The following is a 72,089-nucleotide window of genomic DNA, read 5'->3' as shown; positions in this document are numbered from 1 at the left end:
AGAGGAAAAAAAAGGGAGTTCAGTTTGTAGGTGAATAGTCCTTATATCTTCTATTTTGCAGGTTTTCTTTTCTTCCCTCCCAATGTTGTTCTGTGTGTGTGACTAATTTCGGGTTTATTTTCATTTAAAAAAATCTGAATTTACCTATATAAGGATAAAGATAAACTTAAATGAAATTGATGTTGTTGCTTTAGACATTTAGAATTTATTTTTTTAAGAGCGTTAGAATTTGATTTATTAAGGGAATGGAAATGGGTATTTGACCCATATGTCATATGCCAATCCATACATCTGGAAAAAACATACCAATACTAGTGAAGACAAAGAGACCCTGACAGTGTATGTGATGGAATTAAGACTGGCCCTATCAGGAGCCAGGATGGTGCCATCAGTCAGGTTCTGCTGGCTTTTGAAGCTCTACTAGCCTCCTACCGTCTCATCAACTCCTCTCCTGATCCTGCCTTTAGAAGCAGGCCACCACCCAATGCCAGAACTAAGCAGGCCACTGTCCAATGCAAGAACTAAGTCCATCATTGCACAATTTAAATGAGAAACAAACAAAAAACCCTAAAAAAGTCCTCACTTTTCTGATTTAGGGAAGAGCCTCTCTGAGGTTCCCTATGCACAAGATCGGCTAGAGAGGCTATTCTCCATTTCCACTTCATGTCAATCATTTTTGCTGCATGTTTGAATGTGGAAAGTAGTAGAATTTTGGTTGGCCTGATGTGTTAACAATTTCTGCATACCTACATTGGGGTTTTCTGTAAGAAATTTCACTTGTGGAAATGGAATACTTTTTAGTTCTCACGCAACATCGTCAATTCATGAGCCTTTGACTGCATGGTAATCTTGAAGACTCCTAATAACCCAAAGCTGTTTCTTCATGGAGAATCAAGAGAAAAAACGTCCAAGACTCCAGAATAACTTTCTTTTTTATGAGAGAATATTTCTTTTTTGACTATAACCTTAATTAAACTCTATTAACTTTAATTTAATTTAAGCTAGTTAAATACTTCAAATGCTATTAAACACAAAGAGCACATTTAAAAAAAATGTATTTAGTTCCTGAGCATTTTTCCTCCATCTCACACAGCCTTAATTACTATCCAATTATTGTTAAGTATATCATAAAATGAAATATACTGTATAAATTGCATTAATCTCTATAAAAGTAAACTTGGAGCAGAGCCATAAACTAACCAAAATCAGAGGTACGATAAAAAGACAAAGTACATAAAACATCTTCTAACACATGGACCTCCATGGATGGTGAACAGATTTTACTGCATTCTTCTATTATTTCTGTGCAAAAGAGAACAGGCATTTTCATGTATGGAGTATTATGTAATATTTCCATCTATTATGTGATTTTTTTTCTTTTCTCCATGCCCTATTTTAATGTCTTTTCCCCAGAGTAGAGCTTCTCTACACCTATAATAATTTTCATAGATTTGCCAAGACATTTTTACTGAGAGGAATAAAATAAATTCCATTCCGAGGGAGTACATTTTCCTTTCATAATTACTCTTATAATTATGGCACCCTGGAACATACTAGTAAGTAGGGAAAGAGGACTACTCAATTATATCCTAATGAACATTTGCAATTATACGAGTTTTAAAATCCATAAGAACTTCTAAAAAATGCTTTCTATCAGGCATAATATTGCTTGAATTTTATTTTCAAGAGTGCTGTCCATTAAATCACTGAGTCAAAATTTTCATTATCTTAGAACTATAGACGTTAACTTCAGAATATAGAATCACTGATGCTTGGCATTAGAAGCAGTTTTGGATGTCTTCATGTCCAATTCTTCTATGGCTCACTAACATATGTTTTACTAAACTTTTTCTAATTTTCAGTACACAATTTTTTTTTTTAAAGAAGATGTTGGGGGTAGGAGTTTATTAATTAATTAATTTATTTTTGCTGTGTTGCGTCTTTGTTTCTGTGTGAGGGCTTTCTCTAGTTGTGGCAAGCGGGGGCCACTCTTCATTGTGGTGCGCAGGCCTCTCACTATGGCGGCCTCTCTTGTTGTGGAGCACAGGCTCCAGATGTGCAGGCTCAGTAGTTGTGGCTCACGGGCCCAGTTGCTCCGCGTCATGTGAGATGCTCCTAGACCAGGGCTCGAACCCGTGTCCCCTGCATTAGCAGGCAGATTCTCAACCACTGCGCCACCAGGGAAGCTCCACAATTTTTTTTAACATTTTATTGGAGTATAATTTCTTTACAGTGGTGTGTAACACCAGTCAGAATGGCCATCATCAAAAAATCTACAAACAGGGGCTTCCCTGGTGGCGCAGTGGTTGAGAGTCCGCCTGCCGATGCAGGGGACACGGGTTCGTGCCCCTATTCCGGAAGATCCCACATGCCGCGGAGCGGCTGGGCCCGCGAGCCATGGCCGCGGAGCCTGTGTGTCCGGAGCCTGTGCTCCGCAACGGGAGAGGCCACAGCAGTGAGAGGCCCGCGTACAGAAAAAAAAAAAAAAAAAAAAAAAAAAAAAAAAATCTACAAACAATAAGTGCTGGAGAGGGTGTGGAGAAAAGGGAACCCTCTTGCACTGTTGGTGGGAATGTAAATTGATACAACCACTATGGAGAACAGTATGGAGGTTCCTTAGAAAACTAAAACTAGAACTACCATATGACCCAGCAATCCCACTACTGGGCATATACCCAGAGAAAACCATAATTCAAAAAGAGTCATGTACCACAATGTTCATCGCAGCTCTATTTACTATAGACAGGACATGGAAGCAATCTAAGTGTCTATAGACAGAAGAATGGGTAAAGAAGATGTGGCACATATATACAATGAAATACTACTCAGCCATAAAAAGAAACAAAACTGAGTGATTTGTAGTGAGATGGATGGACCTAGAGACTGTAATACAGAGTGAAGAAGGTCAGAAAGAGAAAAACAAAATACCGTATGCTAACACATCTATATGGAATCTAAAAAAGAACACAAAAAGGTTCTGAAGAACCTAGGGGCAGGACAGGAATAAAGACACAGATGTAGACAATGGACTTGAGGACACGTGGAGGGGGAAGGGTAAGCTGGGACAAAGTGAGAGAGTGTCATGGACGTATATACACTACCAAATGTAAAATAGATAGCTAGTAGGAGCAGCTGCATAGCACAGGGAGATCAACTTCATGCTTTGTGACCACCTAGAGGGGTGGGATAGGGAGGGTGGGAGGGAGGTGCAAGAGGGAGGAGATATGGGGGCTATATGTATACATATAGCTGATTCACTCTGTAATACAGCAGAAACTAACACACCATTGTAAAGCAATTGTACTCTAATAAAGATGTTAAAAAAAAAGAAAATAAAACAATGGCAACAACTAGAGTTTGGTTTATTCAACTTTATATCAAAACACATGAACAGCATAGAAGCCTGAGTCATGTACAGAACACTGAAAACACTTCAGTGCCCCCGCATGCTTGCTCTTTTGTTAAGGCAGAGAGTTTAAACAGAGAGAAGTATGAATGGTTCTAATCAAGCTATTGGCTCCCAAGATCCACTGATGCACCTTCACAAGGTCGTGGCTCCCTGTAATCCTATCCGTGTATCCTTTCTGTTTTTTGCATCTTTTTGTTGTTGTTGTTGCTGTGGTTGTTTTTTGTTTTTTAACATCTTTATTAGAGTATAATTGCTTTACAATGGTGTGTTAGTTTCTGCTTTATAACAAAGTGAATTAGCTATACACATACATATATCCCCATATCTCCTCCCTCTTGCGACTCCCTCCCACCCTCCCTATCCAACCCCTCTAGGTGGTCACAAAGCACCGAGCTGATCTCCCTGTGCTATGTGGCTGCTTCCCACTAGCTATCTATTTTACATTTGGTAGTGTATATATGTCAATGCCACTCTCTCACTTTGTCCCAGCTTACCCTTCCCCCTCCCCATGTCCTCAAGTCCATTCTCAACGTCTGCGTCTTTATTCCTGTCCTGCCCCTGGGTTCTTCATGACTTTTTTTTTTTTTTTAGATTCCATATATATGTTAGCATATGGTATTTGTTTTTCTTTTTCTGACTTACTTCACTCTGTATGACAGTCTCTAGGTCCATCCACCTCAGTACAAATAACTCAATTTTGTTTCTTTTGATGACTGAGTAATATTCCATTGTATACGTGTGCCACATCTTCTTTATCCATTCATCTGTCGATGGACACTTAGGTTGCTCCCATGTCCTGTCTATTATAAATAGAGCTTCAATGAGCATTGTGGTACATGACTCTTTTTGAATTATGGTTTTCTCAGAGTATATGCCCAGTAGGGGGATTGCTGGATCGTATGGTAGTTCTATTTTTAGATTTTAAGGAACCACCATACTGTTCTCCACAGCGGCTGTATCAATTTACATTCCCACCAACAGTGCAAGGGGGTTCTCTTTTCTCTACACCCTTTCCAGCATTTATTGTTTGTAGATTTTTTGATGATGGCCATTCTGACTGGTGTGAGGTGATACCTCATTGCAGTTTTGTTTTGCATTTCTTTAATAATTAGTGACATTGAGCATTCTTTCATGTGTTTGTTGGCAATCTGTATATCTTCTTTGGAGAAATGTCTATTTAGGTCTTCTGCCCATTTTTGCCTTGGGTTGTTTGTTTTTTTGATATTGAGCTGCATGAGCTGCTTATAAATTTTGGAGATTAATTCTTTGTCAGTTGCTTCATTTGAAAATATTTTCTCCTATTCTGAGGATTGTCTTTTCATCTTGTTTATGGTTTCCTTTGCTGTGCAAAAGCTTTGAAGTTTCATTCGGTCCCATTTGTTTATTTTTGTTTTTATTTCCATTTCTCTAGGAGGTGGGTCCAAAAGGATCTTGCTGTGATTTATGTCATAGAGTGTTCTGCCTATGTTTTCCTCTAAGAATTTGATAGTGTCTGGCCTTACATTTAGGTCTTTAATCCATTTTGAGTTTATTTTTGTGTATGGTGTTAGGGAGTGTTCTGATTTCATACTTTTACATGTAGCTGTCCAGTTTTCCCAGCGCCACTTATTGAAGAGGCTGTCTTTTCTCCATTGTATATTCTTGCCTCCTTTATCAAAAATAACGTGACCATATATGTGTCGGTTTATCTCTGGGCTTTCTATCCTGTTGTGTTGAACTATATTTCTGTTTTTGTGCCAGTACCATACTGTCTTCAGTACTGTAGCTTTGTAGTATAGTCTGAAGTCAGGGAGTCTTATTCCTCCGTTTTTCTTTCTCAAGATTACTTTAGCTATTAGGGGTCTTTTGTGTTTCCATACAAATTATGAAATTTTTTGTTCTACTTCTGTGAAAAATGCCCTTGGTAGTTTGATAGGGATTGCATTGAATATGTAGATTGCTTTGGGTAGTATAGTCGTTTTCACAATGTTGATTCCTCCAATCCAAGAACATGGTATATCTCTCCATCTGTTTTTATCATCTTTAATTTCTTTCATCAGTGTCTTATAATTTTCTGCATACAGGTCTTTTGTCTCCTTAGGTAGGTTTATTCCTAGGTATTTTATTCTTTTTGTTGCAGTGGACAATGGGAGTGTTTCCTTAATTTCTCTTTCAGATTTTTCATCATTAATGTATAGGAATGCTAGAGATTTCTGTGCATTAATTATATATCCTGCTACTTTGCCAAATTCATTGATTAGCTCTACTAGTTTTCTGGTAGCATCTTTAGGATTCTCTGTGTATAGTATCTTGTCATCTGCAGTCAGTGACAGCTTTACTTCTTCTTTTCTGTTTGGATTCCTTTTGTTTCTTCTTCTTCTCTGATTGCTGTGGCTAAAACTTCCAAAACCGTGTTGAATAACAGTGGTAAGAGTGAACGACCTTGTCTTGTTCCTGATCTTAGAGGAAATGGTTTCAGTTTTTCACCATTGAGAACGATGTTTGCTGTGGGTTTGTCATATATGGCCTTTATTATGTTGAGGAAAGTTCCCTCTATGCCTACTTTCTGGATGTTTTTATTTTTTTATCATAAATGGGGGTTGAATTTTGTCAAAAGCTTTTTCTGCATCTGTTGAGATGATCATATGGTTTTTCTCCTTCAATTTGTTAATATGGCTTATCACATTGATTGATTTGCATATATTGAAGAATCCTTGCATTCCTGGGATAAACCCCACTTGATTCTGGTGTATGATCCTTTTAATGTGCTGTTGGATTCTGTTTGCTAGTATTTTGTTGAGGATTTTTGCATCTTTGTTCATCAGTGATATTGGCCTGTAGTTTTCTGTCTTTGTAACATCTTTGTCTGGTTTGGTATCAGGGTGATGGTGGCCTCATAGAATGAGTTTGGGTGTGTTCCTCCCTCTGCTATATTTTGAAGAGTTTGAGAAGGATAGGTGTTAGCTCTTCTCTAAATGTTTGATAGAATTTGCCTGGGAAGCCATCTGGTCCTGGACTTTTGTTTGTTGGAAGATTTTTAATCACAGTCTCAATTTCAGTGCTTATGATTGATCTGTTTATATTTTCTATTTCTTCCTGGTTCAGTCTCAGAAGGTTGTGCATTTCTAAGAATTTGTCCATTTCTTCCAGGTTGTCCATTTTGTTGGCATATAGTTGCTTGTAGTAATCTCTCATGATCCTTTGTATTTCTGCAGTGTCAGTTGTTACTTCTCCTTTTTCATTTCTAATTCTATTGATTTGAGTCTTCTCCCTTTTTTTCTTGATGAGTCTGGCTAATGGTTTATCAATTTTGTTTATCTTCTCAAAGAACCAGCTTTTAGTTTTATTGATCTTTGCTATCGTTTCCTTCATTTCTTTTTCATGTATTTCTGATCTGATCTTTATGATTTCTTTCCTTCTGCTAACTGGGTTTTTTTTTTCTTCTTTCTCTAATTGCTTTAGGTGTAAGGTTAGGTTGTTTATTTGACATGTTTCTTGCTTCTTAAGGTAAGATTGAACTCTTAGAACTGCTTTTGCTTCATCCCATAGGTTTTGGGTCGTCGTGTTTTCATTGTCATTTGTTTCTAGGTATATTTGATTTCCTCTTTGGTGTCTTCAGTGATCTCTTGGTTATTTAGTAGTGTATTGTTTACCTCCATGTATTTGCATTTTATTACAGATTTTTTTCCTGTAATTGATATCTAGTAATGGGAAGTTTGTGAATAGGTGGATACATGATATAAATGAAACTGTCTTTCAGAAAGATTAATTTGACAGTAGAGAGGAAGATGAATGATAGAGGGCAGACATGGGAATATTTACTTGATATGTTCGTGATTTCTTCTCTATCTCCACGTCTTCTTAGAGAATTTGCCTTGTCACAGTGTAAGTAAGGATAGCCCCATGTACCATGGATCCTTGTTTTTCTTGATTACATCTGATAGAACCAGGGGTAAACATATGACTTTCACTGGTTCAGTGAGATATTGCCCTCTTAGAAATTTGAAATCAAGACCAGAAACCAACTTTTTAAACTATAGGAGTTCATCCTTTTGGGATACCTGAGGTGGGCCATGAGTAAGAAATGAGTTTAGCAGAGAGCTGGTGTGCTGTGTGCAGAGAGAGAGCAATACTGCAACTGTGCAAAGTGGAGCAGATATGAAAGGCCACGTGCACATGTGAGAGAGAGGCAGAGAGACAGAGAGAAATGGAGACAGACAGACAGAGAGGAAGACTGAGAGAAGGAGAGGAGAGAGGAGGAGAAGGGAAGGAAGGAGAGAGAGAGATAACGCCTGATGGCTTTGAGGTCCTGTGATACCTGCTGTACCTCATGCTCCATGATATTCCTCTGTGTTATTGTCATTAACTAAGTTGATCCTAGAACAATGTGGGAGTTAGGGGCACCGACCCTCCAAGGAGTTGAAAATCCACATAATCCACTTGTAATTTATAGTTGGCCCTTCATATATACTGTTCCTCCATAGAAGCAGTTCCTCCTTATCTGTAGTTCTGCATCCTCAGATTCAACCAAACTTGGATCATGTAGCACTGGATTATGTACTACTGAAAAAAAATGTGCTAATCTGTAAAAATACTGAATCACTGTGCTGTACACTTTAAACTAATATAACGTTATTATAAATCAGCTATACTTCAACAACAAAAATCCACGTATAAGTGGACCTACGCAGTTCAAAACATGTTGTTCAAGGATCAATTGTACTTTTATCTTAATCTAATTTGATTAGATTTATTTTCTTGAAAACAAATGTGCTCTGACTAAGGTAAAGTAGGAAATGTTCCCCAGTAAGACCCACCTATTGATTCTGGATCTGCCTTTTTGAACAACACAAACAAGTCTCCTTCTCATAATAGCCCTTCAAATATTTCAAGACAGGCATTATTTTTTTATACAGTTTCCTTCCTATTCTTGAGGCTAAATATTTCTCTCTTCAGCAAGAGCTGTTCTGTCATCTATTTCTTGTTAAAGATGGTACTCAAAATTGAGTGCCTTCTTTTCACAACCTTCTTTTCTCCTGTGTTTTTTTTTTCAAGGCAGGAAAATTAAAGCACTCACTGTCCCTGACTCTCTTCCAGTTATGGGGAGATGGGGAGGACCTGAAGAATATTCTTAGCTAATGATATGTAAGTAGAAGTCTTATTACCAAACCAAAGTTGGGTCCACTCACCTGTGTGCAGTAAAGCCAATCTACTGACATTGGCTTGTGTTGAAGGAAAGTGCAGCATTAATTGCAGGGCACCAAGCAAGGAGTCCAGGCAGCTAATGCTCAAAAGGCCTGAATTCCTCAATGGCTTTCAGGGAAAGGATTTTAATACAGGGTGAGAGAGGGGGTTTGTAGGGTGTGTGATCAGCTCCTAGACATTCTTCTGCTTGGTTGGTGGTGAGGTAACAGGGAACAGGGTGGTGTTTCAGAAGTCAACATCATCGACCTTCTAGCTCCAACTAGTTTGGGGTCTACTTGCTTTTGGTCAGCATTCAGTTAACTTCTTCTACCTTGTGGGACTTTCAGTATCTGAAAAACAGCTCAAGGATATGGCTCAGAATATTATCTATAGCCCTTGAGGAGGAACTAAAGTTCCTTGACTTTGTTTAATGGCTAAGCTATTATTATTTTGTCTTGCTTGACTGTTTTCCTTTGTTTTTGCATTTTCTCACTTCTCTGATTAAATTTGTTCTTTGTAACTCGGGGAAGGCCTAGGAGGCTAAAATTTTTCTACAAACAAGAGGGAAAAGGAGGTCATGGGTGGGTGGTGGTCCTGTCCTGGGAAGGCCCCATAGAGTCCTGCTCAGTTACAGGCTCTAGGAAGAACATTTTTTCCTGAACGAAAAGGCGAACATCTTCTAGGGGGAGAATCCTTTATCCTTCTCTTATCTAGGATGAGGAGAAGATACCTGGAAGTGTAGCATCCCTCATATGACTTTGAGGAGGTAGCAAGGATGCTGATGTTGGAGAATAAAAAAGACCTGGTTCCTAATTTCTATCTCTGAGCTGGCATATCCTCCATGGGCTGCCATTACAATACTGCTTGTTGCATGAGACAATAAGAGCCATTTTGTATAAAGCCATGTAGCACATTTTTCTGTAACTAGCATACAAATAATAACTAACAAACTTTCTTAGGCTTAGACATGATACTTTTGTAAATATGATATAAGATTATATTGGCTTTTAAATCCTCTGTATCGTATAAACACTGTAATTCATTCACTTTAGTGAAATTTCTTCTAATTGTCAAATTTGTCTTCTGTGATAAATATTCATAATTCCTAGCTATAAAGCACAGAAAGAATTTAAATCCATTTTCTTAATCCTGTCTGTTCTGTATATCTGCTTTCCTTTTCTCTTCTATAAGAAAAAAGAGAAATCAACACCTAATAAATTGATAGAAAAATATGGCAGAAGACTTGCAAATTTCTAGGGCTAGTTTATGGAGAAGGATACAGAGAAGAGTAAACCACAATTTGAACACAGGTTTCTTCTAGTAGGAAGAATAAAGCATAGTCTCAAATAAGTAAACATAATGCAGAATGAGTGGAGTAATTAGATAATTTTAATGTCTATAACTTTTTGCTGCTCTGCAACTCTTGTCCCACAATAACATGGAGCAACTCCAGTAGAGCAGAAATGATTGTGTGTGTTCAGTCTATAGAGCGCTTGAGATGGAGCCCCTCCCACCCCTGGCCCCCTGCAGCCTGCAGCCCATGTGTGTCATGGGGAGAAGCAGAAATGCCCAGGCCCAGAAGGGGAAGCAAGGAGACCTAATGTCAGGGCAGGACAAGGTCAAATGGGCAGTGTTGGGTCGGGAGCCATGGTGGGCCCTCTGGGCATCAGTAACAGATGCATGCAGGCCAGGGGAGTGCCAGGAGATGCAGCAGGCAAAGAGGACTTCATCCAATGGTCAAGTGAGGTGACATGGCTTGGTGAGACCAGTGAGGAGCTGAGGACTGAGCAGGTGACAGGGACCTCTCACCCCTGCCGCCATGATGTTTTCTAGGAATCTCTTGTTGCTGAGGAGCTACTGAGGGAGAAAGACTAAGATACAGAGGTGTGAAATAACTGTGAAAACATGTATCCCAAATACACCTAGCTAAACTGCAAGAGAATAAGCTTTAAATAAATATTGACTCTGTTACCCAGATAAGGTATTTTTTTCCATTGCTATTCAAAGACAATAGAGGCTTGTGATTAAATAACATTTCTTTACATTTGACTTATAGTGTGTGAATTTTAAAGTCACTTTAATTACAGGATACTTGATTTAAGAAAGTGGTATGTACAAAGTCATAGGAGAGTTCAAATGAGGATCTCACTCCTAGTCCACGGATTAAAGGGTGACATTCGAACAAAACCATATGGGATGTGCATGGTTTTTAATGGGAGAGAAGAAGAAGAGTAAAGATGGATATTTTAGAGTCAGGACACTGGGGCAGAGGAACACGACCTGCATGGGAAAAACAAGTTGTCTACTAGCTGGAGCACATTCATCGACTGAAGCGTAACATCTCAGAAGTGGAAAGGATTTTAGACACGAACACGTTTTTAATCTGATCTTCTCATTTACAAGTGAGGCGACTGAGGCACGGGGTGGTGAAGGGCTCTGTCACTCTCGCATCAGCGTTGGGGGTCAGTCTTGAAACCTGGTCCCCCAGGCGCAGGTGAGGGCTCTGTTCTCTATGACATCCTGCCCAGATTGCTGAGGACCCTAATGTGGGCTATTTCATTGGCTATAGAAATTCACAGACTGTTTTTGAGGAGAGGATTTTTAAGAAAAGTAATGCAGCTATAGGGTAATAAGATAGTATAAATGAGGGGAATAGGATGGATAGATCTGGGGAAGAAGAAAACGGACCCGGAAAGGATTATTGCAGTTGTTCGGGGATGAGGTAACGGAGCCAGGGTGTAGCGCCGTAATAATTATAATCTGGGGATTGTAACTATCATTGCTCATTAGGTAATTTCCTAAGGGTCTCTGGTTTCCTAGTGCCTAGAATAGTGCCTAGGGACTCTTGAATGAACTATTGAATGAATGAGTCAACAAACGAAAGTTAGTGACTATAGAAATGCAGAAGGAGATTTCCATGAAAGAAATATTTTTTTGAGTCTCAAGACATAAACTGTAGGATTTTGGAGGAGAAATGTTGAGTTGATTTGGACCTATGGAGTTTGATGTGGAGAAGTGACCTGCACAGGGATTTTGCAATCAGGCAATTAGAAAGTGAGCCTGGAGCTCTGAGAAGGGTTATGGCTGCAGATGTACAGGTCTGGGGAAACAATCAGAAATATGGTGCCAGTGATTTCAAGGCTCTACTCAGGGCTCTTTACAGAATGAGCAAAATGAAAACTGGTTCCATTCTCCTCTCACCAAAGTAGACTGTGCCCTCAAGTAAAAAGTGAAAAATTAGAACTTTCCCTCATATATACTAATCAATCTCTGGTGTGTGTGTGTTTAGTACTATTGTAGCATACATATGAAAGTTGACTGGTCTTTGAATTCAGCAGTTACAGTCAGCTAAATTCTGAACCTGAATAATGCACGGGCAGGGTGCTGTTTGCAGGGAGCAAGTGAGTTATTTTATTTCTAACATTTCAAATCCTTTAATATGTATCCCAAGAAGTTATTTGATTTGAAAAATTATTGCAAAAATACGACCGGAGAAAAAAAATGAAACTCATGTCAGTCAGCTGGTGTGAATTATTAAGTGTATCTGTTTTTCTAGAATATTTTTACTATTAGAAAATTGGTGTCTCCCATTCCATACTAAATAAGTGTTGAACAAAGATTTTAAATTATTAGTTTGAAGTTGTGCCAGGATTGCAGCTTGTGTGTATCAGTCCTGTTCTTGATGGGGGAAAAAAGGAAGGAAGGAGAAAAGGAGTGAAATTGAATAGTAGAGTAGTAGTGCAGGAAGAAGGGCTCAGGGAGAGGGTTGTTTTATATGTTTTTTTAAAGACAGGAGTCCTCACACCAACAACCATATTACAGCGATTGTCACATCCCGGACATTCATTGTATAGAATTAATAGTAACAGTGAATGGGCATGTTTTTGACTTCATAGCCCCCAGCCTGTGGATAAGCTGAGAGCCTTCACAGATCCTCCTTTGAGAATCACCACTCCGATGGCATCCATGCTGACCTTGATGTCAAGGGACTCACATTCTTGTTACAGCTCTGTCTGTGGCTAACCATATGTCCCGGGGAAAGTCATTTAGCGTCTGCTTTGGTTTCCTGTCTGAATACCTGACCCTTCCTGCTTTACGGGGTTGTTGCAAAATGAATTAGAGAAGGTATGAGAGAATGCTTTGTATTCTCATAAGAAAGGTCCTCTGTGATTCTAAAGGGTTATTATTAATTCACCCAGAATAAAGACTACAAACTAAGCTGAACGACAAATAGATCTGATGAAAGTGCTCACAGTTTCCTGCTCTGTATAACACAAATCTCCGCCTTGGCTGCTATTAGCACCAAACGATCCCAGCTACTTGTTCCAAAAGTTTAATCCGTAATTTTATGTGATTGTGCATTTGGTAATATTTAAAAGAACATGTGTAAAGAAGAAAATAATGTTACCTGGGTACAGATTGACCCAAGGATAGGATTTTTATAATTAGGAACAGTATTTGACACATCACCACCACAACAAGCACCCAAATAATTGTTTAAACAATGGGACAGCAACCAAGTGCCTCTCGATGCTGGATTGTTGACTTTAAAGGTTAATCCCATAAATAGCCAGCAACAGAATTTTAGCCTACACAGGACTGAAGTATCTTGTGGCAAATCTTTAATTTGTGGCTAATGACTGAATCTATCTCATGTAATTTTTAAATCAGGAAATCTGAGAAAATAAGTATATGAGAGGTTGAAGATCCAAAAATGAAAGCTATGCAACTTTTAAGCCCTCAGCACTTAAATTTATATTTAACAGTGATTAAGTACTGGGATCATATAAGGGGCTGTAATTTCATCAGGAGACCTGTTCATTTTTAACTGAACAAAGCAGATTTAGTGCTTTCCTAAGAAAGGACAAAGATATTGAACTGTTAGCAAGCCACAGATAATTCTAGTTGACTTATGGTGGGCTAAATAGAAACTAATTTTTGAAGGAGTCAATAAAAATAATCTTTCCTGGATAGTTTCTATAATATCCCTAAGTCTATAAGTTTGTGAGTTATAGATCAGCTATCCAAAGAATGTAAACAAGAACATTTTCTCCCTACGTCTACTCCATTAAGAAGTTAAGATGAAAATAACATTAATCTGACTCCTGTCTTCTGGTTTAACCTCATCTCATGCAGCTGCTCCATAGAAGCCCAGCCATCAGGCCAATTGCAGCAAGGTCTCAGAAGCAGCCATGTCTCTGCTGGGGGGTTGCCTCTCCTTGGAATGTTCTTTTCTTCCTGCATCTGATTAACTCCTGGTCATTCTTAGAAAATCAAATCACTATCCTTCCTTCCGTTAATCCCTCCACAAACCTGTCTCTGCTGCACCACAGTTGAGGCCCCATCCTCACCCTTTCTGTTCTCAGAGCTTTATGCATTTGCCTTTTATATTACCCTGCTTTGACTTTCTGAAACTTGTTTAACCTCCCTCTCCCTCTAAAGCCAGATCAATAAGCCACATTTTCACTTTTTGAGCAGCTTCCTTCTCTGTGTCATATCACACAGAGTTCTATCCTTCAGCCCCCACTTCATTCGAGGTCCACCCAGTATTGCAGGCTTTGGACTTGTTGCCTCATCTGAGTGTCCCACTTAGCCTTTGCATAAGCATTTTGCCTCTGAAGTGGACCTTTCTGCTTCTTTTCATCTCTATTATAATTTCCTGGCCTAGGCTGAACTCTTGATGACCCAAATTCCATCTTGGGTCCATTGGACCAGAATCCTAGTGGGATGCAGGTGGAGGGGTAGGAGGCAGTTATGGCATTTCTTACATTGTTTCATGATAGCTTGTTTTCTTGTCTGTCTCCAATTAACTACCAGTTCCTTGAGGGCAGGACTTATCTTCATCTTGGCATGTAAGGACCTGACACAGTACTTAGTACATAGTAGATGATTAATAAATATTTATAAAGTATATGTGAATGGTAAACTTAGAGCATATTATTCTTAAATTTTAAGCCCTACATGAGACAATTTATTCTTCAACCGGGACAAAATAGGTTTGTTTACAAGGAGGCCACATGAAAGCACATAGGTTCATTGGTCAGAAGAAAGACCTCCTCCTTCACTTCTTTGCTCTTTACCTGTGAAACCTACTTTGAAAAATATTTGTCTATAGACTCTGATTTTCATGTTTCCTAGTTACTTATTCGTAAGCTGTCACTGTTTAGAATGGGGACCTCTGATCTGAAAGCTGGCCTCTGGTTCTCCTGCCAAAGAGAACTAGATTCTGGCCCATGAGTCTAGATCTCTTGCTGACTTACTGCTGCCTGTGAACTAAGTTCCCAGATGACTCTGTCCATCATGGTGAACACTTATACCCCCAACATCAAGCACAGCATCTGTAACACAGTAGACGCCCAATATGTATTTGTTGAAAGACTGAATGATGACCTCCAGGGTTCTTGCCTGCCAACTATCTCCTGGCCCAGATCCTCTGCCATATATGATGCCCACCCACTGGGAAATCACTCTCCCACTTGGCAGGTATGGTGTCCTGCCCATCCCTAAACACCATTTTTGGACCTTGTGTGCTGTGTCTCATGGATTTGGCTGTGCTTTCTGAGCCCATTTCTTTAGAGAAGTCATTGCTCTCGGCGTTGATTCCCCTCTCATGCTCTGGGTTTCAAGTCAAAGGCCAGCTGTGTCTTTTCCCTCCACCTCCCCAAAGCCCAGAGTGGCCCATTAACATCTTTTATCTGAGATACTTGTTGTGATGCCCTACAGCTTTTAGCACCCAGTCCCACTTGCCCCCCAAATGTTGGCTGAATTGAATTTGAATTTCCATAGCTGGGGGCCCCCTTCCTTGTCTTCTCATGTACTGCACACAGTGAGACTCTAAGGTTGGGCAAGGAGAATCTGGCGAGGGCTAGGGTTCAGGCCCCTGAGTGCTGCTCTGCATAAGCTTTGGTGTAGGCCACTCACATAGGAACCCACGTCCTTAATAAGAGTATATGCATTTTTACTGAGGTTAAGATTAAAATAATATTAAAGTCAAGCCAGATCTGCTCTTTAATTATCATTCTGGCATGAGGCAAGTTCTTAGAAGTGGGGCAAAGTCATCTTAGTGATTTTATTCACACTGTGGAGAGCCAGAATTCCAAGAGACCCAGCTTCCTTCCCTCCTTCCTCCCATCCAAGTCATTCCCTGCTGCAGTGTCACGGTGAGATATATTGTGTTGTCTGTTTTGATATAATTTTTAGATCTCTTTTTTTCTAAGTTCATTAAAGCCTTTCTTCCTCCCCTGTAAGTGTAGTTGTTAGCCCTGGGGTTCTGGCCAAATTCCAATTTGAGCAATTAATTACATTTCAAGGCTCATCCCTCCCTGCAGTTTCAGGCAGGGAAGGTGCATTCTTTGTCTTCCTCAGCAAGGAACTGCTGAGGGTGAAGCAGCTGTTTCTGCCTCCCCAGAGGAGAGTCGTTGGAGAAGTGGTGAGAAAGCTTCCTGCTTCTTTGAGGGAGCTGCTTGCAAAGTGAGCTGGGACAAAAGGCCTCCCTGTGAACGTGGGGCGTTTTTACAACAGCGGCCTTCAAGCCATCCATCACTCCTCTTTTGAACCACTGGCTGAGCCCAGAACAGAATGGGAAGTGATTGTGCTTTTTTTTTGAAGAGCCATTCCTGAATGTGATGGTCTCCTTTGAAGCCCTGTCAAAGGGATGTTTTTATTTTGTTTTTGTTTTTCTGAAATCCCTTCAGTTTTTGTACCTCTTGCAAGACCTCTCACACCACAGCCTGACGTCATGTTCGATACCTAAGTGGCTGCCTTCACAGCTAACAAAAGACAAAGAACGCACAGATGCAGATTGTTCTAATGGAATAAATCAAAGAAATGAAAGGTGTTTTCCTTTTAACTTCAAATAGCAAAAGCAATTAATATTCTTTGGAAAGCACAGGTGATAACAACACCAAAACTCTCTCGCCGAGGTTCCCTGTGACATGATCTAACAAGTCAGAAATGCAGTAAGTGTAGTTATATCCTGCAAGTTATTTTGAAATGGTATGGAGAATAACCCTTTCTAGATGTGTACTCTGTGTTTTCCTTGGCCCAGGCAACAGGGTTTGATGGAATGATAATTGGATGTTGATGAAAAACATCAATCATCATTGCATTGTGACTTGAGGTGTATTTGTTTAGTGTTAAACTTTAAGTTGTGAAATAAACCATTTGAGTTAGGGAATGGTGATTGCATTTCTAAAACTTCATTCTTTCATTTATTAGGCAAGAGTCAGTCATTCCTTATATTAATATGGCTTATTGAAAATTCCAGGATTACTCACAGGTTTGAAGCATTTATCCTGTTTAAAAAAATGCTTTTTCAGGCTGTTGTCTCTAAACTATCCTTCCTAAAGCTCTTGGATTTTGGTGCGGCCCTATGACTAACATTCTTGTTGCCCAGGCAAGCAACATTTATTCTACATTTTCCAAAGCAGGTCATCTATGTTGTTCTGGGATCAGCTACCTTTGAATTCCTTTCTCAGTGGCTGATGTCAGTGTCACAGATATATGTTTCTACCTGAAAACAGCCAGTTGCACTCAGCCTCCTCGCATGTTTAGCCACTTCACAGGGGAAACGGGGTCTCCTCCTCGCTGTTTCATTCTTTCCCTCCCTGGCTCATTCCCTCACGGGAAGCATGAACAAATCCTCTCACTTTTGTTTTCACCAATCACAGTTCAGTTAACATTTCATCCCGTAGATCGTTCTCATGTATAAACACACTGCCTGTGTAAGTTGGTCCCTGTTTCCCTACCCTGACCTTCCTCCCTTTCCATCATCCGGGGAAATCCTTGTCTCCATCACTCTCACTCATTGCATTTTCAGGGGCCTTATCTCAGCCTCAAATTGTATGTTTGTTCTTAAATATCTCCCTCACTAGTCTGTAAGCAACAAGAAGACAGTTTCCTCATTTTCATTTGCTCACTGTTTTTTTGTGTGTGTGTGTGGTTGTTTTTGTTTTTTACCCCTATTTCCAGTGCCCAGCAAAATGCCTGGAAAATAGACATTTGTTAGATAAACAAACAAAAAATCACTTTCATTACTAAATGAACTTTTTTTTACGTGCCAACAGTCAAGATATTTAGATTGCATGTAGGAGCACAAATTTAATTCCTCATTTAAAAAAATTTCCTATGTTGCATTAATTAGGAATGTGGCAACAGTGTGTTTTCTTCTAATTTATTTTTTTATTGAAACAGACATATTTCAGTTATGTAGTGTGGTTATCTAGTTTTTTTGTGAGTGACTTGGAATATAATCACTGTCTCTAACATTTTGATGTTGAAAGGGAATTTATTGAGTCAGGCATCGTAGTAAGTACTTTTGCATATTTGAATCTACTTCATCTTAACCAGAGCTATGTAAGGTTGTTTTTTTCTCTTTTTAATAAATTTATTTATTTATTTATTTTTGGCTGTGTTAGGTCTTTGTTGCTGTGCGCAGGCTTTCTCTAGTTGGGGCGAGCAGGGACTACTCTTCGTTGCAGTGCCCGGGCTTCTCATTGTGGTGGCTGCTCTTGTTGCGGAGCACGGGCCCTAGGCGCATGGGCTTCAGTAGTTGTGGCACGCAGTCTCAGTAGTTGTGGCTCGTGGGCTCTAGCGCGCAGGCTCAGTAATTGTAGCTCACGGGCTTAGTTGCTCCGTGGCATGTGGGATCTTCCCGGACCAGGGATTGAACCCATGTCACCTGCATTGGCAGGCAGATTCTTAACCACTGCGCCACCAGGGAAGTCCCAAGGTTGGTTTCTGTATTATCATTTTATGGAAAAAGAAATTACGATCAGGGAGGTTAACTGGCTTGCCAAGGTCACACAGATAATAAAGTTATCAGGAAGATCTGTATAACTATAAAGCCCATGCTTTCCCTGCTATATGAACTGACCTATGAATAAATATTTTGAGACCAAGAGAAGGACTTCCTAATTAAATTCTATTTTGGATTATTTGGAATCAACCTTCTGCTGAAACCAATAATAAAAGCTGGACGGATGAGTCAATAACGGAACTAAAACTTTTGTTCACCAGATTGATCCTCAGTTTGCATTGATAAAATCAAATGTAGTAGTTTTAGCATTGGTGTAGTTGCAGCCTGTGTTTCACCAGATACCAGAAATGCCAATCTGCTCTAAGTTGAAGTGAAAACCCAAAATGCAAACCTGATAATGTGGAAGGTCAAAGGCTGGGACCAAAGCTGGTAGGCAGGTATCTGAGCGACTCTCCTACGTCCACAGAGAGTGGAGCAGAGCCCCTGTTAAATACCACACACTCAAAACAAACCAAAACAAAACAAAACAACATACCACACACTGATGACCCTGAGTACTGGGGGCTGGGAAACTTGTCAAAAACTATGAAGCCCCTCCGGCTGAATTGCATCATTTCTGCAAAGGGGTGTGTTTGATAGACCACTAACCATGTGATGGCTCTCATCTCACAATGTTAAAAGTGCTACCTGGCCATGTTCCCGTGGACAGGGAAATGCCTTTCTATCTGCATGCAGTCTAAATTTCACGAGTTTAAAAAGCAAAAAAAGCAAAATCATAGATGAAATCAGCAAGAAAAATTCCTTTTTCTTTTTTGTCTGGGGCTGTGTGATACATGATATTAAATAATCAAATTGATTGGAGTTTCCAGTTTTAGTCAGTCATTTCTGCATTATGCACTCACAGGTACAGGCAGAATGGATTTGATTAGAGAAAACAGCTTACAAAGATTCATCTCTTATTTAGGCCTCCCGTATCCAGGAACATTTCTGAGTGGCCAAACGAAGACTTCATTTACACACTTATATGTAATTTTCTTTCATCTTGGGAATTCAAAGAGCTTTATAATGTTGCTTTTTGAGTTGATTAAACCTCACAACTTCACTAAACACTGTATTATGATATTGTGGATGAACCAGAGGAAGAGGCAAGTTTCAGCTTCTTACGTGCATATTCTTTTTGTTTGAAATTAGTTAATAAGAAGAGTGATGCCACAGATGAAAGTTTCATTTTTTAAATAAAATGTTTATTTTGGAATAATTTTAGATTTACAGAGGAGTTGCAGAGCTAATACTGAATTTCCATATCCTTTGTTCAGATTCTCCTATAGTTAACACCTTACAGAACTGTGGCACACTTGCCAAAATTAAGAAATTAGCATTGGTACATTACTATTGACTAGCCTACAGAATTTATTGGGATTTCACCAGCTTTTCCTGTAATGTCCTTTTTGCATTCCTGGCTCTAATCCAGGACACCACATTGCATTTAGTTGTCACATCTCATTCTCTTCTGGACTGTGACATTTTCTCCACCTCTCCTTGTTTTCATGACCTTGACAGTTTTGAAGAATACTAGTCTGGCATTTTGAAAAGGATCCCTCACATTTTATTTTCATGGTCAGAATAGCCATGGGGTTATGGACTTTCGTGATGAACACCACAGACGTGATGTGTCCTTCTCATCACATTACGTCAGGGGACCTGTGATATCACTGTGATGACTTATCACTGGTGAGGTTGACCTTGATCACTTGGTTAAGGTAGGGTGTCTCAGGTTTCACTACTGTAAAATTACTGCTTTACCCCTTTCCCCACTATATTCTTTATAAGGGAGTCAGTAAGTCCTAAATCCAGCCCACACTCAAGACAGGAGGGAGGATCAAACAGTGGGAGGGAGAGTATCTACATATATTACTCAGAACTCCTTCATAAGGAAGATCTGTCCCTTCTCCCCCTTTTATTTATTTATTCAACCATTATTTATATCAGGATAGATTTGTTTATATTTATTTTATTCTTTGGGTTATAATCCAACATCACATTATTTATTGTTCAAATTGTTATATTTGACTATTGAGAGCTCTTTCAGATTGGCTCCTATATAAAGGCTTGTCCTTAAATTATTCTTTAAAAAAGTATATTTTTAAATCAGTCATACATTCCACCAGTATTTTGGAGGTTTTTACAGTGGGAAAGATACTATGCCAAGAAAATGTTAACCTATATTTATTGAACTCCTATTATTTGCCCGGTGCTTATAGACATTGCCATGTTTAATTTTTAAAGCATTTCTAGAAGGTTCGGTTACTCCCCATAAGAGATGAGATAACTGAAGTTCACAGACTCTAACCTAGGTTCCCCAAATTAGTAAGTAGCAAAGAATTGCAGAAGTGTTATATCCTTTGTAGATGATAACTAGCAGTTCTGACCAGAGTCAGTATTTTCCCAAAGATTTAACGATATGATAATTACCAGCAAATATAGTGGGAAAGCAAATCTTGACATCAGACAAATCTAAGTCTTTTTAGTTTCCAGGAATTTCCAATCCTCCACCCACCCCTAACACACACACACACACACACACACACACACACAGATACACTCACAAATGATTCCTGGTATACGTTCCTAGCATCCAGTTATATTAACCACACACACGAAAAAATAGGTGATGCATATCTGTTTGGTTTATGGTTCGGTAAATTTCTGTTAAACTTGTAGGGATTTTTGTCTTATGCTCTGATTTTTGTTTGTACCCCTATTTTTAACTGTTTTAGCTGCTGGTTTTCAAATACAGTTTACTGGAAGGTACTACAATTTGTCAGCATCCTCTTTGCTGTTTCTAAGAATAGTCTTTTTTTTAATTTTAATTTTTATTATTATTATTATTTTTTGCGGTATGCGGACCTCTCACTGTTGTGGCCTCTCCCGTTGTGGAGCACAGGCTCCGAACACGCAGGCTCAGTGGCCATGGCTTACGGGCCCAGCCACTCCGTGGCATGTGGGATCCTCCCGGACTGGGGCACGAACCCATGTCCCCTGCATCAGCAGGCGGACTCTCAACCACTGTGCCACCAGGGAAGCCCTAAGAATAGTCTTTGCTCATGCTAGACATAGAACAGTAATGCATAACTCATGGGTTTCTTGAGTGGAAGTAGGCAATAATCGATTTGCTATCTTCATTTAACACAGCCATCCCTACTATACACACACACACACACACACACACAATTGCAGTTGAATCTACTTTTTGGTAACAACAGATGGCAGAGTTATGGAGGGAAGATCAAACTCTAGAAGTAAGAATTGATGGTTAAAAAACATTATGCATAAATGAGGGATGATACATTGTTTTCTTTGTTCAGGAATTTGTAAGTGAGAAAACAGTGGTTTATGTTAAAGAACTTTCAGTTAGCTGTAAATAAAGAAGAAGCTCTTACAAAACAAAGAAACTGGAGTGTAAAGCCCTTATGGGAAAAAGATAAAACAGCCTTGATGAGGTGTCATTAAGAACATCATTTTTTTTAAGGATTGCCAAACTCAAATAGATATATATCACCAGGCATTATGTGCCAGAACTTTTTTGGGACCTTGGAAATAAGATGGAGAATAATCTTTTCTCTTAATAAGGCATGAAAGTATTTAGCGGAATCACAAACATACAGAAAATGGACACACACACACACACAATTTTAACCTGATTTTGAATATCTGAATATATGTCTCAATCAGCATGAGCTCATGGTAATATTCAGTAATTATAATGAAAGTAAGTAAAATAAGAAGAGCACTTTTAATATTTTAATTTCAAAGCACACTAAGGATTCAAGTATCCATTGACATTTCACTTCTGGAAACTGGGTGGGTATTGGGGTTTCTGTGTGGGGTGAGGACCACATGATGGAGAATTGATACCTAACTACCAATTCTGCTTTCCAGCTGAAAGAGAAATACGCATTGACACACTTGTGGCTGGGGTGAATGTCACCATGGAGAGAAAGTGTAACATTAGCAACTGGCTTATGTGTTAAAAATTTTTTTTTAAGGCTCATGGCCCTTCGCTGGTATGTTTTATGGGTTTGTGGGGGATTTTCATCACTTATATATCTTATGTTACCTGAAACTGAATGTTTCAGGTAACATCCAGTTACCTGAAAATGGGGAATTCTTCAAGTTGACTCCATGGAAACCCTTTTCATTCTCTAATTTTAGAATTTAAAATTCATTTTTATGCTATTCCTATTACATTTTTAAATTGTGTAACACACTATGGTTGTTGATTTTAAATTAAAAAATTAGAAAAAGGGTTTCTGGCCTATAGTGGTTTGCAATGAATAGGAAAGGTAGACAGGTACATAATAAAATACGATATAACATGGAAAAATTATGATTTGAAGAGCAATTATGCAAACTATTTGTTAGAAGTATAAAAGAGAAAGACCCTAGAGGATGCCCTTATAAAAAGAAGAAGTATTTGGGATTCCATCCTGTAGACCAAATTTCTATGCTTCCAGAATTCCTATTTAGGCCCTAGGTAGAACCCATAAATATTTCAATCATTTACTGATTACCTGGGATAGAACATTTCTTCAAGAGAGAAGACTGACAGAATTATCTGATTTAGTTCAGACTGTAATCTCCTGGATTTCTTCCAGAAACAAAGTTAGATGGCATATTTGCAGACATGCTTATTCTTGCTGCCTTGTTTCCTATTTACCTTTCTAAGCTAAAAGTATATCCAATTAAGTCATGTTACACCATCGAATCATTGGCAGTTAGGTCTTGGATGGTGTGTAGTTTGTTTTAACAACCAGTGTTAGAGACCAGACCATTATACAGGGCCAGCACAGACATGCTTCTCATTAGCCCATCTATTTTAAAGAGAAACACACTGGATGCTGAGCGAACTGAATTTCCACTCACTGGTTTGCAGCAAAATCAGCCTGAAAATGGCCACGGGGGAAACTCGCTTCAGATTTTATTAAAGTTCATCAACTACATATTATGCAGATACATAAAAATAGATTAGCAACCATAAAAGAATGACATGTTTATTAGCTTGAAGAGTAATTGCAAAAGACTCAAAAAAATGAAACATTGCTGAAACTTGGTAAAGTTGAGAAGAACTCCTCCTTCTATCAAGCACAGCACAAATAGATTTTGGGGAGACTGCCACATTCTATCTATTAGCTGAGCTATTATCATATAAAATTTTGTCTCTTTTAAGGAAATGAGAGTCAAAATTAAATCCAGAAAAATGGTTATAATTATAGAACCTTTTGTCCTTTGTGGCTAAAAGCCACTTGACATGTGTTAATGTCTTGTGGAAAATGTGCAAGTATTTATGGACAACAGTTCAGTCCAATAGGAAAAAACTCCAAAGAGCCAACATCTTCATGTCTGTGTGTAGGCGTTATGGGCAGAATCGTTATGGGCAGAATTGTATCCTCCCCCAAAATTCATAGTTTGAACCCCTAGTACCTCAGAATGTGACTGTATTTAGAGATAAGGTCTTTACAGAGATAATTAAATTTAAATTAAGCCATTAGGGTGGGCCCTGAGCAATATAACTCGCCCTAATCCAATCAGAACAGGAGATTTGGACACAGACAGACACATACAGGGAAGATGATGTAAAGACGCAGGGAAGAGATCATCTACAAGCCAAGGAAAGAGGCAGGCCCTGGGCAGGTCCTTCTCTCACAGCCCTTGGAAGAAACCAACCCACCTGACATCTTGATCTTGGACTTCTAGCCTCCAGAACTGTGAGACAATAAATTTCTGTTGCTTAAGCCCCACAGTCTGTGCTACTTTTTTCCTTTTTTTGCAGACCTAGCTAATGAAAACAGTAGGAATAACTGAAAATGAGCTGTCTACCTGCCAATCAATCACTTGCTGCGTGTGTTTTGAAAGCAGTTCAGGTCCTGCCCTCTGCTAACATTTGCAGGACCAGAGGACAGAGAACAAATGGAAACCCACAGATCACTTAAGAAAGGGAAAATACTAATTGACCAAATCATTCTCTCATATAGCATGAATGAAATAGATTATTGCAAAATAAAATATTGTTTCCCAGTAATGTAAATATTTAAAAATTATGAATCAATAACTGTTCAATACAAATGTCTTATCCTTTTGCATTGACATAGTTTTACAATGGTAATAATTTAAAAACGTTTCAGCTCTGCTTTTTTTTTCTTAGCATCTTCATTGGAGTATAATTGCTTTCAATGGTGTGTTAGTTTCTGCTTTATAACAAAATGAATAGGCTATACATATATATATCCAATATCTCCTCCCTCTTGAACCTCCCTCCCACCCTCACTATCCTACCCCTCTAGGTGGTCAGAAAGCACCGAGCTGATCTCCCTGTGCTATGTGGCTGCTTCCCACTAGCTAGCTACTTTACATTTGGTAGTGTATATATGTCCATGCCACTCTCTCACTTCATCCCAGCTTACCCTTCCCCCTCCCCATGTCCTCAAGTCCATTCTCTATGTCTCCATCTTTATTCCTGTTCTGCCCTAGGTTCTTCAGAGCCACTTTTTTTTTTTTTTTTAGATTCCATATAGATGTGTTAGCATACAGTATTTTGTTTTTCTCTTTCTGACCTTCTTCACTCTGTATTACAGTCTCTAGGTCCATCCACCTCACTACAAATAACTCAATTTTGTTTCTTTTTATGGCTGAGTAATATTCCATTCTGTATATGTGCCACATCTTCTTTATCCATTCATCTGTCAATGGACACTTAGGTTGCTTCCATGTCCTGGCTACTGTAAATAGAGCTTCAATGAGCATTGTGGTATATGACTCTTTTTGAATTATAGTTTTTTCAGGGTATATGCCGAATAATGAGATTCCTGGGTCATATGGTAGTTCCATTTCTAGTTTTCTAAGGAACCTTCATACTGTTCTCCATAGTGTCTGTATCAATTCACATTCCCACCAACAGTGCAAGAGGGTTCCCTTTTCTCCACACCCTTTCCAGCATTTATTGTTTGTGGATTTTTTGATGATGGCCATTCTGACTGGTGTGAGGTGATACCTCATTGTAGTTTTGTTTTGCATTTCTCTAATGATTAATGGTGTTCAGCATTCTTTCATGTGTTTCTTGGCCATCTGTATATCTTCTTTGGAGAAATGTCTATTTAGGTCTTCTGCCCACTTTTGGATTGGGTTGTTTGTTTTTTTGATATTGAGCTGCATGAGCTGCTTGTAAATTTTGGAGATTAATCCTTTGTCAGTTGCTTCATTTGAAAATATTTTCTCCCATTCTGAGGGTTGTCTTTTTGTCTTGTTTATGGTTTCCTTTGCTGTGCAAAAGCTTTTAAGTTTCATTGGGTCCCATTTGTTTATTTTTGTTTTTATTTCCATTTCTCTAGGAGGTGGGTTGAAAAGGATCTTGTTGTGATTTATGTCATAGAGTGTTCTGCCTATGTTTTCCTCTAAGAGTTTGATAGTGTCTGGCCTTACATTTAGGTCTTTAATCCACTTTGAGTTTATTTTTGTGTATGGTGTTAGGGAGTGTTCTAATTTCATACTTTTACATGTAGCTGCCCAGTTTTCCCAGTGCCACTTATTAAAGAGGCTGTCTTTTCTCCATTGTATATTGTTGCCTCCTTTATCAAAAATAAGGTGACCATATGTGTGTGGGTTTATCTCTGGGCTTTCTCTTCTGTTCCATTGATCTATATTTCTGTTTTTGTGCCAGTACCATATTGTCTTGATTACTGTAGCTTTGTAGTATAGTCTGAAGTCAGGGAGCCTGATTCCTCCAGCTCCGTTTTTCTTTCTCAAGATTGCTTTGGCCATTTGGGGTCTTTTGTGTAATATCACTAAGGAACATAGATGCAAAAATCCTCAACAAAATATTAGCAAACAGAATCCAACAGCACATTAAAAGGATCATGCACCATGATCAAGTGGGGTTTATCCCAGAGATGCAAGGACTCTTCAATATATGCAAATCAATCAATTTGATACACCATATTAACAAATTGAAAGTGAAAAACCATATGATCATCTCAATAAATGCAGATAAAGCTTTTGACAAAATTCAACCCCCATTTATGCTAAAAACCCTGCAGAAAGTAGGCATAGAGGGAACTTACCTCAACCTAGTAAAGGCCATATATGACAAACCCACAGCCAACATCGTTCTCAATGGTGAAAAACTGAAACTATTTCCACTAAGGTCAGGAATAAGATAAGGTTGACCACTCTCACCACTATTATTCAACATAGTTTTGGAAGTTTTATCCACAGCAATCAGAAAAGAAAAAGAAATAAAAGGAATCCAAATCGGAAAAAAGAAGTAAAGCTGTCACTGTTTGCAGATGACATGATACTATACATAGAAAATTCTAAAGATGCTACCAGAAAACTCATAGAGCTAATCAATGAATTTGATAAAGTAGCAGGATACAAAATTAATGCACAGAAATCTCTTGCATTCCTATACACTAATGATGAAAAATCTGAAAGAATAATTAAGGAAACAGTCCCATTTACCATTGCAACAGAAAGAATAAAATACCTAAGAATAAATCTTCCGAAGGAGAGAAAAGACCTGTACGCAGAAAAGTATAGACACTGATGAAAGAAATTAATGATGATACAAACGGATGGAGAGATATGCCATGTACTTGGATTGGAAGAATCAACGTTGTGAAAATGACTCTACTACCCAAAGCAATCTACAGATTCAGTGCAATCCGTATCAAACTACAAATGGCATTTTTCACAGAACTAGATCACCTATGGTTTTAATACGACTGAAAGTAGCCAAACTGTCAGACAAATACATTTAATTATTATTTTACAGATATGGATGTTCTGTTGATGAGCTGGCAAAGTCTGGGATAATAAAAGAGACATACATAATTTGTAAATTATTAGATATTTATTAGATCAAATTTATTTTTGTCTTTATTTCAGCACAACCACTGATTACTTAACTATAACCAGGATTTTTTTCTGATTTATTTTCTATTGTAATTAATTTTAAAGTGCACATAATTTGAATATATCTTCATCAGAATATAAATTAAACAAATTGTAATTATTTTCAAAGTGTGTGTAATGTGAATACGTTATATTCAGAAATATAAATTGAATAGTATGTAAAACTTTTGAATTATTTTTCATGGAATTTTTTCTCTAAAATATGCAATATCATCTAATAAAGTTAAAATGTAGACTTCAAGTTAAAATTATTAGAAATAAAAAATCTGAATCTAAATTATTTAAATAAATCTAACATTTAAAAATTTAGTTAATTAAATATTGTAAAAGGTAAAACTATTCACAGTTATCATGTTTAGTTTTCACCTAGTTGACAATGTAAAGAGTATTATACTTTACTGTGTGTCAGATTTTGACACAGGTAGATAGATAATAGTTGTAAATAGGTATACAAGTTTAAGAGTAATATTAATAGTTAAATCTTACAGGATGTTTTTCAGCTGCTCAGTAAACCTGTGGTGAATAATGTACTGGTTCATACACCTTTTGGGTCACAAATTGGATCCACAACTTAGAGAAGGAAGAGAAGTAAATGGATACTCAGCACTATGGGAAACAATACTTATGCAACAGTCTGTTTCACTCATGCTATTTGAGAGGAAATAGTTGGCAAGTGAATTAGTTTTCTCTCTTTTTTAAGTGTTTCTACCACATGTACTCTTCCTGTACCTGGAAGCACTGCTACCAAGGCACATATTCATGGCGTTCACGTATAGATGCCTTTTGTTCTAAGGACATATAGGATAAATGAGGAGAAGCACTTCCTGGGGCCTGATTTGTCTTAAAGGAGATGTTTAGGCTTACAGGTTGGACTGTGATGGTGCTGACGGCTAGACTTCAAGTTACAGAGGCACTCCTCTATTGTTTAATAAACGTATTTTTGCATGTGTCTCTGGTATGTGTGGCCATATTTTTAAATTTGTTTTATGTGAGGCCCTCTGAAGAGTGAGAACCAGGGTAGGGACCTCCCTTTCCTGCCCACATCTGAGAGCCTATTGTGGGTTGAATAGTGACCCCAGCCCCCAATATTCCAGTCCACTCCAAATCTCACTGTGACATTATTTGGAAATAGAGTATTTGCAAATGTAAAGGATCTTGAGATGAAATCATCCTGGATTTAGGATAGGCCCTGAATCCAGTGAGTGGTATGCTTTTAAGGAGGGTAGAGGACCCGAACATACCTACACAGGGAGGAAGGCCTTGTGAAGATGGAGACAGGGATTGGAGTTATGTTGCCAAAAGCCAAGGAGTGCCTGGGGCTACCACAGACTGGAAGAGGCAAGAAAGGATTCTTCTCTAGAGCCTTCAGGAGGAGCATGGTCCTGCTGGCACCTTGATTTTGGACTTCTAGCCTCCAGAGCTGTGAGAGAATACACTTCTGTAGTTGTTAGGCACCTAGTTGTGGTAGGGTGCTACAGTAGTCCCAGGAAACGAATGTAAGGTGGTCCTGGTTATGATGGATAGACTCTGGACATTGACTCTTGTCTTTCTATAACCAGTAAGAATAACCCAAGAAATGTTTTCTCTCCATGCACTCTAGTAGTTATTATGTCAGCATGATGGAATCCCATTATAGCTTCATTTGGCTTAATCAGATTCAACTTTTCAAAAGTGAAGAGGAAAATGATAATTTCAACAATATTGGCAGGTGATATGTTTACTACTCCCTGAGCATGTATCCCATTCAGTGTGAACTTTGGATTTGAAATATGAATCTGTGGCTATCAGTCTAGTTTCCCTGTGCTTCTCTTAGTATCAGCACCTACCCACCTATCTATCTATGTATCTATGTATTTACCTATCTGTATATTTTTATTTCTATCTAATAAAGCATGGTTCCTAAACAAAAACACTTTAATACAACCATGCTCAACCAAAGAGACAGTGATCTGTTCCAATACTGGGGAAAAAACCCAGCTGCACCGTGTTTAGTCACTACTCTGTGATCTCAGAACAGACTATTCTAACTATGTCGTCCATGAACTGAATATTATGTTCTGGACCCACTCTGTGAACATTCAAACACTTATTTCCAAGCTGACTAAAATGATATAATCCAGAGATCCAGGACATTCTTGACTCTGCCATTGAATCTGGTCAAGTTGATTACAAGTTATTTCTGTATTCTCACTATAGTGTGAGAACAAATGAAGTAGGTAGGTGTGGTTCTCAGAAATTTCTTTAAACTATTCTTAGGCTACAGTGTTTACAGGGAAAAAATTATGAGGTAAAAGAAAATACACTCATAAATGGTTGAAAAATCTTGCACCGTATAAAACTGCCTTGTAACATGCAGCTTAAGTTTTAACTACATTTCATTTTGGAAATGGGAGAGGAAATGCTCTTTGAAGAAATCTTTTTGATGGACTGATGAAGGGAACTGGCATGATTACAGTTTTTGAGCAATTCTTTGCATCTTCAGGGCAGTAAACACACTTTGAGGATTTAGTAAGTGTGGATAGGGGGACCACAAGATGGAGGAGAAGGAAACCCTTCTTCATGTTCGTAGGCAGAATCATCAGTATCTTCAATAGGTCCTTTAAAATATTTGATATTAAAATAATATATTATTTTCTTCATCTCTGAAATGTAAGTGATATTGGACTTTAAGATAACAGGATTTGAAATCCAAGAAATCTAAGCTTGACTATGTTCCAAAGCCTATTGGGTGCTCGATGTTGGGAAACCCATTTAATATCTTAGGGTCTCAGTTTCATCACATAAAAATGGGCAAAATAACAATTGCTCATGGAATTCTCGTAAAGATTAATAAGATAGCTTCTATAAAGTGACTAGTACAGTGCCTAAGTTAGAATAGGCACTGGTCAAATGGAATCTACTATCCTTTATCTTATTTCACAGAAATTTGTATATGTATATTTATATATTTGTATAATATAAGTAATTTTAATTAAAAATTTTTAAATGAGCACTATCCATCAATAACAGGAATGGGGCTTCCCTGGTGGCGCAGTGGTTGACAATCTGCCTGCTGGTGCAGGGGAAGCGGGTTCGTGCCCCGGTCCGGGAAGATCCCACATGCCGCGGAGCGGCTAGGCCCGTGAGCCATGGCCGCTGAGCCTGCGCGTCCGGAGCCTGTGCTCCACAACGGGAGAGGCCACAACAGTGAGAGGCCCGCGTACGGCAAAAAAAAATAAATAAATAAATAACAGGAATGTTTTGAAATGATTCTCTGCCTGGAATGATTTTGGTTGGTGCTGGTGATAGCTGCTTTTACTTTCAGACAATTGTGTTACATTTACAATATTTGGGGGACACAGAGGAAAACCTCTGTCAGAGTCACTCACTCCCTGGCACCAGTACTTTATTCTCTCTCCTGAATGCCTAAGATGTTAAGTCCATGGGAAGCATAACCAAAGGGGAGAGGCAACAGTGGGAGCCACTCCTGGCTATGCCACTCCCCGCTCTTCCTCCTTAAAGCAATTGATGAAAGTTCACCATAGCAGAGAACTTAAATATTATGCTCTCTCAAGAGAGGCAAAGTGGAGTGTATGTGCAGTAAGACCAATTATATGGTAGATTCTAATCTGTGTTTTTCATATTTCATTAACGATCACCACCACTTGCTAATCATCCCTGCCATCTTGGAGAGGACAGGATGAGTTTTACAGGCTGTGCTGGGAGAACAAACAGTCTCACAGTGCTCTCTCTTGCAAGGAAAAGCACAGGAGACAACCACAGTGTTTAGAAGGCTTACAGCAAATTATTTTCCACTTAGTAGTCCTAATATTTAGGGTTCAGAAAACCAATTAATACAGTTTACCGGTAAAGAAAGGGAATTAGGTTGGATTAGGATACAAATTCAATGCAATTTTCTCTCTTCTGCTGGTGGTGAGAAAAAATTTTTTAAAAAGAAAGATAAAAGCTTACACTGTGACCACTGATGTACCCACAGACCACCCACATATTACATCAATTTTCTATTTTTCTGAGGTCTTAATTCTAATAAAGATCTGATGAATATTATGAGATGCTTAATATTCTGTTGTTTTTCTTCGGAAGTCAAATTAGGATCTGTTAATATTTTTAGTTTTTTTTTTTTTCTTTTTACTTAAGTAAACCATTTGGTCTTGAAATGTTTCTGAGAACTATGTCTTTCAAGGACTTTAAATGACCCCTTACCTCGATCTCCTTTATATTACTAACATCACATTTCACAAAAAGCAGGAATTGCTAAGAATATGAAAACTAAAAGGCAGATCATTTTAAAAATCAAGCAGCTGAAAAATAGGCATACTTTTTCATGACCCAATTTGAAGGCTGTGACATGAACTAGGACCCATTTGTACATGGTGGACCTGAAATTCCAGCAGGTCATTCCTGCCTTTTGCTGCCTCTGAAAACACATGCACAAACATGCCACAGAGGCAAAGCAGAGAGCAAAGATGAGAGGACAGCCATCGGACTTGTTGGCTCAGTGCTGTCTCCAGCAGCATACGTGCTTTTGCTCTTTTATAAAATGATATCTTTGTTCCTTCAGTAATGTGACTTAGCATTTATATAGCATAGACTATGTGATAAAATATTGCCAGTTTCCAGCTCATTTCTCTTAAGTGATGTAATCATTTCATGCACCCAGAACAGAAAAAACATACACTGCAGGGCAACAGGTGCTTAAAAATGCCTTGAGGGAAATACATCCATCATGTCATTCTGTGTTTTATATGCATAATTTATTTATTTTTCCTTCCTGGTCCTGAGGTAGGGAAAGCACCTGCAACCCACAGCAATGCTTTTTGTAGGACGCTTCCAGATTCTAGGCAGTTTTCATCAAAGCATCAAAGCTTTGGGGCTGTGATCTTCTTTATACACTTCATATACAGCACACTCTTCAGCTAATATAAAAATAAAACAATAGAGCTACAGAAATTCATTTTCTTCACTACCTCTCCCACATCTAAACACCCATTTAAAAATAATATCCCTATGTTCTGGAGTATACCTTTCCTCTTCCCCCCACTTATAACTTTCTGTCTCCCTAGTACCAGGTTGGAACACCACATACTACATATTTTCTCAATGCATCATAATTACAGAAAGACCTGTGCTATATAGCTTTATGCAGGTTTTCCTTATGATGAAAATTCAATGTGCTAACAACCCTTAAAATTTCTCATTTCCTTCACCAAATATAATGTTTTTTTGATTTTACACAGGGGGCTGCCGCATAAAGAAGGTAAGACCATTCTGAATGGATTATAAAATAATTCTCTATGGTGACTAAACTCCATACGATTCTTCCCTTCCTCACATTAAGATTTCCTGTGTGTGAACACTTGGAAAAAAGCTGCTTTAGTATAAAGATGGTCTTTGGCTTTAGTTTCGGAGCTGACGTGAATATAATTTTTTTTTCAAGAGGCAAATTTGATGAGGGGAATCATGGAGCCAAAAATTGTTGAGTGCCGGTGATGTGGACCACAGCAGTGGGCTGGATGGGTAGATCTCCTTGTGTGTTTCCATTTTCTTTTCCACGTATGTACATCTACTTATTCTATTTTATTACTAGTTAGGAAATGTCAGTAAGCAAGTGTTTAGCAAAGGTGAGTGCATATCCTTCCCAGTGTAGCTTGGCTCTAAACGATATTCTTATTAGATCTCCAGTGCACTGGGCCATGGAGTAGGCTGCTGAAAGAGCACAGGGGAAGTGGTCAATAGTCTTAAGAAGCAGTCAGTGATTGTATCAATCAGGATTTTGTTTTCAACTGCTGGTGTCAAAAAGCCTAACTCAAGTTAGCATGAGGAAATAAGAGGGGATTATTGGTTTTTATAACCAAATTCAGTTCAGTATAGGCATGGAGCTGGCCTTAGGAATGATGGAGACAGTGAAGGCCATCACTTTTGAGAATCCCTGCCTCTCTGTGTGGGTTAGATTTATTTTTAAATGATGCAGATGCATTTTCTCCATGTGTGATAGGAACTCCAGACTTGCATTCCTTCAGCTCCATAATCTGAGAAGAAAGTAGTTCTTTCTCTCCCACTTCTAGTTAATAAATTCTCTGATGCTAGACGTTTCTTGAACCAATTACACCTCCTATATTCCTGGGTTCTAACTGCAAGGGAAAAAATAGGACAATTGGGATCAGTACATAAAGTCAACCACACCAAAACGATAGATTGATTATAGAATAGGTTTACTCTTTCTTCAACCTTAAGTCTTATAACCACCCATGCTTCCACAGAATCAACTCAGTCCACAAATCTACCCAACTTCACAGAGGACTGGAGGCCAACCTCAGACTTTCCTTGGCTGGCAGAAATGAGATAGTGGGGGACATTTTGGTCAGCCTTGTCTCTAGAAAGTAGATCTTATGGACCCCAACTTTGCATGGCAGCAAGAAGAAGAAAAAAAGACCATTATGTTTCTTAGAGATTGATAAAACAGGCAACATGATGAGGTGGAGGAGTCTATTACTTGTTTTTAAGAGTAGTCATCACACCACATGGCCAATGAATGTCCAGCTCCGACCAATTAGATTAACCATTCCTCCTATCATGTGGAGGCATGGTAACAGTGCTCCCTTCAACACTGCCTTCTTATGGGAAGTAGATGTTCTATCTCCTTCAGAAATCAGAGGAGGGGGCAAAACATTTCTCCTTTCCCTTCTACAAGGAAGAACCCTGAATTGTGTAGGTCAGGTCACATGCTAATCCCTCAGCCACTCATTGAGACCGGGGAACCAGGTACTGTGATGGACCTGACCTGGGACAAATGTCCACACTAGCGGCAGAATGCGAGCCACAGGAATTTTACCAGAAAGAGAAGGGACAGGAGTTTTGTAGTTCAAACATGACCAGCAGTAATCATTTTGAACCATACAGCCTTGATGGTAAGGATAAAAGTATAGGGTGGAGTGTTAATATGGAAATTTTAACAGAAGAGTCAAGATATCAGATACCAAAGTGAGAGAGAGAGACAGACCATATATAAAATGGTCAATGAAAACTGCCAAGAACTGGTTCCACAATTTTTAAAGCCCCTCAAATGCTTTAAGAGTACAAGTCTAGAGAAAGTAGAAAGGAGAGGATGATTTGCGAAAAGATTTCTTTGGGGAGAGCTGTTGCCTCATTGTAAATCTGTTCCTCCCACTTGAAGGTGGGGATAAGGACCCTAATATGTGACCCCTGAAGTTGTGGGGATATTTGTTCCACCAGCTTCCTGGTGAGCTGTGCTGGTATAAGGACAGGTTTAAAGAGAAAGTGGCTGCTATTTTGGGAACTGATGCTGGTTCTCTAAGATGACTGGTTAAAAGTACATGAAATCCAGGGGACAGATATAGAGTCCACGATAGAAATTTAGGCCTGGCGATGTTTCTGCCACAGGATGAAAGGCCACAAAGGGAGAGTTCGTGTGGGATGAACACTGGGTAACCAGAAGTGTAGTGCGCATCGGGGATGTCTTGTGGAAGACCTGCCCCCATATCATGGGAGTTGAAGCCAGACTGGGTGGTGGCCTACAGTCCTCTTCTCCCTTATTCAGTGCCTCCCCTTGCAGGAGGATTATAAATCCCTGCCCTAAAATATTTTCTTTGTAAAATCAACCAGTCCATGCATCCATGCATCCATCCATCCACCCATCCATCCCTGCCCTGATGAACTCTGTGTGACCAATGAGTGTGAGTGGACTTTTGCGCATCTCTCTTGGGCAGACATATAAAGAGGCAGCACTTGCTCCCTGTGCTCTTTCCTCTGCTGCCTTGATCTTAGAAGAATGTGTTGTGATGTGGAGCCTCATTAACTTAAATTTCTGAATGACTACAGTAAACAGAGCCTGCTTGCCCACCCACCCTTGAGGCACATGGTGAGTAAGCTGAAACTAAACTCTGTTGTCTTGGGCCATTGATTTTGGGGGGTTAGCTGTTGCCACAGCATAATCAATTCTATCCTGACACAAGGGACCTAGTGTGGGAGCCTCTGAAGAGCTCTGAGAACCAACTCTATCCATCTCACCAATTCCACAGAGTGAGCCAAGTACCAGCCAAGTAAGAATTTTCTCCTATTGCTTCATCACCCCACCTCTGCCCCCATCCTGGTAGGTCTTGGCTGGAAAGAGGGAGATGATGGGCCTCTAATGATGTCCATATTTTAGGGTATTGTCTAGGACTGAATGACCTAATGACTGAATTGAGGTTGTGTTGGCATTTTAATGTCTTCATAGGGTTGTTTATTGCCTGAAAGTGACCAGAAAAGAAGTGACCCTGGCAGAATGTTGATCTAGAAGCAAGGCAAAAATTTTCCTTATCCCCACACCCACCAATTATAAAAAAGAAAACTAAGACAAGCAAATCAAAATGAAACAACCCAAAACTTTCCTCCATAGAGCAGAATTATGAGAGTGGGAAACTGTTTTTAAAAATGAGAATCTTAAACACATCTTATACATTGTGCTTGTTAACATCACCACCTACATAAATAAATCAAGAGAGCTGATTTTAAGGTTTTAAATTGACTTCAGAACTAAAGTTTATTTTTATTTTATTTTTTAACATGCATTCTATTTTAATAGTTGCATAATGCCTCATAGTATGAATATACAATCATTTTTTCAACTACTCCTATTTTTTAAAATTTATTTATTTATTTATTTTGGCCATGTCCTGTGGCATATGGGATCTTAGTTCCCCGACCAGGGATCGAACCCGCTCCCCCTGCATTGGAAGCACAGTGTCCTAACCACTGGACCACCAGGCAAGTCCCTAAAGTGTATTTTTAAATGCAAATGAATGGATGGCACTTATATCTTGCATTTATATATAAGAACAAAATTAGACATTAAAATTTAAACAATAATGTGTGGTTTGGTTTGTTTTTGTTACTGTGTGTGCCAAGTGGTAGAAAGAAGCTGAAATACAGAAGGAAATTTGTGGCGAGAAGAATTGACCGAGTCATTTTTAAGCACAGTGCTGAGAGTCTGACCCCCCTTTTGCAGTTTTGCCTTTTACTGTTGTGCCTTATAATCTTGGGCAATTCATTTAACTTTCTATATTACAATTTTCTCATCTATACAATGAGGGTAATAACTGATTTCTCAGGTTTATGTGAGGAATACCTTATTAATGCCTATAAGAGTCTTGAAAATATAAAGTGCTCCATAAATATTAAATGGAACTAGGTGCACATCTTCTCAGTGAAACTTATAGGATTGCTAAAATTTGAAAACTTTAGATCTTTATTCCTCCAAAATGGGAATGACCATACTCCAAGGAGAGAATCTCAGAATATTTTTCAAAAATATACTTTAAAAGCTGAAACTTTTACATTTTTTTTACATTCACATAGAATGTTTTACATTCACATAGATGATTTCTTGGACATTTAATAAAAACATGCTATGCATATTTGTAATAATACTGTTATACATTTCAAAGAACTTACATATTTATTACTTTAATTGAATCACATAATTGTAGGTTAGGAAGAAATCTTAGCCAGCATCTAGTATAGTTCCCTGTTTCTCTTTCCCACATTTGTGAACTGAGGTCATGAGAGACTCAACAACCTTATTAGTTATCACACAGCTAATTTATCAGATACTCCCATAAGTCTGCTGAGATAAGTAGGGAATTTTATTTATCTTCATTTTCTAAATAATTTATCTGATTTAAAATATTTTGGAGGTTTTTAGAGATAAGTTTCAATTTTGGATTAAAGGCAGTGAGGTGAATTGGCTTGAATGTAGGGTTATGGACAGAATTGGCAGGGGAAACCGGGGTTCTCTGATTCTTAATTTTGCTGTTCTTTCCAGTCCACCTAGCTACAATTAATCCTTCCTGTCACATTAGGCTCCCAAGTTAAGGCCTAAACTGTGTAACCCGTAGTTTAGTTTTATATCAAATATCTCAGGGCTGGTTGAGTTTGACAGGAAAAACAAATGGCTGGCTCTGTCTAGCTTGGCCCTGGGAGAGTAGGATCCCTCAGCTGTTGAGAAATGATTTTCAGTTTTTAACCATAGAGAGATTTGGAGTGTAGTAGCTTGACTGGAGGAGTACGGGCTATGGAGGTGAAGGACAATTGGATGCCCTGAGGTAGTGCTTACAGTTTCTGGCCCTGTTCTCTTTGTTACGGTGTCTGGGACCTAAAGGGAAGGAGCTGAGAGAAACCAACCACAGCAGCAACAATAGTCACAAGGTCACGATTTCTCTGTGAAGAGGACAGTTGGGTAGAGGCTAAATCTGGTGTATCCAGTGTGCTTCTTTCTGCTCTCTTACACGTAGAACATGTTCATGTTGGAAAGAAAAGTTGGTAGGCCAGAATGGAAAACAGAGAAGCATTTTGCTGAGATATGTGGATTATTCAAATGCTGATAGTGACTTGCTTCCATTCCTCACAGTACTGGGTACTAAGAATGGATTGGCAGGCATCAGACACTACACATCACAGGTGGAATCCATAGCAGCCAGGAAGTGAGGAGATCGTGGGGGAAAACAGGGAATGGAAGTTCGTGTAATACGATAGAGGCCACCTCCCACACACACTGATGCAGATGGTGTGTTGATGCTGATAATGGTGATGAAATGATTTTTATTCTCATGTATCAGCAGAAATTTAATATAACCTAAAAATTATTTTTAAAAAACAGAAAACAAAACCCTAGCCATTGTCATATCTCTCTTAGCATATTGTGAGCTTGACTGAAGATGAACACTGGGGAAGTGAAGGTGGTTTAATTTTCTGGGCAGTCTATAGAAACCCTTCCATTCACAGGCAGTCTCTTTGCTGACCTTTCCAACAGTACTTTGTTTCTTGAGCCATCCGTGCCTTCCTGTGTGAGGCCTCTTGAGATGGATAGTCTATACTTGCAGGTATGACTAGGGTAAGGAATGCATGTTATAGACTGTGGAACATAGAAAGGTGAACTAGTTAACATAAGAATGAACTGCTTAGTGATATAGCACAATAGTCCAGCCCTGAAGGAATTTCCTAATTAGTGAGTAATAGGCTCACTAATTTTATTTGTTCAGGGCATTTCCAAATTATTGAGTTTTTGTTTGCTTTCTCCAAATGAAAGTAGAAAACAAAATAGTCTCACTTGTAAGGTTATAAGTTTGCTTCCTTACTGTTATTCTCCCCACTCCTGGTCACTTCTTTGACCCATCTGTCTTCCAAAAACATATTTAAGGCTATAATTAGGGTAATTAAAGAATAAATATCATTCTGTTAAGAAACATCATTTATGGTAACTGTCCTTCATGTACCACTGTACTCTGAATATACCATGAGCTTTATTAAGTGACCAGCTAGTGATCAATTACTTTTAAATAAAATGTAATTGCATTTTTATATCATGTAGATATATTTTCACCTGTTCATATTCACATTTATGTATAGAATCATATGACAATTAGTCTAAATCTGGATAGCAATAACTTTTTGCATACTTTTCAAAATCTCTGTCTTTGTGTGTAGAAGCCATGCTGCTAAAACAAATATATTCTCAACAGTTCTAAAACGCATTAAAGCCCTACACGACCATTAAAAACCAAATGTGTGCTGCTGTCGTCTGGAGGTGCTGTAAAATTGTTTAAGTTAAACTTGTTTCTTAGTACTTGGGGGCAAAAACAACACACATCTAAATCAGATGGGTCCTAGGGGCAGGACAGGAATAAAGACGCAGATGTAGAGAATGGACTTGAGGACACGGGGAGGGGGAAGGGTAAGCTGGGACGAAGTGAGAGAGTGGCATGGACATATATACACTACAAATGTAAAATAGATAGCTAGTGGGAAGCAGCCGCATAGCACAGGGAGATCAGCTCGGTGCTTTGTGTCCACCTAGAGGGGTGGGATAGGGAGGATGGGAAGGAGGAGATAAGGGGATATATGTATATGTATAGCTGATTCACTTTGTTATAAAGCGGAAACTAATACACCATTGGAAAGCAATTATACTCCAATAAAGATGTTTAAAAAATTAATAATAATAATTATAAAAAATAAATCAGATGGGTTGTTGTCGATTTTAGTGAAGAGTTTTTTTTAAAAATATGAAAATAACTCTAGCAAAATATCCTGGATACTGATATGATAAACAATATACAGGGATCCTCAAAGGATCTAGAGTTCAATGCTGTGCCACCAGCTAAAGAACAGGAACCTAACATATTAAAGACTTGTGGATTATACCATGAGATATGGTTTGACTCATATTTTAGCTGGATCTATGCCATCGCATAGTGCTTTTAATTGTCTTTTGTCCTGCATGCTTCTCAGTTGCAAATAATTCTGCCACACCTGGATTCAAATACTTCCAGACCTGACCCAATCCAACTTCCTCAGAGACCTCCCAGGCTCAAAAATATCTCTCTCACTGGCTGCCACAGTACCTGAAATTTCCATTATTAAATTCATTCCTTTAGGATAAACTGACTTTTCCTTTTAAAATGTGAGTATACTATCTGGAAAGGCAAACTAATTATCCTATTAAATTCATTATCAATATGGGATTATACTGTGATATGGGCAGCTCCCTCTCATCCCTCCCCACCCCCAATTCATAAGACCCTACCTAAGAAGCAACCCTGCTTCTGGTCTTGCTGCCTTTGACTGCACGTTGGTGTGATAGTTTCCACCCAAAGTGCAGGGGATGTGCAAACAAAGGGGGAAGCAGCACCCCTTACCCAGCTCCTTTTAGGGAGACCTGACCCCACAAAGCCGGTTAAATAGGGAGAAATGATTAAAAGTGACTTTTGACAGTAGGAAGGAGAGAGCACATAGGGAATTTTTAGACTACTGTAGAGAAAGCAAGCCCAGATTGGATACTATAGAATGAAATCCCAAACAGCTGTGTGGACAGCGTGGCAATGCCAAATGCTGAAAAAAGAGCCCCAAGTGGATTGGATAAGGAGAATGGATGCCAAAGACAGACTGGACCCGCTTCCTAGTTTTCAGCTTTCTTCCAGTAGACACCAGAGATAGAACCGAACCACGTGGAGGAAGGAGACGGGAATATCAAATATTTATAGGTGTGATAAGACTTGAAGGGTTTAAAGCAGGCGGGAGAGACAAGTGAGCGTGGACGGAGCAAGGGGAAGGGTATGTTGCACAAGAGGGGGTCTTAATAACTTTTTTAAGGAAGGAGTGATGTCAGTGGCGCAGGTGTGGAGGCAAATAAGACACCCAGTTCTGGTGGGTAAGTGCATATTTTCTTTTTCCACGGCTGGGTTAAATTACTTCCCCTAGGTCATCCAATTAATCACTTGGAGAGCAAGGAAGAGAGTTGAGCTCTCAAGGCTCTCATTTCACATCTGGAGCAGGCAAACCTAGCTTCTCTTTCCCAAAACACCCTCTTCATTTAAAAGAAATCTTTTGCAAATCAATGAAGTTTTGAACTCTTTTACAGAGAATTTGGGAGACCCTCTTACTGCTTGTGTGATTTAAAACTTGAGGTAGTGTTAGTATGGAGAAACACTATAGATTGCTTTCTGCTTTATCCTTCATTGAAGAATTTTAAATATCTGCCACATTACTTTGATTTCCTCCCCCACCCCCTGCTGGGCCTCCAGATTCAAACTATTATTCTGAGGAGCTGAAAAAAAATGAGTTACAGATCTGAGAAAGCAGTGTGTGCGGAGCTTAACTGCTGCATGACTGATTGTGTGATATATTGCTCTTTTCACTAATAACCACAAAGCAGGTAGAGGCATGACAGACTAATTTGGTTTATATGTCCAGCTGTAGGGCTAGACACTGCATCATTCTTTTCAGAAACCAGTGACTTTAGGCATGTGGAACTTGTCGTCATGACAACAATAAACCAGCTTTGAGTCTGAGTTTCAGCTCAGAAACTGCCTTGTCTCCATTACTTCCTGCTCATGACCTGACTTTTCTTACTCTCTGGGGCTGGGAGCTGGGGATTTATGAAAGATCTATTGAACAGAGCTCCAGTATATGTTTAATGCTTGAAATGTCTGGGTTGAAAGTTGTGCTTGCACAGATGGCTAAAGGCTGCAAGGAGGCTAGGTCAATCATTATTATAGCTAATGACATGGTTATAAGGGTGTACACAAAGGTGAGCTGATTTGGAAAATGGGAAAAGGCAATGTGAAGAGTGACTTGGAAGCATTTCTTTGAATAACGTAAACATTGTTATCACAAATAAAATGTTCTTTTAAACACAGGGGAATTATGCTATGTTTCTAAGAGGACCTATCCAAAGGTACAATGGAGAGTAATCAAACAAAAATTAGTACACAAAGTTGAGTGTATGCTTTTGTATGTGTTTGTGTATACTTTTTTAAATCTGAAGACACAATTCGCAGATGCTCATGGCAAAATCTCTAAGTGATCATTTTTGTATCCCCTGTGTTTAATGGATTTAATAGTGACTACAGTAAGAGACAGCATGGCTCGGTGACAAGAGTATGCCAGCACTGGGTTCAATGGCCTTCATGTAATATCAGCTGCAATATTGGAAAGTTATCTAACTGTACACAGTCTCTGGATATTCAGCTGTAAAGAGAAATTATAGAATTTGTACTTTGGTAGTTGAGAGGTGAAATGAGATAATGGAGGGGAAGAGCTTGGGATAGAGTCAACACTCAACGATGGTTAGCTGTCAGTGTTGATGCTATTGGTGTCATTCTAGCAGGGTTTGTGCAGTAATTGAAATCTGTCCTTCATGTGATTAAAATGGTTCAACTGTTCACTGTTACAGAGACATGATCATGGAAACTGGATGACTTTTTTCATTCTAGAGTACTGTTTTCTGGCTTCACTATGTTCTCCATATAATCTAGACTTTAAGGAGGGTAGAGAATTATCGGCTGGAGAAGGCAGGAAAGGCAGGGTGTGAATTGCCTACATAAAAGGTGATATGTCTGGAGACCTTTGTGTCTTTTTACTGCACAGGATTTTTTTCACAGGAAGTGAGGAATTCTAGTATCATTTTTGTTTCCTATTCCTTTAGCGCATTGACCTAGTTTTATATGATTACCTTTTTTTAAGCTTCCGTTTTCTAGCAACTTGCTACCACAGCCAATAGGCAGAGAAATAGGACACAGATCAAATCCTAGAGGGCGGCCAAATGCTTCCTTTCTTTTCTATGCACTGAGAAATTGAATGATTTGCTTTCCTCAGAGATCAGCTTCATGATTTCATGATCATGTGGTTAAACTTCTTAATAGATGAGATGCTGCTCAGAGACCATGTTATTCTCCATGACCTTGTAGAGTGTGGATCACCATGTAGAAATCTGATAAAGTACATTCAGTTATTAAGTTATAATTTGAGAAATCATGGACCGCAAACTGATTATGTGTTTCTTATTATAAGGGTTTAATGTGGTTGCAAATAATTGAATTTCTGTTGCATTGTCCCCTGACTGGCAGTTACAATTTATAGCAATGTAAGATTATTTTCTGAGACACACAGTTAGGTCCCATTTTTATCTTACAAAGTTTATGAGAGAAATACAGTTTTGTATGTTCCGCATTAGTGTGAGAGGGTTAATACACCTCCAGAAAAAGAGAAATATGTTACTTTTCTCTAGAAACATTAATTTTTATATATTTTAGATTGATTAAAACAATGGGCTGATTAATATGAGAGAAATTTAAACGTTAGCAAATAAGACATTTGGAAGTATAAAATAAATGTATATTATATAATTACTATGTTGCAGAAAAGATATGATTGAGTGAATAACTTCTGGACATCGTAAGCATTATTGAAAAATATAATTGCATACCATTATAATAATATTACTCTAAAAACATTATTTTTTCATCCCAAATGGACTTGTGTTTATAGTTTTTCACCCTCTTTTAATTAGATTCAGATAAAAATATAGCCAAAGTCTGGAAGATTTTCTCATTCTTTCCAAGATCTCATAATTTCATAAATATTGGTCCTAATGTTTCCAAGCTTTGAAGGAGATTCTGAAAAGCACAGGCCTTTTTTTTTTTTTTTTTTTTTACCAAGTTAGAATGTTTAGTGTATGCAAAAGATAAATCTTTTGAAGATTCAAAGTCTATAATATGCCCAGAGGAAACAATTGTCTTTTTAGGAATTTCTTCCTGGAATATTTCTGTCTCTTCAATATTGGTATATTTTTGTTATTGCCCACAAATGTTGCTGATAAAGGCGTTTTAAGTAAGGGAATCAAAATAATGGAAAAATAAATCTGTTCTTTAATATGTAACAGAAGGCTGATTCATCAAATATGAATTAATGTTTATGATGTGTTTAACAGCCGAGAGCTTCAGTTTTCCTGTTGGACTTGTAGGAATATTAATGACAAAAGGCCAGATTCTTCCCCTTTGAATTCCCTGTGGATCTCTCTCAAGCACCAGGGCAGAAGTGGAATCCAGGAGTACAAATACAGACTTAGTCAAAGCAAACCTCTACTTCAGAGGAGCTTGGTGTATATATACATACATACATACATATATATAAAAGACCCAGGTTTTTTACTAATAAGTACAAAAAGTTAGTTGAATCGTAGATGCTTAATCCAAGTTATTCAGTTCAGCAGCCGATCTTCCTAACTTGGGCTGGAACTAAAAACACATTCTCTAGTTTGCAACAAACTTTCTGCAAAAGCAAAGATGCTAATTGCAAAGATTCATCATCATTCATTGCCAAGAATTGATATACAATAGCTGGGCTGATTTATTTGTAGTTTATAATGCACAAATAGTCTTTGGTAAAAGGTGAATGAAAATTAAATGATAGTGTAAGATGGTGATGATGATGATGCTTTGAAAACTTTCAGGTGATTTTGTTTGTTTTTATTGTTTGACTAGTGTTATCACTGGTCATTGTGAAAGTGTTTTTTTTTCCTTTCCTTTCCTTCTCACTGACCTTATCTTTTACATATTCTGATTATTCTTGAACCAGTAGCTTAAGGATAGATGCAAAAGTGATGAGAGTTTGATTTAGCTTTGGCTTTTATTATCGGATACCCACAAGGAAATAAAGCTTTGATCTACTTCCTTGGAAAGTTAATCCCAGTGATTATGTGGAGATGTGTGCAGTGGTAGCTACAGGGATATACATCTTTAATCTCTTGGTGTTGAATACTTAATCCAGTTTGGGTTCTTGGCAAGGAGATTTAAAGAAAGAACAAAATAATTACACTCTTCATGGAGTTTGTTTTCTGGAATGAATATTTGGTAGCTCTGCTTGCTCTTTTACAGTTTAATAAGCATGCTTAGGAAAACAGATTTAGGTTTACTTAGAGTGATATAAAAATTGATGATTTTGGGCTTCCCTGGTGGCGCAGTGGTTGAGAGTCCGCCTGCCGATGCAGGGGACACGGGTTCGTGCCCCGGTCCGGGAAGATCCCACATGCCGCGGAGCGGCTGGGCCCGTGAGCCATGGCCGCTGAGCCTGCGCGTCCGGAGCCCGTGCTCCGCAACGGGAGGGGCCACAACAGTGAGAGGCCCGCGTACGGCACAAAAAAAAAAAAAAAAAATTGATGATTTTTATGGTCCTCAATTAGTAAATTTAAAGTACATCTGTTAATGATGGGGCAGTTTGTGTGGAGTTTTTGTTATTCAAGCTTGTTTATATGGGTAGAGTGAAGGCTGAATAGAGAATACCTCCAGTGGAATACTTTAAAAATTATTCTAGAACTAGATCACTCTTATTAAAAAGTGCTCATCTTTTCTAATAAATAAAAACTTCATTTGCTGTTGTAGGCCATAAAATGGCCACTAAATTTAAATATAATGCATCTTCATTAGAAAATGTCTTTAAGCCAAACACATTTATTCCAAAATTGCTATGCCATTTTATTGAGAAAACATAAATTGGGTTAAAATATGTTCAAGCCCATTTTATTAGATAATCCATTTGTAAAGATAATATATATTATCTTTCAATTTACATCATAGTCATAATTTAAAATTACACGTCAAAAAGGAAAACAGAAAATAATCAAATCTCAACCTTACATAAACATTTAGCATTCATGATATTTTAATGTAATAAACATACAAGTCTTTTTTCCAATTAACATTATTTATGAAGTTTTTTCCCATTGTTCCTTTTTATGCATAAGTATGATCTTATACCTGTATAAAATGTCATCAAGGGAATTACCATAATTTACTCAACTACTCCTTCAGTTTTCTTTCTCTATCATGATAATACTGGAACTTATTTGTATTGAAATCTGAAATGCTGGCAAAAGGAATAACATTATTTTGTTACTTACCCACCCTAAATCCTCCTCTTGATTGAAAGAAGTTGTAAATAGACCTCTACAAATTAATTCTGATATCAGAAGAAGTATAAGTAAAATTTTGTACATTTCTCATTCATTTCCAATCTAATGATTCATAGTTTTAAATACATTCATATGTAAGACAAATATTTAAATAATGAGATTTTCCCTTAGAAGTTAATTTTTGGCTACTGTTATATTAGCAGTTTCGATAGTAATTCAAATTCAGCCATCTGTGTTAATTCATCACAAACAGAGGTGGCCTCTCCCCTTCCTCCCTTCCTTAAGTAGTATAGCTCTTGTTTCTTCAGTAATTGAGGCCCCCACATTTTGTGACCATTTTAATTATCTGGTAAAAGTACATATTCCAAATGAGGTAAAAATTTAATCTTCAGAATTTGTCTTGGAAATATACAGAATATCAACTGGGCAGTACTTGAAAGAAAGTTTTTGTGTCATTTGGAGGAAGATATATTTGATTTTACATTCTATCAAATGTACTTTTTAGGAATTCCTGAAACACTCCCTAAAAATATGCCATAGTTTAAATGGATCCAAACACAGTTTTCATAGAATTCCCAAAGGTTTTTAGTGCAGGCACGTATGACTGAAGAATATACGTAAAGCTGTGTTCTTATAGACCCCTCCAAGGGAAGAATTCAACCAGGTCTCTAAATTGTACAAATTTTGTTTTGTTTTTGAAATGAATTGATAGAAAGTTCTGGCATAGGTAGACAAAGGATAAAATCTGTTTGTAATCGGCTCTAAGTATTCCTTTTCTTATATATCTTTGCCTCCTGTGCTTTACCTATTCTGCTCAATGACAATTTATAAAGGTGAGTGACCTTGGTACTTTATTTATTATTCAGGAATTTTCCTCCAAGACTAGAGAGAATAAAATCTTCAAGCAGAATCTTTCATTTGGCATAAAACCTTCTCTTCTACTTCCTTTTTGAAGCTAACCTTAAAATTGTAGGTGACACCTGGCTGAGGCAAAATCATTCCCTCTTTCTCCTGATGGCATGCCCCTGGCCATGGGCACACAACCTTGTGAAAAGTGTGTAGCAGTGGCAAGGGCTGAGGGAGCTGGTGGGGAGTGGAGTCTTCACGTGTGAAGAGAAACAAGTTGCCAGGTAGAGGCAGCTTTAACCTCATTCCTGGAATATGTGTGTTTCCTCAACCCAAAAGGAAAACTCAGGTGAACGTCACTTCTTGCCACTACACTACACCTTCTGGAGTCACAATTTATAGTGATTATTGGGGTATTTTTCTCCTTGTCATCTAGATACTGCAAACTCTTTAGTGTACTCAGATTTCCAGGTCAACTTTATAAGAATTTACATCAGTGTCATTCAACATGGGGACCAAGGACTCATGTGGGTCCTAGAACTGTTTGTTACTGACTTGGGATGAGGTAAGGAGTTGGGGCCAGAATGTCAATCAACCAAGTTGCTAAGCACACTGTTTAGTTCACCTGATTTTTTTTTTTTTTTTTTAATGTAAGAAGACTTTCTTCATTATTCCTGGAGTGCTGGAAATAAACAGCTCAAAGACAGGCAACTTTGAGTAGCAGTTATTTAGATTTTTCTTTCAGACTTTGTATTAATGTTAAATATGGGAAACATATAAGTACTTGATGTAAAAACTGAATGTTTACTGATAAAATTGGACTGCAGCTTGAGGTTGGTGGGTCAGAGAACCTAGGTCTTTGTTTAGACTCTGCCACTTACCTATTGTGTGATCTGAAGTGAATCATGTAATCTCTGTGAGTTTCAGTTTTTCTCATTTGCAAAATGACCTGGAATTGTTCTGGATTAAATATTTAATGAAATATAACAAATTGAAAGGAACTGAGTGCACTGACGCATCACATTCTCATATCTATACCTATGTCGTTAGCCTATGAAAACAGGTGCTAAATGCATTAATTTTAAAAGTTAAGTTGGATACCCCTGCAAGTCTCATCCTTTGATTATTTCCCACCTCTAAACACATACTTTGGTGTTTGAAAAATTCTCCTTCTGTGGCCATAGTGTGTCTTCATTGCTTATAATAGTGTTCTGGAATTCAACCTGTTGGTTAAAATATATCCTTTAGCCAAAAACCTCATTTATTTCCATGTCACCCTTATGAAGAACCATGACAACATCCATTTTCTCTTTTGTACAAAGTCACAACACCTAGCAACCTGACTCTCTGGGAGAATACATTGAAAGCTGTCAACTTTTTCTGTACTTCAACATATGGTAAAACCTTACTCCTTCTTACTCATGATAAAAACATTATGAATAGGTATTACAGATATTTTTAATGATGGTCCAGACTCTTTTCCATGGGAAGAGCAAAGCCAAATGCAAAGTATGAAAAAAATAAGGAAAGATATTTTCCTAGAGATGGAAATGACATTAAAAGTGAATTGTTTGGGGAAAAACTTGCAACATGGCCCAAAAAGTAACATATGTTAATTTTCTCCTTCTTACTAAACAAGGTTTATCATTCAGTAAGCTAGTCAACTCACATCCTTCCAATTTGCAGGGTGGGGGGAGAGTTTTCCAGGATGTGTGTGTGTGTGTGTGTGTGTGTGTGTATGTAAACTGCATGGAACCAGGGGAAAGTGAGCCCTTTTTAATTTCCAAAATATATAAACTGAAATAATCATGAAGGCATAAAGCTGCCAGGGACCATCCCTCCCACCAGGAAGAGAGAATCTGATTAAGACTGAATGCAACACAAAGAAAGAAGAGCTGTGAAATCGGGGTTTGGCTAGAGAGAGAGAGAGAGAGAGAGAGACAGAGAGAAAAAATGGTAAGAATGAGCATTATGATAATTATTTTGGTACCTGGATTCAGCTGTATCTGAAGTCAGTCCACTTCTATACTTTGCAGTTTTGTGATTCAATAAAATACTTTTTTCCCCCTTATATTAGTTTGAGTTGGCTCTCTGACACTTACCAGAAAGATAGTTTCTATTCAAGATTTAAAGGGATGATCTCCCTTCTAGTCATAACATTCTATAACCATAAATTTCATTATATCCTTGCAGTCCTAAAGGAATATGTTTTCTGAACAAAGCAGATACTAAATAAATATTTTTTTAAATAAATGGAATTGTTCAACCTGAAATCCAGGGATAAAAATAGGTATACCTGGGTTCAAGAGCATGTGTTTCAAATGACTTTTATAGGTTCCTGGCAATTGACTACTTTGATAACAACCTAAAATAATTAAAACCAGTCTTCCATTGGCTTACATATTTTTCCTGAACCAGCTGACTTCTCCTGGATCTTGTTTGGAAAGCCAGCTGCTCTAACTAGTAGATGGATGCAAACAAAAGAGTGGTTTGTGAGCACAAAGATGAATCCATCCTGAAATTAACAAGCAAAACAAAGGATGGAATTGTTGAGGGATAAGTAGGATGTAAAGGGAATTACCAACTATTGTGTCTGTAGGATAATATAAGGACAGAAAATTCAAAGGGGCTCTTGGAAGGAAAGAACCGAATGGCTCTCTCATTTGGGATTACATCCATTTTATATTAGATCCCATTATCCTCACACACCCACACCCACGACGCAATCTCATGTTCACAAAGATGAAGAGATATTCAGATGTAATGTGTGAGCAACTCACAAAGATGTTAAACAACTGCTTTCAGTTTGATAAATATGTATGCGTATATACCTACTGCTTCTTATGTCCAAATGTATTCATATACTTAGAACCATATGGAGAAACCCCCTCTGCAGTCATCCACAGTTGAATCCTTTAAAAAGAAAACAAACTCTCTTAAATCAGTCCCGTGTGCCAGGAAGTATGCTAAATACTTTGTGCATTACCTCATACTCTTCTCAACAGAAATATGAGACAAAAAAATACCATCATCCCCATTTTATAGATGAAGAAAATGAGATCTAGAGAGTTTAATTATCTTGCCCAAAGTCTCACACCTAGTAAGTAGTGCAAATCTTTCCTGCTTTAAATGTTCACCTTCAATCACCATGCTATGCTACTCCTCCCAGATCTAATTAGTTTTAATGATAAAAATACAGAGATATTGCCTGCCCAACAAAAGGAGTGAAGAATTGAGCTGAGATAGTGTAGAATTGGGGAAATGAGAGAGAGGGAGTAGGTATATGGTACATAGGAAAAGAATCAAGTTATAAACATTTTAGGGAGCTAATATTGGAAAAAAAATAAGACTAAGATGTACAGTTCCTTCCCAAGTGATAAATCCTTTCCATTTACTGTGACTCGGTTCATTTCATGTAAATTCTGTGTTTAACGTGAACTCATAGTTTCATATCTCAAACCTGCTTGGCTGCTAGCATCCTCCTTAGGGCTCTGCCAGCCAGAAAGTGAGCGATACTGCCAGCAACAGCAAGGCAGTGCATGCTGCAGCCTGCCAGATGTAGCTGCTGAAACCTAGCAGCAGATTTAGTGTTTCCTGTAGAGGCTTTCTGAGAAAGAAAAGTTCCCAGCTTGTTTGTATATGACAAGCTTATGTTTTCATGATGCCTTGAACCATGGCTTTTTGGGGGTTATTTCATATCATAAACATTGTTCTGACTCTATAGGGAATCAGTTACATTCATACAGCCGTGCTTATGAAAACAATGACATTTGATTTTTAAGTGGAAAATATATTGTTTATTATTAGCTTACCAAAAGGACTTTTCAGAGTCATGCAAAAGATTAGGGCAGTGTTTGGTGCAATGGTCATCCATTTATGGAAGTGATGGAGACAAGGTAACACTCGCTGATGAGATAAAGCTATAAAAGCCTTAGAAATGTGAGAGGTCTTTATAAGAGTGGGTAAGGAACTCCACTGAGCACAACACACACAGTATTAGCTGCTCACATCTGTCTGTAGCTCAAGCAGAAATAGTGATGGAGTCTCTTAGAGCAAGGTATTGCTTCCCAGTGGCCTCACTCCAAAGAGTTATATAAGCTTTGGGGAATAGCTCCAGTGCAACTGCACATGTGGTTCCTTTTTGTGACATCAATTGAAGAGCTGATTCCACATTACTGAACTTCAGATTTGGGGCTCAATCATTTCTCTAAAAGTTCAGAAGATGCAACATTTTTTTTTTTTTTTTTTTGGCGGTATGCGGGCCTCTCACTGCTGCGGCCTCTCCCGTTGCAGAGCACAGGCTCCGGACGCGCAGGCTCAGCGGCCATGGCCCACGGGCCCAGCCGCTCCGCGGCAATGTGGGATCCTCCCAGACCGGGGCACGAACCCGCGTCCCCTGCATCGGCAGGCAGACTCTCAATCACTGCGCCACCAGGGAAGCCCAAGATGCAACATTTCTTTATGCCTAGCTTAATTTGTTTGTTACTCAAGCTTCTATAATGTGTGGGGTTCTGTGAAAAATACTTCACGTCTTTACCTAACAAGTATGTTGAGATAATGAGATATTATATATATTTTTGATCAATAACAGTGGCTGAAAGTTTTCTATATATTAGACATAGGATATATTTTACTCTATACTTAACATTCAGTACCATTTTTTAAATTTAATTTTTATTTTATATTGGAGTATAGTTGATTTACAATGTTGTGTTAGTTTCAGGTGTACAGCAAAGTGATTCAGTTATACATATACATATATCCATTCTTTTTCAGATTCTTTTCCCATATAGGTCATTACAGAATACTGAGTAGAGTTCCCTGTGCTATACAGTAGGTCCTTGTTGCTTATCTATTTTATATATAATAGTTGTGTATATGTTAATCCCAAACTCCTAATTTATCCCTTCCCCCCACCTTTCCCCTTTGGTAACCAAAAATTTTCAAAGTCTGTGAGTCTGTTAACATTCAGTACCTTCTATCTCGTTGTTTTGTTTATTGCTGTCTCCCCTTACTAGAGTGTAAGCATCAGAGGGGAAGGGACTTTTGTCTGTTTCATCCACTGCTGAGTCCTAAGCACCTACAGTCATGCCTGGCTTAGTTAGGCTTTCAATAAATGTATTTCATACAAACAAACAGGGAATATGCTAAGGGTTTTATAGGTATATCTTTTTGAATCTTCATATCAGCCCATTCAGGCATTAAATCATTAATGTGTGTTATGCTTCCATTTCTGTTTTACTGATGAGGAAAATGAGGCTTTGAGAATTTAAATAAATTTCTCAAGGCCATATAGCAGATAAATGATAAAACCTGGGTTCCAGTACAGGACTCTATCTCCAAACTTCATGTTCTGGTTCATGCTCTTCTCCTGGGCATTTCCACATAAAGTCTGAGTCCACCTGAATAAAATATTGGGCCCTCTTCTGGGTAAAGGAAGTTCCCAGTGAGGAGAGATGGGATTGGTCATGGCCCCTAGAATTCCAGTTGTATCTGTTGTGAGACAAAGTCGTACTTTCGTACTTTCATGGAGTTCCTTTAATGCCTCACTTTCTTGACCACCTGTCTGCCTGTCAGAAGTCTGTGAGAGAGGTCATCACTCCAGAGTTTCCCCTCACACACCTGATGGGCGGGGAAGCACGTATGTAGAAGAAAGAACCAGACTCATTGTGAAGCATTGAGAAACCTCTCGTAGCTCTGTCTCTCAATTTCAACTGCCTGGGCGTGTCTTGTATGTTAGAAATGCACAGGTTTGAACAGCGTGTGTTTGTGGTCTGGGTTTAAAGGGGACTGAGAAAAGATTAGAGGGCTGAAGAAAAAAACAAGGTAAGTAAAGACTATGAGTGCCTCCAACACTAGGGAAGAATAGTTTTATTTAATTTGCCTTTATAAAAAACAAACACTAAAACTGACTTATCCGTAATGGTTACTCTCTGTCTAGAACAGGAGAAAAGTGCACCACAAGGCTGGCAACAAAAAGTACGGTCAGGTCTTCCTAGAACCTAAGGTCCTGGCCTTGTCCCAGCTACTTGTCACCCCACACCCCATTGCTGTGTCCTTGACTCCTCAGCCTTTGGTTCATGGTTTTGCATCTCTTGTAGGGTAAGCCTGAGAGGTGGTTCAGACATACATAAGGCACATTTTCTGGGGTAAGATTTTAAAAAATGGTATGTAGCTGCTAACTGCTTTTCCTACACAGAAGAAAGTTTGCCTAGGATTCTGTGTTGAAAAATACTGAAGAAGCTTCCTCAGTGAAGTATTGATTCCTACTACCCTGATCCTCTCTTTGGAGACCAAGACTTAGCTTGAATATTATCTGTGACCTTTCGGTCTACTCAATCTAAACCTAATAGTTAAAACTTTTCTGTTGAGAACAGCGATCTGAAAATGAGGTGTGTGGTTGGGGGGTGGGGGTGGATGAAAGGAGGAAACATAAGGTTATATTGTTTCTTCAGATTCTGTTCCCGGAGATTCATAATGCTTTGGGTGGTAGTACACAGTTACACTACTCTTACTGTCACGTGGACTGCCCATTATAATTACCCAGGGAAATTAAAAAACAACAACAACCAAAAAACACTTACACTTGGTCCCACCCCAAACCAATTAAATCAGAATCTCTAGGAGGGAGCCTTGGGCACTGAAATTTTTGTAAAAGCTCCCCAGATGATTCTAACATGGAGCTAGGACTGAGAGTTCCTAGATTCAAACAAGGACTGTAGGTTTTAGAGTCTGCTGGGTCTGTGTTGGAACTCCAGATGTGCCACTTTTTGTGCTGTGTGACATTGGGAAAGTTTCTGAAGCTTCATAAACTCACGTGCTTATCTTGTAAAATGGAAACAGTGTGCCTTCATCAGAGGATTGTTTTAAAGATAAAGTGAGAAAATGTATGTACTGTAGCTAGTACAGTGCCTAGCATATAATTGGGGTTTAATAAATTAGGGTTATTATCACTATTACCATCATTATTAGGCTTGGAAAAAAGCCATGATGTCTGTATGCAAACTTTTCTTAGTCATAGAGAAGAGCAGGCACCCACCGGAGACCACTGCGGCCATCTGCTCTTTGTCAGATAGAATATTGTACTATGATTATTTTTCCTCCTTTATCCAATCTAATTTTGAATCCCAGTGCTGCAATGGTTAAAACTATCCTGACATATTTCTGCTAAAGGGTAAAACATTCTCAATGTTAAGATGCTTCCTTCAACATTTAGATTTAGGTTATTCATTTTAATGTTGGTTCTACTATTCTTTTAGTTGTATCCTTCCAATATGCTGAAAATCCTAAAGTGTTTGTATTATTCTATTGTGAACTTCTCTTCATCTCTCTTTGGCAAGATCAAAAATCAATTTTTCCCAGTACTCCCTTCAAAATACGTAAGAAGCTGTACCATGTTTTTGGTCTTTGAATAATAACTGCCTCTTGAATTCTTTGCCACAGATTCTACCCTCCTTTATGAAAACCAGGCAGTTCATTAGCTATAGAGTTGCAGACTGGATTAACTCATCTTTAAAATGTAAAAATACAAGGACACAAAGTTCAGTGTGGATAAGACTCACTTGATTTATGAACAGTCTTATACACAATAAATGTTCATGTCACTGTTAAATTGAAAGGTAATGCTCTACTGTTAAACAGAAGCAAAATGATTTTCCTAACAATGATTTGTGTACTTAAACAATCTACAAATGTTTCAAAGAGAATGGTTAAGACCCTTTTTTCCATATTCTAGTAAGTCAGATATACTATGTCTGTGACAGATGACACCAGCGTTCTCACAGGCTGCTTTTTGGAATCATTCGTGACTTGTGCCCAGTAAACTCAGTGGTTTAGCTGTGTAGGCTCTACCCCTGAACCAGCTCTCCAGTGTTTTACACTTTTCAGTTACTAGCTTTGTTCTAATCTTTATTACCTTTACCTTTGGTCTCTGCACTTGCCCATGCATCCAGTGAATCCAGATAACTCTCTTGGTCCTTTCATAAACCTTTAATAACTCCCTGCATCTCTAATAAAGTCCCAGTCATGTGGGGGCAGATGCAAAGAGCTCAGTTTGCTTGAATTTGGAGGCAGACAGATCTGGGGTTTGACCTGGCTTTGTGGCTTTTTGGCTTTTAGCTGTGTGAATGTGTATATATTATTTTCTTCTCTAAGCCTGTTTTATCATCTGTAAAATGAGGATAAAAATAACTACCTTAGGGTCTAATAAGCATTAAATGAAATAACTTCTGCACATTACCTAGTACAATATCTGGCTCCCAGTGGAAGCTCAGCTAAGATTAGTCACCTTCTCTGATGCTCTGATTCTAGACCTGACCTACCTTTCCAATTCCATCTCTCACAGCACCATCCCTCTGTCTTCCACATGCCCTGGTCTCTTTTCCTTCTGTACTATCACTGTACGCGTATGTCTTCCACTCCCTTGCTTCTATGGCTTTATTCATCTATGTATCCATGTGGCCATAAATACCTTTTTCTTAGTGTCTAACCAGCTCTTCTTTTATTTTTCCCCAAGATTGCCCATCAAAATTATCCTCCAACCTGCTACTCATTGTCTTTGTCCTACCTTCTCAGTGATCTTTCCAGCCTGCCTTGGGTTCCATCCCACGTCGGTGTTTGCACCCACCTCCTCCAACTGATTATGAGGCCCTCAAGGGCAGGGGAAGGGTCTTTCTTATCTTCGTCTACACTTGCCCATCTCCACCAGTCTTTTCTGAGAGCCTAGCAGGATTTCTTGAAAAGGAAACATTCAAAACATTTAATGAATGTATTATTTTAAAAATTCATTGTATTGCTAAAACTATAAAACACTGATGTATATAAGATGATTATCCTATTTATTACTGATCACATAACTAGAAAAATTAATCAAGTCTACCAAGTGTAAGTAACTTCCCAGAGTAATACCATGAATAAAAATTCTCATATCTTGGGAGCTTTCATAAAAGCTCTGAACAGACCCTGGGGACTAAAGTATACCCAGCAAGCTCACAGCAGCAGTACAACACTCAGAAACACTAAGATTAAGGCAGCAGAAGAAAAGACAAAAGGCACGTGATAAGATGCAGGCTAAAGTGCCCAGGACTCAAGAGTATGGCTGATTTTCGGCTAGTTGCTGAAACTTCAGGCATGTTTATTCTGGCCTACGGAAGCCTGCAAGACAATATTCCCTTCCTTCCCACCATTCCTACTGGCAACTAGAGAAATAGAATAAATAGAGAAGAGGACTGAATTCTGAGCTTCACATAAACCGATATTCCATCTGCCTCTATAGCTTGCATTAACCAACTCTCTTTCTTTTTCTTGTTTATATATGTTTCATGTGTAATAGATCTATGCAAATCATGTGTACTGACTAGTATGTTTCTCTGCCATATTTTAATTCATTTGATGACCACCTTTGATTTCTCCATTTAATGAAAGCTATAATTATTCAGTGTCTCTACAATCAATCACAGATTTTCTCTGTGTTATCTGATAGGGTGACCAGCCAGCCCAGTTTGCCAGGGGAATGAGAGGTTTCCTGGGACATGGGACTTTCAATGTTGAAACTGGGATAGTTTTGGGAAACTGGAAAATTCAGCACTATGCTAAAGGATTTTTCAGCTTTTCAGAGAAAAATGTAAGCTACTGTTCCTTTCCATAAGGTGTTTGCAATCTCTGGAGGAAATAGTACGCAGGAAACCAAATACAGGACAATTCAAGAGAGAAAGAAATCAAGCCTAAGTGTGTGTGGTGGAATATAAGGGACGCTGCGATGTTTTAGAGCTGGTAGTGGGAGAATGATGATGAAGAGACGCCTTCTTTGCAAAAGTGAGCCTAGAGAGGGAAGACTCAGACAGGACAGAAGCTTAGAAGCTCAAGAGGAGGGGGTGAGAGGTAAATAGAGAAAAGACGAAGTGTGAACATGAAACAGAAATGCAGCAGCCTGGCCTGGGCCTGGAGGGGGTGAGCTGGGGTGGTGCAGAAATGCAGGTCGTGAATACAAGCTGAAATAAAGTCTGACAAGTATGTGCAGTTTGGAGTCACTTTCGTCCTGCCTTCCAACATTTACTTGAATAATTGAGACTTGGCTGCAATTAAGATTTACATTTGGTGGCTTCACTTCCTCAAAAGGAGAATTTATGGGTCTCGCGGAATAAACCAACGTATGTGTTACTGAGGCCCATCCATGTTTCAATGGAATGATCGTTGGGCAGTAAGTCAGAGAGAGACAACATCTATCATGAAATGTTTTGTGTGGTGAAATACTCTATTGCGAGACCAAAATGCTAGATTAAAGAAGGTTCTGCAAAGAAAATAAATAACTGCTCTTTTCACATAGAATTTGCCCTTTATCTGATATTGGCAGCCCTGAATGTTTGGCTCACAGGAAGCGCCCTTGCCATTTGTTTTATTGCTTCTCTACAAGTTATTTGCCTCCAATTTTAGCTGCTGAATTATTTTTCTAATCCTTCTCAATTAACGTGCCTTCTGCATCATCGAGGAACTGAAATGAAAGAGGAAGTTACATGGGAATGACATTCCATCTTTCCTAAAGAACAATTTTCCTGTCAAAAATTCAAGAGGAAGAATGTGAGCATTTTTTTTTTCTTCATTTGTTGCCAGTGTCTACTTAAATTCAGATGAACTGAATTTTCTCTGACTGGTTTTGCTTCCATATGAACTCTGTAAAATATTCCATTTTCTTCTCACCACCCCTCCCCTCTCTTGAAAGCAAGCACTTACAGAGAGGGAAAGACTCTGTTTCTCAGAGTAAACAGCCCCTGCTGAGCAGAGCCCTGGGCCCCTAGAAAGCCCACCCCTTCAGAAGGAAATCAGATCCTTGGGCAAAATAGGTGAAGAAAAAAAGGGCAGCTGTTAAAACATTTAGTCTGTTTTTCTCCTCAACCCCTGCCGGTCCCCTTGCTTCCCAGCATCCACCTCCACGTGATCCTTTCCATCCTCTGGCTTCTGTGCTGGGAAAGCAGGACCTTAGCTTGGAGCGTGTATAAGAAGAACATTCCCCGGCCTCCGCATCCTCGCAGCCGTCTTTCGCCTCTCCACCCTCCGTGCCGCATTCCTGGAGGATAGTCGAAAGATTGATTGGATGATTTTTTGGCAGCTCTTTGCAAAGCCTGCAGCCACAGCTTGGTTTAATTAGGGAATCAGCCTTTCTTTTATGTAGGTCACATCAGGTTTTGATTCCAAATCTCATATAGCTCTAACCTTTCTAAAAATTCAGAAATGCATGTGCAATTGGAAGATTTTTTTAAAAAAAGATTTTTTATAATTCTCATCAGAGTCATTTATGCTAGTATAGCTGTGGTCTCTCTCTTTGCTTCATTATCAGAATCAGGGCAGCATTCTATCTACGAAGGCTTTTCTTCCACGAGGCTCCTGTCGTCTGAAGCACATATGCCCTTATTATAAAATTATTAGCAGGGACCTGGGGCTGGGGGAAGGTTTGATGGTCTTTTGCTTGTTTCTTTGTGCATTTGTGCCCCAAAGGTTTAATGGGTTCCCTGCCTATGAAATCTAATACTAAAGAATCTATTTGGGGGGGGTGAGTGTAAAAACATTTAACCAGTTAATCTTTGAGATGGAATTAGAAATAAATATAAGAAAAAGAAAGAAAGAAATATAAGGTAGTAAGAGAAACTGGGCATTATAATGACACTTCATGAACTGAAACCCCATAATAAATATTCTCGGATCATAGGCAGCCCTTAGGAAACCTTGTCTAAAGAACTGATAATGAACAAAGAATATCCCTTGGCAGGTAGCCATGCCAGAACCACTGATGATTTCAGAAGTCTGAATGATGAACATGGATCCTGAAACTGCCTTTGACAAATTCTAACCTAATAATACCATTTGCCTTTCAGAAATTTGTGACAATTAGCACATGACTGATTTAAATTGTTCTTCAGGTACCACGTTTTACGTTTACTTTTGCTATTAGAAAGTTTGAAATTTTATCAGTCAAATAAAACATAAATAACATCCAAATGTTGAAGAGCAAGACAGCCACCTTAACCTCCACCTCCAAAAATTCACATTTTCAGAGTATATGTCAACACAGGCAATGCGTACTTAATGACTAATGTGACCGCATGTAATACGCCACCCACAGGTAATTAATTAGGCTATTCAGCGAGTGTCATGCAAATAGGTGAACATTACGAGCTCTCAGGAGTGTGAAGCAGTGTCCTGTTTACATTTCCTGGATGGTTAGATGACGAGCAGTGCAAAACACTGAAATGAAATACCATGAGCTTGCAAGTTGTGCACCTCTCACAATGTTAAGCCTCAAAGGCTGCAGATCCAATCAATTTCAAATTGTTAAAAGCAACTGGATGGGCATGTCTGTCAAGGAAGGAGATGTCTGTTGGAGAAACTCAGACTCTTGGGCTCATTATTTTCAGAATGAAAAGGGAACTGCAGCTGTCTGTTCTGATACGTTTGATTAAACTGCTCAGCCGAAGGTCAGAGAGATGGAGGAAACTTTGGTTGACTTCCCCAGCCAATAGTTTCGGTGCGTATATTGACTTTCCAGACTTTGTATTGGACAGGAAGTATCCCAATAATAGGACTTGCCGTGAGATCTCTGGAATGTTCGTTGTTGGAACCACATCATTGAAACCGCCTGTCTCAGGATATTTTACTCTTGTTCTCCTCGCCTGCGACTCTCACCCCAATGAATAATATCCAAGAAGAATAAAATGAAATCATTATGGTTTCAAATTGCCCGAGGCAGAAACTGTGCCTTCACCTTTCAGTGGAGGAGTGAGCACTGGTACCAAATACGCAGAAAGGATGGCGTTTGTATACCTCCAAATCAAATTTAAGTCACCAAAGGTCTGTTGGCTGTGGTCTTAAATCCTTTAAGAAAAGGTGTCTTGGCTATAGCTCTTGAATCACTTCTGCTTTCACTAGATTCATTCTGTAGCATATGGAGTTTCATATTTTTGTTATGGCTGGAGTTAAACCACAGACCCTCTCAAATTTGCAATTGGTGATAGCTCAGTGCATCTAAATTAAAAAAAAAAAAAAATCCATGGTGTATTCTACAGGGCTGTAATGCCCCCTCCTGTCTGCTCTGCCTGGGGTGGAGAAACTCACCTGGGTTTAAGGGAGTCAACTTGACAAATGAAAACTGTGTCTGTCTTTTCTCTATCACCATTCTCCTATACACATGAAGGGCTGTAAAAGCCAGATCTCCTAGTAGCAAAACTGATCATGCAAATTCTATTCCATTTTCTCACTTGGCCTTCTATAATCTATAGGAAATAAACACACAACACTAAAGGTTGCTGCCATTTTTATAAAAGTACTCAATTATGCCCAATTATCTTTGTGATGAGGAAGATGGGTTAGCAACATCATGTTTATTCTGATATATAAGTAATCTTAACATACTATATACCCTAATAGCAGCATATCTTTTTCAACCACTAGAATCTTGATGGAAATGATTGATTGGAGTTGCCTGACCTCTGTATCTATCTTCAATAGGGCTTTATTTATTCTTTATCTTATAAAACCCATGCAATAACTTATAAAATATATTCAGTGTAGGGCTTCCCTGGTGGCGCAGTGGTTGAGAGTCCACCTGCCGATGCAGGGGACACGGGTTCGTGCCCCAGTCCAGGAAGATCCCACATGCCGTGGAGTGGCTGGGCCCATGAGCCATGGCCTCTGAGCCTGCGCGTCCGGAGCCTGTGCTCCGCAACGGGAGAGGCCGCAACAGTGAGAGGCCTGCGTACAGAAAAAAAAAAAAAAAAAAAAAATATATATATATATATATATATATATATATATATATATATATATATATTCAGTGTAGATCATGTTGTAACTCCTAATAACTTCTCAAAAAGGAATTGGTGAGACCATTAAGCAGGACTAACCAAAGGAAAAAAATATCCTTGCTTTGGTCTGTATTCTCTTTTTTCACCATCAGTGTGGCTGGTGTTTCCTTGTCTGCTTTTCTGTCTTCCCTATCATTCATGCTCCCACAAGGTCTGCATGCAGCAGTTGTTTCCCTGGGCAAGGTTTTAATAAATATTGTAGAAGGTTCTCAGGACCTCTCACTGCATTTGTTCAAAGTTCAGATTTTCCATGGAGTCTTCATTAAGTTTATTTTTAAAGCATGTTTTCATGTTTCTAATATATTCTGGAAACTAGCTCAAGTTTTCATGCAGAAATGAGGTATGATAAATCTTGTGAACTGCAGGGGTGTGTGTGTGTGTGTGCATGTATGTGCATATACATGGGTATGTGTTTGGATGTGGTGTGCCTGTGTCTAAATGTGAATTGTGTCTCAATGACAGAAAGAGTTTACAAATATGGGCTTTGTGTTGGGAAGAGAAAAGCTCTTTCTGTGAGGCATAACCTAAAAAAGTTCTTCCCCTGACCTAAGAATAATGAATGCTGAAACTTCCTACACATCAATATTAATTTCTCCTTACATTTTACATTTTTATTTGCCTTTAATTGTGTTCATGACAATACTTATAAGGTTGACCTACTTTTAACCTAAAAAATGAGCTAATAGATTCTTTTATAGATTGTTTTCAAATGGAGTTTGGCTTAGAGTCTCCAAATCCTAGATTTAGTTGCTGGGGGGAGGCCTTAAAGCTCTGCTCTGGGTACAGAAAAACGTGCCGTGTGTGGAGGTCAGTGCACAGGAGGTCAGGCATGCTTTGTAGTTAGTTTCCTTCTCACACGTTTTGGGGCGTCTATAATATTAGTAAATCTTCGTGTCACCTGGCAGGTAGCTGAGAGTCAAATTGAAAAGATTGCAAATAGAAAGAGGTGACCTATTGATACCCTCTTTTCTTTAGTTTCCCTATTTATTAAAGTCACTGAAATGATTATAACCTAGACATGAAGCAGTAAATACTCTTCTTTGGCCCAGTCCATGTCCATAAAAGGCCTTTGGTACATAGGGCTTAGGAGGAGGCCTTTAATATCGGGATGCCTGTGTTCTGATACCACTGATGAGTCAGCTATATCTCTAGCTGGCTACAGGATCCTTGGAAAAGACATTCATTCCTGTCAAATTTTCCCTCTGGGCCTTCCAACTAGTGCTCAGTCAGAAACAGTGACCTATGTTTTTTTTTTAGCATCTGGTGGTAGAATTCCTTAAGATACCTCAGTATCTGAACCTTAGCCCAGAAAGTTACAACTTTTCATGACTTGCGATGAGGCTGAACCCAAATTTGAAATTCTAAGTGGGAGAGATTGATAAATATTTAAACCCCAATCTGACTCCACGAGAATGTTGCCTTTAGAAGAAAGAAAACTTTAGCTTGCCCTAGTTTTATAGTGTTCCTAAATGGCAAAAGTCTGTACCCACACTGTTATCTACTATTTGGGGGTAGCTCTCAGGCAATCGAATTTGGAATACTTTAGGTACAAAGTGGGAAAAGTGACACTTTGAACTGAATAGAGAGTGTACCAGTGAATATACCACTCTGTCATATATAAAGATCTTAATCAATGGAGATCCATTAGGAAAGTTCTGCAGAAAGGAAGGGATGAAATAGCTCAATAGGAAAACTAATTAGAAAAGAAGGAGTTCAGTTGCAAATTATGCCAGCTATACTCAAAGTCAAAAGAAGCTGTTCCCACAGGACAAACAATAGACTACTTTCTTTTAAGATATTTGTCATTCTTCAAAAGATATTTTCACTTCTAATTAACTGCTTTTCAAAAACTGCATACGGTTAAGATATTATCCCCTCCTGGACATTTTGAATTTTAATTTTTGTAATAAAAATCCAAAAATATTGTAATTATGTGCAGAAATGGTGAAAACTGAATGTTTTATAGTAATTACGGGGTCCTGGGAAGTATGCTAAGAGCTTTCCAAGTGTTCACATATTCAATCCTCACAGCTTTCCCAGGAGGTAGGTGCTGCTATTTTATTAGAGATGAAATACTGAACCAAAAAGAGGGGGACCTTGGATTGAATATGTGTGTTCAGTGGCAGAGATCAAAGTCCTAACTCACAGGCTTTGCTGCCCTAGAAATCATTTGGTGATATGCATAAAATTCAAATACAGTGACTGTTTCTGACTTTGATGAGGTCATCTTTGGGAAACTAAAAAAAAGAAAGAAAAAAAAAATTCCAGCTCATTATTTGTTCTGAATTCTTTGTTGAACCAACCAGTAACTTCCAGTTATCTCATTTTGGATCCTTGGTCATTTGGTTAGTCAGTCAACAACACTTATTGATGATCCACTTTTTCCTTTCTTGGTTGTTCACTTTTCTCCCATAGTCTTGATGAAGAGAATGGAACTTTAGTGATTATATTCATTGTATGACATTTTTCACGAGCACAATAAATTCAAGTTTCCCACTTTGGGGGGCAATTCAGGGAGGTGGAACATAACCCTACTCAAGTGTGGCTGCATTTAGTGAAATCTTTCCAAAGAGCATAGTATAGAAAGGGAGGGAGAAAGAGTAGCTTTGCAGTGGAGGAAGCTCATAGATACCACCTCGGACAGGTGATCAAGGTCAACAGCCACAGTGATGTCATGTTGATGGTATGTGCCATTGATATGATATGAGGAAAATGACATGTTACCTCAGTGCTTCTCTTCTGAAAAGCATGCTGCCCCTGTATAATCATGGGAAGTACATCAGAAAAATCCCAGTTGAGGGACATTTTACAAATACCTGATTAGTATTCCTCAAAACTGCCAAGGTCATCAAAAATAAGGAAAGTCTGAAAAACTGTCGCAGCCAAGAGGAGCCTAAGGAGACATAAAGACAAAACATAAGTGTTATCCTAGATGGGATCCTGGAACAGAAAAGGACATTAGGTAAAAACTAAGGAAATCTGAATAAACTATGGACTTTAATAATAATATATCAATATTGGTTAATTAATTGTGACAAATAGATCACACTAATGTAAAAAGTTAATAATAGGAGAAACTGGGTTTGGGGTATATAGGAAATCTCTCAACTGCCTTTGCAAATTTTTTTCTGTAAAAACCTAAAACTGTTCTAAAATAAAAAGTGTATTTAAACAGTGCTGGGAAAAATCTTAACACTCATTTAATCATCTGTTGATTTTGGAACGTGTATAGTCATGTATTTGTTTAATTTCTTTCCCAAATGTGATAACTTCATTAGACAATCTGAGGGGAAAATTTGCTTATTTGTTTACTCTTTCAACAAGCATATTTTTAATAATACTAATACTAATACTAGCTAACTTGTTAAGTATTTATTATTTGCCAGACAATGTGCTAAAATCTTGGCTTACATCGTCTTATTCAGTTCTTAAACACCAACATTTTGAACTAGTTATTGTTACTGCCCTATTTTACAGATGAGGAAACTGAGGCTTGGAGGAGCTAATAAGTTGTCAAAGGTTATTTGGCTAAATTGTAGAGCCAGGGTGTGACTGTAGCAGCCTGTCCATGGTCTCTGTGCTATTAGACAGTTTATCAGGAAAGCTTGCATTCAGATGCATATAACAGAAGCCCAACTATAAATGCTGGGGTTTATTTTTCTCATGTAAAAAAGATGAGGCTTCTGTGGCTGATCTAGGAAATAATCAAGGGCTCAGACTCCTGGATTTCTCCTCCTTCATCCTGACTGTATGGCTCTCCCTCTTATAATTTAGCCTCATGGATTATTCTAGGATAAAAGAAGGAAGTCATAAAGAAGAAAAGGTAAGAATGGAGCCCACGTTTCTGCAGAGCTGGAACTCCTGGCTCAGGGTCTTTTCCCTCCACCGACACTGAACTGCCCCAGAGCCCAAGGGGAGGGTGGCCTCACTGAGGCTGCCGGCTCTGGAGGGGCCCCAGCAGCCGAAGCTGCAACAGTCCTGGGGACCGCGGGCCAGTTGTTTCAAAAAGTAACTTAAAGACAAAATGGAAAAACAAGGAGGTTTGTGCCTGAGATCATGCTGATGTGAAACCAGGGATGGCCACCTTGTTCCAGCCATGTGGATGACAGGCTCTTGGTGCTCCAGCCAAGTATCAGGGCTGTGCCTCTGAGGTGGGAGAGCCAAGTTCAGGACACTGGTCCACAAGAGACCTCCCAGCTCTACGTAATCTCAAACAGCAAAAATCTCCCAGAGATCTCCATCTCAATGCCAGGACCCAGCTCCGCTCAATGACCAGCAAACTACAGTGCTGAACACCCTATGCCAAACAACTAGCAAGACAGGAACACAACCCCATCCATTAGCAGAGAGGCTGCCTAAAATTATAATAAGGTCACAGACACCGCAAAACACACCACCAGATGAGGAACTGCCCACCAGAAAGACAAGATCCAACCTCATCCACCAGAACACAGGCACCAGTCCCCTCCACCAGGAAGCCTACACAACCCACTGAACCAACCTTAGCCACTGGGGACAGACACCAAAAACAACGGGAACTACAAACCTGCAGCCTGCAAAAAGGAGACGCCAAACACAGTAAGTTAAGCAAGATGAGAAGACAGAGAAACACACAGCAGATGAAGTTAAGCAAGATGAGAAGACAGAGAAACACACAGCAGATGAAGGAACAAGGCAAAAACCCTCCAGACCAAACAGATGAAGAGGAAATAGGCAGTCTACCTGAAAAAGAATTCAGAATAATGATGGTAAAGATGATCCAAAATCTTGGAAATAGAATGGAGAAAATACAAGAAACATTTAACAAGGACCTAGGAGAACTAACGAACAAACAAACAGTGATGAACAGCACAATAAATGAAATTAAAAATTCTCTAGAAGAGATCAATAGCAGAATAAATGAGGCAGAAGAATGGATTAGTGACCTGGAAGATAAAATAGTAGAAATAACTACTGCAGAGCAGAATAAAGAAAAAAGAATGAAAAGAATTGAGGACTCAGAGACCTCAGGGACAACATTAAATGCACCAACATTCGAATTATAGGGGTCCCAGAGAAGAAGAGAAAGAGAAAGGAACTGAGAAAATATTTGAAGAGATTATAGTTGAAAACTTCCCTAATATGGGAAAGGAAATAGTTAATCAAGTCCAAGAAGCACAGAGAGTCCCATAGGGGATAAATCCAAGGAGAACCATGCCAACACACATATTAATCAAACTATCAAAAATTAAATACGAAGAAAAAATATTAAAAGCAGCAAGGGAAAAACAAAAAATAACACACAGGGAATCCCCATAAGGTTAACAGCTGATCTTTCAGCAGAAACTCTGCAAGCAAGAGGGGAGTGGCAGGACATATTTAAAGTGATGAAGGACAAAAACCTACAACCAAGATTACTCTACCCAGTAAGGATCTCATTCAGATTTGACAGAGAAATTAAAACCTTTACAGACAAGCAAAAACTAAGAGAATTCAGCACCACCAAACCAGCTTTACAACAAATGCTAAAGGAACTTCTCTAGGCAGGAAACACAAGAGAAGGAAAAGACCTACAATAACAAACCGAAAACGATTAAGAAAATGGGAATAGGAAAATACATATCGATAATTATCTAAATGTAAATAGATTAAATGCTCCCATCAAAAGACATAGACTGGCTGAATGGATACAAAAACAAGACCTGTATATATGCTGTCTACAAGAGACCCACTTCAGACCTAGGGACACATACAGACTGAAAGTGAGGGGATCGAAAAAGATATTCCATGCAAATGGAAATTAAAAGAAAGCTGGAGTAGCAATTCTTATATCAGACAAAATAGACTTTAAAATAAAGACTATTACAAAAGACAAAGAAGGACACTACATAATGATCAAGGGGTCAATCCAAGAAGGAAATATAACAATTGTAAATATTTATGCACCCAACATAGGAACACCTCAATACATAAGGCAAATACTAACAGCCATAAAAGGGGAAATCCACAGTAACAAAATCATAGTAGGGGACTTTAACACCCCACTTTCACCAATGGACAGATTATCCAAAATGAAAATAAATAAGGAACCACAAGCTTTAAATGATAAATTAAACAAGATGTACTTAATTGATATTTATAGGACATTCCATCCAAAAACAACAGAATACACATTCTTCTCAAGTGCTCATGGAACATTCTCCAAGATAGATCATATCTTGGGTCACAAATCAAGCCTTGGTAAATTTAAGAAAATTGAAATCATATCAAGTATCTTTTCTGACCACAACGCTATAAGAGTAGATATCAATTACAGGAAAAAATTTGTAAAAATACAAACACATGGAGGCTAAACAATACACTACTTAAAAAACAAGAGATCACTGAAGAAATCAAAGAGGAAATTAAAAAATACCTAGAAAAAATGACAATGAAAACACAACAAGGCAAAACCTATGGGATGCAGCAAAAGCAGTTCTAAGAGGGAACTTCATAGTGATACAATCGTACCTTAAGAAACAAGAAACATCTCAAATAAACAACCTAACCTTACACCTAAAGCAATTAGAGAAAGAAGAAGAACAACAAAAAAAAACACCCCCAGTTAGCAGAAAGAAAGAAATCATAAAGATCAGGTCAGAAATAAATGAAAAAGAAATGAAGGAAACTATAGTAAAGATCAATAAAACTAAAAGCTGGTTCTTTGAGAAGATAAGCAAAATTGATAAACCATTAACCAGACTCATCAAGAAAAAAAGAGAGAAGACTCAAATCAATAGAATTAGAAATGAAAAAAGAGAAGTAAAAACACACTGCAGAAATACAAAGGATCCTGAGAGATTACTACAAGCAACTCTATGCCAATAAAATGCACAACCTGGAAGAAATAGATAAATTCTTAGAAATGCACAACTTTCTGAGACTTAACCAGGAAGAAATAGAAAATATAAACAGACCAATCACAAGAAATGAAATTGACATGGTGATAAAAAATCTTCCAACAAACAAAAGCCCAGGATCAGATGGCTACACAGGCGAATTCTATCAAATATTTAGAGAAGAACTAACAACTATCCTTCTCAAACTCTTCCAAAATATATCAGAGGGAGGAACAGTCCCAAACTCATTCTACAAGGCCACCATCACCCTGATACCAAAACCAGACAAAGATGTCACAAAGAAAGAAAACTACAGGCCAATATCACTGATGAACATAAATGCAAAAATCCTCGACAAAATACTAGCAAACAGGGCTTCCCTGGTGGCGCAGTGGTTGAGAGTCCACCTGTCAATGCAGGAGACACGGGTTCATGCCCCGGTCCGGGAAGATCCCACATGCTGTGGAGCGGCTAGGCCAGTGAGCCATGGCTGCTGAGCCTGTGCGTCTGGAGCCTGTGCTCCGCAACGGGAGAGGCCACAACAGTGAGAGGTCCACATACCGCAAAAAAAAAAAAAAAATACTAGCAAACAGAATCCCACAGCACATTAAAAGGATCATACACTATGATCAAGTGGGGTTTATCCCAGGAATGCAAGGATTCTTCAATATAGGCAAATCAATCAATGTGATACACCATATTAACAAATTGAAAGAGAAAAACCATATGATCATCTCAATAGATGCAGAAAAAGCTTTCAACAAAAGTCAATACCCATTTATGATAAAAACCCTCCAGAAAGTAGGCATAGAGGGAACTTTCCTCAACATAATAAAGGCCATATATGACAAACCCACAACCAACATTGTCCTCAATGGTGAAAAACTGAAAACATTTCCACTAAGATCAGGACCAAGACAAGGTTGCCCACTCTCACCACTATTATTCAACATAGTTTTGGAAGTTTTATCCACAGCAATCAGAGAAGAAAAAGAAATAAAAGGTATTGAAATCAGAAAAGAAGAAGTAAAGCTGTCACTGTTTGCGGATGACATGATACTATACACAGAGAATCCTAAAGATGCTACCAGAAAACTAGTAGAACTAATCAATGAATTTGGTAAAGTAGCAGGATACAAAATTAATGCACAGAAATCTCTTGCATTCCTATACACTATTGATGAAAAATCTGAAAGTGAAATTAAGAAAACATTCGCATTTACCATTGCAACAAAAAGAATAAAATATCTAGGAATAAACCTACCTAAGGAGACAAAAGACCTGTATGCAGAAAATTATAAGACACTGATGAAAGAAATTAAAGATGATACAAATAGATGGAGAGATATACCATGTTCTTGGATTGGAAGAAGAAACATTGTGAAAAGGACTCTACTACCCAAAGCAATCTACAGATTCAATGCAATCCCTATCAAACTACCACTGACATTTTTCACAGAACTGGAACAAAAAATTTCACAATTTGTATAGAAACACAAAAGACCCCGAATTGCCAAAGCAATCTTGAGAAAGAAAAACGGAGCTGAAGTAATCAGACTCCCTGACTTCAGACTATACTACAAAGCTACAGTAATCAAGACAGTATGGTACTGGCACAAAAACAGAAATACAGATCAATGGAACAGGATAGAAAGCCCAGAGGTAAACCCATGCACATATGGTCACCTTATCTTTGATAAAGGAGGCAAGAATATACAGTGGAGAAAATACAGCCTCTTCAATAAGTGGTGCTGGGAAAACTGGACCGCTACATGTAAAAGAATGAAGTTAGAACACTCACTGCCACCATTCACAAAAGTAAAAAAATGGATTAAAGTCATTAATGTAAGGCCAGACACTATCCAACTCTTAGAGGAAAATATAGGCAGAACACTCTGACATAAATCACAGCAAGATCCTTTTTGACCCACCTACTAGAGAAATAAAAATAAAAAGAAAAATAAACAAGTGGAACCTAATGAAACCTAAAAGGTTTTGCACAGCAAAGGAAACCATAAACAAGACAAAAAGACAACCCTCAAAATGGGAGAAAATATTTTCAAATGAAGCAACTGACAAAGGATTAATCTCCAAAATTTACAAGCAGCTCATGCAGCTCAATATCAAAAAAACAACCCAATCCAAAAATGGGCAGAAGACCCAAATAGACATTTCTCCATAGAAGATATACAGATTGCCAACAAACACATGAAAGAATGCTGAACATCATTAATCATTAGAGAAATGCAAATCAGAACTACAATGAGATATCATCTCACAGCAGTCAGAATCGCCATCATCAAAAAATCTACAAACAATAAATGCTGGAGAGGGTATGGAGAAAAGGGAACCCTCTTGCACTGTTGGTGGGAATGTAAATTGATACAGCCACTATGGAGAACAGTATGGAGGTTCCTTAAAGAACTAAAAATAGAACTACGATATGACCCAGCAATACCACTACTGGGCACATACCCTGAGAAAACCATAATTCAAAAAGAGTCATGTACCAAAATATTCATTGAAGCTCTATTTACAATAGCCAGGATATGGGAGCAACCTAAGTGTCCATCAGCAGATGAATGGATAAAGAAGATGTGGCACATATATACAATGGAACATTACTCAGGCATAAAAAGAAACAAAATTGAGTTATTTGTAGTGAGGTGGATGGAGTCCACCTAGAGTCTGTCATACAGAGTGAAGTAAGTCAGAAAGAGAAAAAGAAATACCGTATGGTAACACATTTATATGGAATCTAAAAAGCAAGAAAAAAAAATAGTCATGAAGAACCTAGGGATAAGACGGGAATAAAGACGCAGACCTACTAGAGAATGGACTCGAGGATATGGGAAGGGGGAAGGTAAGCTGGGACAAAGTGAGAGAGTGGCATGGATATATATACACTACCAAACGTAAAATAGATAGCTAGTGGGAGGCAGCCGTATAGCACAGGGAGCTCAGCTCAGTGCTTTGTGACCACCTAGAGGGGTCGGATAGGGAGGGTGGGAGGGAGGGAAATGCAAGAGGGAAGAGATATGGGGATATATGTATATGTATAACTGATTTCCTTTGTTATAAAGCGGCTGTCTAGCATAGAACTGGTGAATGAATTAAAGATGGATATTGGGGATCAACTGGATTTTCTGCTGCAGTCATTGAGCTGTGCTGGGCCCCTGGGGTACAAATCCACTCCAAGCACTCCTCCCATTCTTACATCACTCATAGTTAATTAGAAGAGACAGTCTTACAGGCCATGTGGAATTACAGAGATACTCACAGGGAGAAAGGAGTGGCACTGAAACTCAGCCTGAGAGAAGTGGAGTGGTCTTCCTGGAGGAAGGGGCGTCTGAACATACAATAAAGGGATGCATAAAAGGTATGCAAAAGGAAGGGAAAATTTCAGGCATTAAGGTGTGAACACGTGTTGCATGTTAGGGACCAAAAGCAACTTGGCATTGGGGAAACTCTGTATTAGTCTCCCCTGATGCACTCTCCAAACTACACTGGTCTTTCTTTTCCTCTCTCCCATCTCCCTAACAGGTCCTCCTCACCTGTGAGGTCTCATGTAAATGTCTTCTCAGGGAGACTTCCCCATGGCACCACCTGTTAATCTCTAACTTAGCTGTTGTTTCTCTTTTTCTTGATATTTACTCTGTACCAAGTATATGGGAAGCAATCAACAAATATTTGTAGAATGGCAGAAATGATAGTTATTTAATTCATTTAATTTTAGAGGTATGAATCTCAAATTATTTTCTTCTGGGTATAATTGCAGACATGCACATCAAATATGTAATCTTTGATTATCTTTTAGCATTAATCTTATAGTTTTCTTTTTTTCTTTCCTGAGAATGTCTTTTATAGGTTAATTTATCAAGAACTAAGGGCATTGAAGTAGGGATCATGTCTAACATGTCTCTGGAATCTTCAAAGTATTTGATATAATATTTACTTATGGTAGATGAGCAATATTTAATGTTACTGAATGTGCATGTAATATAAAAGTAGGGATCCATGAAATTGTATTAAATGTAACTATTTCTATTGAGAAAGCAACTGGAAAGTTAATTTCTACCATCATTTAAAACTATTCTGGTCCTACTTATCAATATATCAGTTGATATTTTTGCAAGTTCAAAGAAAAGTTAGCTACTGTTGATTGCTATGACACAATAAAATAGAATGCATGACATTATTTTATGATTCAGATTGCTACATGATTGCAGAGAGATGTTTATGTATAGTTTCTCTCCCTGCTGAGGACCCATCAACTGCAAAGAAATACAGTAATAAGAAAAATAAATTTGTTTTTCAGAAATTCTGAAACAATTGAATGCAATGTGTAGAAATTTGTTCCCATTGGATAGTCCTCATTTATACTGGCATAGCAAGTTTCCCAATAGTCTTATTCTTTATTTATGATGCACTTTCTTCTTTTACCTCACACTGTGTCACAGCAAGTAGTCTTGTTTTAAAATGCAGTACAACAAGAAACCATGAGGCTGCATCCCTAAAGCAGTCCCTTCCAGAGTGGAGTCCAAGACTCCCCTGAGAGCCCCAGGACTTCATGTAAAACTGTCAAAGCTGAGAATGTTTTCTGGGGAAAAAAGGTTAAAGAGAGATTGGGAACATAGTCCAGGAGGGAACGTCAGTGGTGGGGAGAGGAGAACAAGACTAAATTATGGGCGAAAAAGATACATTTGGAGAGCCAGAGAAAGACCTAAATGTAAATAAGCTTTGCCTTAAGACTAAGAAAAATAAAGACTAACCATGACAACTGTGTAGTTTTATTCATTGAGGTCTTAGTATAATCACAAAAGTATAGAATTAACCTCTCAAGATCAAAGTAGTTAGGCCTTTTAGTGGGGTGGGTTGCAGATGGAGATTCTGTCAATAGGAGCCCTATAGGAAAGATATCCAGCCAAACAAATCATGACCTGATGCCGTTTCTCAGAGATTCTCCCTGATTCTGTCCATGTCTTTTCCT

The sequence above is a fragment of the Mesoplodon bidens genome, assembly GCF_964165515.1.
Source record: "Mesoplodon bidens genome assembly, chromosome: 11".
In the NCBI taxonomy this organism is placed as follows: domain Eukaryota; kingdom Metazoa; phylum Chordata; class Mammalia; order Artiodactyla; family Ziphiidae; genus Mesoplodon; species Mesoplodon bidens.
The sequence above is the reverse complement of the archived record's forward strand: the minus strand, read 5'-3'. Positions refer to the sequence as shown.